At 37.7% G+C, this 72089-nt stretch overlaps 1 protein-coding gene across 1 annotated transcript; it reads right to left on the bottom strand.

The window, feature by feature from the left end:
* Nucleotides 1-17721: 17721 nt before the first annotated feature.
* PRRG4 (proline rich and Gla domain 4) lies at nt 17722-35419 on the bottom strand. The gene is made up of 6 exons (XM_029914632.1): nt 35193-35419; nt 34742-34866; nt 28264-28427; nt 26342-26390; nt 24688-24820; nt 17722-18884 (listed from the first exon to the last, which is right to left on the bottom strand). Exons 2-6 carry the CDS (start codon nt 34842-34844, stop codon nt 18650-18652), a joined length of 684 nt encoding a protein of 227 aa, XP_029770492.1. The 5' UTR covers nt 34845-34866; nt 35193-35419; the 3' UTR covers nt 17722-18649.
* Nucleotides 35420-72089: the final 36670 nt, after the last annotated feature.

Here is a 72089-nt window from a genome sequence, read left to right on the forward strand (position 1 = left end):
ATAAAACTCTGAGGCCTCTATGAAGTTGGTTCCAAACTACAGGGCTAGAAAAGTAGCTAGAGCTCAGGCAGAAAGCAAAAACAGGGCCCAAAAATAAGAGTTGCTGATATTCAGGAAATGGAAAAGTGGCTGGTTAATTCTTGGTGCTAAAATTTTGTCTAAAATAGTTTTCTTATTAACATTCTGATAGCTACGTCATAGTCTACTATGTTGACATGCCATAATTCAACTAATTCTTCAACTACTGCTGGACATTCATTTCTATATTTTTAAAGTTTTATTTGTTTATTTAGAGAGAGGGAGAGAAAACATGAGCAGGGGGACAGAGAGAGAATCCCAAGCATGCTCCACACTGTCCGTGAAGAGCCGATGTGGGGCTCAAACTCACAAACTGTGAGGTCATGTCTTCAGCTGAAACCAAGAGCCAAATGCTCAACTCACTGAGCCACCCAGGCACCCCTTATTTCTAATTTTTTACTTTTTACACTGCAATGAGCAAATTTGAAAATATGCAATCCTTTTTGGTTCTTTAAGCTCTATTCCTAGAAGTCGACTTTTTTTTTTTGTCATGGAGCATAAGTGCTCCTCAGTGCTCCTTAATGAGTGCTCCTTCATGTCCTTCTGTCGTAACCCGAAGGCTGGGGCCGCTCGTCCCCGGCGATCGGCGATCGGAGGTACCTGTCTTGTCCGCCCGGACCGGCAGGGCGGAGAATCGTCGTGGGTCCTTCTCCTGAGGGAGGGAGAGAAACAGGGGCCAGGAGTGGGAGACGCAGAGAGTAAAGACACAACTCAAGGTTTCCGATCAGGCGAAAGAGAGAGTTTATTGAGAAAACTGTTCCTTATAAAGCCTTCAAGGCGGGGAAAACAAGGCAGCTGACCCAGGTCAGTTGCTAGGAAACAGGGTCAAGGGATTAAGACTGGAGTAAAAGAGGAACCGGACTAAAGTGTTTTAGCACAGCGCCTGAGGGGCTGATACCACCCTGCCTGCAGGTGGTTGATCTTTGATCTGGCTTCTCCTCTGGCAGGGAGTGGTGCTCCCCTGCCTATTTTGCAACTCCCCTCAGGGAGTGACAAATCCGGCTAGCAAATGGCCAAGCAGCTGAGATCTTTGCCGCTCCCCACATCCTTCATGTCCTTGATCCATGTCGTCAAATTATTTTCCAGAAAGAGGATATCAAGTTCTCTTTCACTGACAGTCCATGAGAGCACTATGTCAGCATGAATGCATGGATCCATTTAGACTTACTTTGTTGAAAATAAGGTGACAGCAGCTACACTTGTGCTATTAGTACTGATGAGCTTAGAATCACAACTGGTCCCTTTTCTTTTTACAGTTAGCTTTAGACTTAAGTCCTTCTGCCCCAAGCACTATACAAGGTGACCTGTGCGTACTCACCTTCTGTGCCATCTTGATTAGAGTGACAGCTCTCTACCAGGTTTTTCAGACACTTATCTACTGAAGTCAGTAAAGTTCAGTGGTTCTTCTCCAGCTGCTGCAATTAATAAAAAATTAAAAAAAAAAACACCCGAGGTTAAGAGGAATTCCAGCTGAGAAAAACATAGCCTAATGGAAACTAAATAAGTTAGGCTGATCTATGAATGTCCTTGTGAATAAAATAAAAACTAAAGATGCAGTCTTTGGAGAGACAGAATAGCATAATGGTTAAAGAACATAGACTCTGGAACCAGGCTGCTTTGATTCAAATACTGCTTCTGCTGCTTACTGTGTGACCTTGGGTAAACTACTCAACCTTTCTGTGCCTCCATTTCCTCTTTTGTAAAACTAGGTAATAATAGCTGCTTCACAGAAATGTTGAGAGAATTAAATAAATTCATATATGCTTAGAATTGTACGTGACATAGTTTTTGGTTTTTGATTTTTAACTTTTTATTTTGACATAAAGTTAAAGAATAGTACAAAGAATACCTTTAAATCATTCATTAGCATTTCATAAATGTTAACATTTGCCACATTTTCTTTCAATCTCTTTCTTTCATACACCTTTTTTAGAGGTTTAGCCAGTACAATAAGATGAAGAAAACATAAATAAAAAAAGTAAAACTCTCTTTGTGAATGTCATGATTATGTCATAGAAAATCCTAAGGAATTTCCTGAAAAAAGTAGAAGGAATAATTGAATTTAGTAAGATCACAGGTACAAGGTCAATAAATAAAAAACATTATATTTGTAGATTGTAACAATAAACAATTGGAGAATGAGATTTTTAAAGACTGAGACATCACTCATAAAACATAAAATTCACCATTCTAAATTATACAATTCAACGGATCTTATTTATTTATTTTTTGTGTAAAATTTTTTTTTTTATGTTTTATTTACTTTTGAGACAGAGAGATTCAGAGCATGAGCAGGGAGGAGCAGAGAGAGAGGGAGGCACAGAATCAGAAACAGGCTCCAGGCTCTGAGCTGTCAGCAGAGAGCCCGACGTGGGGCTTGAACCCAGGAACGTGAGATCATGACCTGAGTGGAAGTCAGAGATTTAACCGACTGAGCCACCCAGGCACCCCCAATTCAGTGGATTTTAGTATGTTTGTAAGATTGTGCAGCCATCACCACTATCTTACTCTAGAACATTTACATCACTGCCCCAAAATCCCTCATAGCCATCATCAAACACTCCCCATTCCCTGTTTCTTCTAACCTCTGACAACCACTAATCTACTTCCTAGATCTGTGGATTTACCTAATCTGGACATTTCATGTAAATGGAATCATATGCTACATGTGACCTTTTTGTGTCTGACTTCTTTCACTTAGCATAATGTTTTCAAGGTTTATCATGTTGCAGCATATACCATACTTCATTCCGTTTTATCTCTGAATAATATTCCATTGCATGGTTATGCCACATTTGTGTATTCATTCATAGGTTGGTGGACATTTGAGTCCACTTTTTTAGTCATTATGAATAATGCACTATGAATATTTGTACAAAATTTTTGTGTGAATACATGTTTTTAATTCTCTTGAGTGTGCACCTAGGCGTTAGAAATTAAATTGTTAATTTTTAAATGTTTCTTATTTATTTTTGAGAGACAGAGAGAGATAAGTGTGAGCAGGGGAGGGTCAGAGAGAGGGACATACAGAATCTGAAGCAGACTCCAGGCTCTGAGCTAGTTGTCAGCACAGAGCCTGACACGGGGCTCCAAGCTACGAACCGTGAGATCATGACCTGAGCAGAAGCCGGACGCTCAACTGACTGAGCCACCCAGGCGCATCAGAAATTAAATTTTTAAAATACCACTTGAAATAGTGTACAAACACATGAACTACTTAAATATGGACTTAACAAAATATATGCAATATTTATACACTGAAACCTATGATCATTGATGAAAGACATTTAAAAGGCCTCAATATCTTAAAAAAATATTTTATGGAATGGAGGACTCATAATTGTTAAGAAATTGATTCTCCTTAAAAAAAAAAAAAGAGTGAGGCGCCTAGGTGGCTCAGTCAGTTGGGCATAAGACTCTTTATTTCAGCTTAGGTCATGGTCTCATGATTTGTGAGCTGATAGCTCAGAGCCTTCGTGGGATTCTCTTTCTCTCTTTCTCTGACCCACCCCATTTTCTCTCTCTCTCTCTCTCTCTCTCTCTCTCTCTCTCAAAAATAAATAAATAAACATTTAAAAAAAGAGATTGATTCTCCTTAAATTTTTCTTTTTTTCCTGTTTTTAAGTTTATTTATTTTGAGAGAAAAAGTGCAAGTGGGGGAGGGGCAGAGAGAGGGAAAGAGAGAGAATCCCAAGTAGGTTCCACACTGTCACCATGGAGCCCAATGTGGAGCTCAAACCCACGAATCGCGAGATAATGACCTTAGCTGAAGGCAGATGCTTAAATGACTGAGCCACCCACATGCCCCAAAGTTTTCTTTTTTAAAAATGTTTTTTTTGACAGAGAGAGAGAGAGAGAGAGAGAGAGAGAGAGAGAGAATGAGGTGAGTAGGGGCAGAGAGAGAGGAGGACAAAGGATCCGAAGCAGGCTCTGCACTGAATTCACAGAATTCTGAGATCAGGAGCTGAGCTGAAATTGAGCTGGCATCCCCTCCTTAAACTTTTCTTTAAATTAAACTCAATCCCAGTAAAATTCTCCAAAGTATTTTGATTTAGAAGTTGAAAGCTGATTCTAAAATATATATGGAAATACAAAGTACCTTGAATAGCCAAAGTAATTTGGGGAAAGAATAAAGTTGGAAGTCTTATGTGATTTATTTTCAAGACTCAACTACAAAGCTACAGTGAGCAAAACAGTATGATAGTGACATAAGGATAGAGACCAACAGAACAGAGCACCCCAATGTATCTTCAGTTGATTTTTGACAAAGGCTCTAAGATAATTTAGATAATTTGGTGGGGTAAAGATAGCCTTTTAAATAAATCCTGCTAAAACAACTGCATAGTTCAATGGAAGTGAGGGGAATGAACCTTGACTCCATATACACATAAAAATTAGACTTACATGTAAAAACTGAAACTATAAAATGTCCAGAAGAAAACATAAGGAAATCTTCACAACTATGGGGCAGACAATAATTTCTTGGCAGGACACTTAAAAAACCAATGAACATGAGAAGAAAAGCTGATAAATTGGACTCTTCTGCTCTTTGAAAGACACTGTTCAGAAGATGAAAAGGCAAGTTATGACCTAGGAAAAATATCTGCCACACATATAACAAGACAAAGGACTTATCTCCAGAACATATAAAGAACTCTAAAACTCAAAAGTTAAGATAAACAAGCCAATTTAAAAAATGGCCACAGAGGGGCGCTTGTGTGGCACAGTTGGTTGAGCATCCAACTTCAGATTTCTGCTCAGGTCAGGATCCCAGGGTTGTGGGATGGAGCCCTGCATTGGGCTCTGCACTGAGCATGGAGCCTGCTTAAGATTCTCTCTCTCTCTCTCTCTCTCTCTCTCTCTCTCTCTCTCTCTCATAAATAGATAGATAGATAGATAGATAGATAGATAGATAGATAGATAGGTAAACTGGCCACAGGTTTGAATAAATGCTTTACAAAAGAAATTACTTAATGTACATTAAGTTACATTAACAGTTAATAAGCATATAAAAAGGTATATTCTATCATCAGTCATCAAGAAAATGCAAATTAAAACTACAATGAGATGCCATAACATATCCACCAGAGTGCATAAAATTGAAAGGCTGGTAATAGCAAGTCTTGACAAGGAGGTGAATCCATTGGAACCTTCATACAAGTGTAAAATAGTTCTACCACTTTGAGAAACAATTTGGTAATTTCTTATAAAGTTAAACATACACTCACCTACTTCCAGCAGTTCTACTCCTAGGTATTTACCCGAAAGAACTGAAAGCATGTTTCTACACAAAGACTCATAAATGAATGTTTGTAGTAGCTTTATTCAAAAATGCTTATCAGTAGGCGAATAAATTAATATCAGTACAATGAAATACTATTCATCAATAAATAGAAATAAACTACTAATATGTTCAACAATATTCTGCTGAATGAAAGAAACCAGACACTAAAAAATACATGTCATGCGATTCAATTTATGTAAAATTCTAACATAGGTAAACTATATATAGTGATATAAAGTAGATCAGTGGTAGCCTGAGGCTAGAGAGTCAAGAAAGGGAGAAATGGGAACTTTCTGCACTTGGGGTGATTGTTACATTGGTGTCTACATTTGTTAAAATTCATGGAACTCTTCATTGAAGATGGCTTCATTTTATGGCATGTGAATTATACACCAGTAAAATTGTTATAAATGTAAAAAACAGTTCAGAGAATACAAATAATGCTCTTGGAAATTAAAAACATGACAATCTCAAAAAGTTAAAATTTGGGGTGCCTGGCCGGCGCAGTTGGTAGAGCTTGAAACTCTTGATCTCATGGTCATGTATTCAAGCCCTACATTGGGGATAAAGATTATATAGAAAAAGTGAAAATTTAATAGTGTTAGAAGTTAAAATACAAGAACTTATGCAGAAAGTAAAATAAATGGAGAAAGAAATGGAAAATAGTAGATCAATCCAGGAAGTCCAACATTCAATCATTAGGAATCACACAAAAAATGGAAGAAACAAAGGAGAAGAAAAAATTAAACATGAAACCAAAACTTATACATGAAAATTTCCTGGATTTGCGGGAGGTAGAGGTGGGACACAGATCTCTATATTGAAAGGAGGCATTAGATACCATGAACAATAAATGAAAACCTACACCAAGGCTCAGAATTGTGAATTGAATATCATCAAGGATAAAAAGATTTGAAAAGATCCCAGAAGATAGAGACTGGACTTTAGGAGACAAGAACAAAAACAGAAGACCAGTTTTATGAACTGAACTAAAGTTGAAGCCCTAACAGTACCTAAGAACATGACTAAATTTGGGGTGCCTGGGTGGCTCAGTTGGCTAGGCATCTGATCTTGAGGTCTGTGAGTTTGAGCCCCCTTGCTGGGCTCTGAGCTTAGAGCCTGAAGCCTGCTTTAGATTCTGTGTCTCCCTCTGTCTACACCCACCACCCCCCATCATGCTCTGTTTCTGTCTCTGTCTCCTTCAAAAAATAAATAAACATTTAAAAATTAATAAGAAAAGAATATGATTTGCTTGACAGTAGGATATTTAAAGGGGTAGTTAAGTAAACACGCGACTTTAGGGTAGGCCCTAATCTAATATAACTGGTGTCCTTTACTTTTCTTTTTTTTTTTTAAGTTTATTGATTTATTTTGAGAGACAGAGAGAGTGGGGGAGGAGCAGACAGAAATGGAGAGAGAGAATCCCAACAGGCTCCGCACTATCAGACATGGAGCTCAAACCCACCAACCAAGAGATTGTGACCTGCGCCGAAATCAACAGTCAGATGCTAACCAACTGAGCCACCCAGGTACCCCTGATGGGTGTCTTTCTGAGAAGAGGAGATTAAGACTGATACATACACCGAGGGAAGGCCATCTGGAAACATGGAGAGAGGATGGCTATCTACAAGCCAAGAACAGAGGCCTCCAAAGAACTCAGCTTTGCTGATCTTGATCTCAAGAGTTCTAGCCTCCCGAATACTAGGAAAATAAATTTTCATGGTTTCAGAGGGGAAAAAAGATTCTATTGGAAATAAAAGTTCATATGTAAAGGAATTGAATGGGAATGCTATTAGAAAACGCAAGTAGTCCCTGCAGCTGAGGTTGGCCTTTAGCTTCCAGCCTATAAGGGCCTTCAGTCCTACAGATGCAAGGAATTGAATTCTGCCATCAAACAGCGTGAGCATGAAACTGGGTTCTTCCACACTGAAGCCTGCAGATGAAAACACAGTTTGGCCAACACCTTGATTGCAGCCCTGTCAGACCTAGAGGAGAGGACCTTGTAAGCTGCATCTGGACTCTTGACTCAGGAACTGTGGGATAATAAATGTGTGTTGTTTGAAGGCACTAAATTTGTTATACAGCAGAAGAAAATTACTACAGTGCTCAGCAAATGTAATCAGCTTGAAATGCAAATGAGGCTAGGGCTACCGATTATAGCCTTCTTTCTTTAAAACTTTTTAAAAAATGGTTATATATTTTTGAGAGAGAGAGAGAGAGAGAGAGAGAGAGAGAGAGAGAGACAGAACATGAGCAGGGGAGGGGCAGAGAGAGAGGGCAACACAGAATCCAAAGCAGGCTCCAGGCTCTGAGCTGTCAGCACAAAGCTTGACAGACAACACAGAGCCTTATGCAGGGCTCACAAACCATGAGTTCATGACCTGAGCCGAAGTCAGACACTTACTGGACTGAGCGACCCAGGCACCCCTAGTAGCCTTCTTTCTGACTGTCCTGTTGTTTCCAGACTGTTCAGCCCCTGCCCCACCTCATCTGGTTTGGTACAAGAGATTCTGATTGGTCTTGCCCCCTGTCTTAGGATAATTTTTTTCCTTAAGACTTTAAGTCATTTCTATACCCAATGTGGGAATTGAACTCATAACCCTGAGATGAAGTCACATGGTCTACTATGCTCTACTGACTAAACTAGCTAAGGATGGTTTTTTTATTAAAAAAATTTTTTTAAAGTTTTTATTTATTTTTGAGAGACAAAGAGAGGCAGCATGAGTAGGGGAGGGTCAGAGAGAGAAGGAGCCACAGGATCTGAAGGCAGGCTCCAGGCTCTGAGCTAGCTGTCAGCACAAAGCCCGATGCGGGGCTCTAACCCATGAACTGTGAGATCATGACCTGGGCTGAAGTTGGACGCTTAACCGACTGAGCCACCCAGGCGCCCCTAAGGATGGTTTTTAATGTCCGATGCCGAGAGCTGCTGGTTTTTCTGCTCAATATCCATTTGCCACTGATTTAGTAACGGTATCCACTTCTTTCCAGGCACTGTCTCTCCCCAACTTCCAATCATAATATGCTACACTCTGGATTCAGGATGGGTACATGAACAAGGCCTGCTCAAGAACTGGACCTGTTAAGGTCCTATGACCCATGCCTGGCCAATTAGAATCTTGGTGTTTTTTTCTTTTATAGAATACTTTTTATTAAAAAAATTATTATTGTTTTTAATTGACTCCCTGACCAACGTGGAATTGGAACTCACGACCCTGAGTTCAAGAGTCCTATGCTCTCCTGACTGAGCCAGCCAGGTGGCCCAAGCTTTTGTGACTTTCAACTAGGGTTCTGACTTCTATCTTTTAGACCTGTCTCCTAACCAGTTTACAAGTGATCCCATCATTTCTTCCAATCTTTGAGTGAGAAAAATATGTTTACAGTCAGCAACGGATTCTAGATAATGCTGCACTAACTTTGCAAGTGTGTCTCTAATCAACACCACCTCCTAAATCTTTATGGTTGTAGTCCCCAAAGGTCTTCTTCTCCTCCAAATTATTGTTTCTTTTATTTTTTTAATGTTTGTTTATTCTTGAGAGAGAGGGGGACAGAGCACAAGTCGGGGGAGGGGCATAGAGCGAGGGAGACACAGAATCCAATGCAGACTCCAGGCTCTGAGCTGTCAGCCCAGAGCCCAACATGGGGCTTGAACTCATGAACCATGAAATCATGACCTGAGCCAAAGTAGGACACTTAACTAACTGAGCTATCCAGGCACCCCCGCAAATTAGTGTTTCTATTGGAAGCATATTCACTAAACTGTTAGGACAGGTTCTTCTTTTAGATGATGTGGCTATACCACGTAGTTTTTAAACATATGTGTCTGTGTTTCTTTCACAATCTTGTCACAGTAAACAAATTCTAGGACATATTTTTTAACCCCTTGAAATTTCACTTATAGGCTTTGCCTAGTTATATATACACAAAAATAATTAATAAGCCAATTCATTTCCCCCTTAATCTTTAATAACATATAAAGAAGTTTAAAAAAAAAAACCTTTCAATTGGCCCTAGGAAAACTTTATCTTAAAATATATTTTTTATTTTTTTATTTTTATTTATATATATATATATAGTTAAATATTTTTTTATTAATAAACTTTACTTTTTGGAGCAGATTTAAGTTCAGAGCAAAACTGATTGGAAAGTACGGAGAATTCCCAGTATCCACAAACAACACCCCCACTGTCAACATCCCACACCACAGTGGCACATTTGTTTTAATCGATGAACCTGCATTGACACATCATTATCTCCCAAAGTCCATAGTTTACAACAGTCTTCCTGTTGTGCAATTTGTGGATTTGGACAAACATGTAATGACATGTATTTGCCATTTAAGTATCATACAGAGTAGTTTCACTGCCCTAAAAATCCTCTCTGCTCCACCTATCACCTCTAGTCCCTGAGAACCACTGATCTTTCTACTATTCCCATAGTTTTGCCTTTCTGGAATGTCACATAATTGGAATCATACAGAATATAGACTTTTCAGGTTGGCTTCTTTCACTTAGTAACATGCATTTAGGTTTCCATTATGTGTTTTCATGGCTTGGTAGCTAACTTCTTTTCAGCATTGAATAATATTCCACAATTTAAAAATTCTTTTAAATGTTTATTTTTGAGAGAGAGAGAGAAAGAGCACAAGCAGGGGAGGAGCAGAGAGAGAGGGAGACACACAATCTGAAGCAGGCTCCAGGCTTTGAGCTGTCAGTACAGAGCTTGAGGCAGGGCTCAAACTCACAGACCATGAGATCATGACCTGAGCTGAAGTTGGCTGCTTAACCAACTAAGCTACCCAGATGCCTACTTTTCATTATCTTTGAATGTTTGTTTATTTTTTGAGAAAGAGAGAGAGCAAGAGAGACAGACAGAGGGTGATTGGGGGAGGGCAGAGAGAGAGGGAGACACAGAATCTGAAGCAGGCTCCGGGCTTCGAGCTGTCAGCACAGAGCCCTACCCCATAATCAAGGGGATGAGAAGAGAAGCTAGTTGCTAGGAGAAAATATTTGCAAAAGACTCATCTGATAAAGGACTGTTGTGCAAATTATGCAAAGAACCCACAAACCATGAGATCATGACCTGAGCCGAAGTGGGAGACCCTTAACGAACTGAGCCACTGAGGCGCGCCCCACTCCCCATTCTATTACTTTAATGTACCATGGTTATTTGCCTACTGAAGGACATCTTCGTTGTTTCCAAGTTTTGGCAATTATCAGTAAAGCTGTTATAAACATTGATGAGCTGGTTTTTGTGTGGATATATATTTGGGTAAATAAAAAGGAGCATGATTGCTGGATCAAATGGTAAGAATTTAGTTTTGTTAGAAGTTACCAAACTATCCTCGAAAGTAACTGTACCATTTTGTATTTCAACCAGCAATAAGAGAGAGTTCCTGTTGCTCCACATGTCACCAACACTTAGTGTTTATGTTACAGATTTTGATAAATTTAACAGGTGTGTTGTGGTAACTCTTTGTTGCTTTTATATGCAATTCTCTAATGACATATGATGCTCACATCTTTACTTGCCATCCACACATTTTCTTTGGTGAAGTGAGTGTTCAGTTGTTTTGTCCATTTTAAAAATCAGATTGTTAGTTTTCTTATTGTTGAATTCTAAGAGTTCTTCGTGTAATTTGAACCACAGTCTTTTATTAGATGAGTCTTTTGCCAATATTTTCTCCTGGTAACTATCTTCTCCTCTCATTCCCTTAATTAAAATAATTTTAAAGAGGGGTGCCTGTGTGGTTCAGTCAGTTAAGCACCTGACTTCAGCTCAGGTCATGAGATTGCAGTTAGTGAGTTCGAGTCCCGCATTGGGCTCTGTGCTGGCAGCTCAGAACCTGGAGCCTGCTTCAGATTCTGTGTCTCCCTCTCTCTCTGTCCCTCCCCCTCTCAAACTCTGTGTGTCTCTCTCTTTCTCTCTCTCTCTCTCAAAAATAAATAAACATTAAAAAAAAAAGTTGGGGCATCTGGGTGGCTCAGTCAGTTGAGTGTCTTATTTCAGCTCCAGTGGTGGTCTCATGGCTCATGAGTTTGAACCCCACATCAGGCTCAGTGCTGACAGCTTAGAGCCTGGAGCCTGCTTCAGATTGTGTGTCTCCCTCTCTCTCTGCCCCTCCTCCACTCAAGCTCTGTCTCTCAAAAATTAACATTAAACAAAAAATTTTTTAAAAATAAAAAATGAGTTAAAAATGTATAAAGTAATTTTAAGGAGTGTTAGTATTAATATTTGTATGTAATCCAATTGATCTGGAGAAATTCTGAGGTAGTCTAAATGTTTAGCATAAAGTAATGTTTAATAGTAACCAGCATTTATTTATGTGTATGATGCTTAGTATTACTTTTTAACAATTTTTATTTTTATTTATTTTTTAAACACTTTTTATTTTTCAATAATCTCTACACCCCCATGAGGCTTGCCCCCATGATTCTGAGATCAAGAGTCAGATACTCTGCTAACTGAGGCAGCCAGGTGCCCTGATACTTGGTATTACTTAATGTATTTCTCCTAAGCTGGAAGTAATGTTATTCCCATAATTTAATGTAACATCACTATGTTTTCTTCTGATTTTTAGGTTATATATAGATATAGGCCACAGAAATAAATTCAGTTTTAATGAATAATATATCTGCCTCAAACAATGTATTAAATATTAAATCTGTGTTAAGGGGTGCCTGGGTTGGCTCAGTTGGTTGAGCATCTGACTTCAGCTCAGGTCATGAACTTACAGCTCATGAGTTCAAGCCCTGTGTTCAGGCTCTGTGCTGACAGCTAAGAGCCTGGAGCCTGCTTCAGATTCAGTTTCTCCCTCTCTTTCTCTGTCCCTACCCTGCTCCCACTGTGTCTCTCTCCATCTCTCAAAAATAAATAAAAATGTTAAAAAAAATTTAAAACCTTGTAAAAGAAAACAGCACATTCAGGGCACCTGGTGGCTCAGTCAGTTAAGCATCCAGCCCCTGGTTTTGGCTCGGATCATGATCTCATAGCTTTGTGGGTTTGAGCCCCATATTGGGCTCTGGGCTGGTGGCAAGGAGCCTGCTTGGGATTTTCTCTCTCTTCCTCTAACTCTGCCTCTCCCCCACTTGCACTGTCTCTGTCTCCCTCCAAATAAATAAATAAGTAACTTAAAAATAAAAGAAAGTAGTGCTTCCACAAGTGCAACTAACTTGTTTAAATAGAAGGCTAACCCCACTTAAATAGATGATATGCACAGCAATACCATGCTGTAAACATTTTTTGAAAATGTGCAATAGAATGCACTCTTCACATTAAATTCATATCATTATATGCCATTACATAAGAAGAATGTTTAATTGAAACAAGCAACAGATAGTTATTTAATATAAAGTTTATTCACATGTATAAAAATGTCTGGATTTAAGGAAATCCATTTAAGCCAAAATATAATTAAGGCTGTAAGAAAAATGAGCACTCAAAACAATGCATTGAAGATGGAAGGTATCAGTGTATGTCACACATGTTCCTAAATGCCACATAGATAGGATCTACAAAAGACTCTCATTTTTAAAAATTACAGGAATTCCAGACACTCTTCTAATAGCATAAGTACCATACACAATATTTCAAAGCAAAATAATAACGAATAAAAATAGAATTGATATTCAATTAGAACAGTATGGATAATATAAAGTTGAGCTTTTAAGCAGCACTAACAAATCTTTTCTTATAAAAAAATTCTCTTGTACATATACAGGAAAAGTATACACACACATAAATTATCTGAGAAGTAGAAAAATTGATTTGAATTTTAGAGGCCAGTGGGAAACCAAAGCTACAGAGGACACTGTTGCTCTAGTTTTTATAGTTTCAAGAGTTTTTACCCCACTCTGTATACACTTAGAGGGTAAATACTGTTTTTTCAAAGTTTATTTATTTATTTTTGAGGAAGAGAGAGAGAGAGAGAGAGCACAAGTGGGGGAGGGGAGAGGGAGTAAGAGAAAGAATCCCACGCACACTCCACAGGGTGAGCGCAGAGCCTGATGCTGGGCTCAGTCTCACAAATCCAGAGCTCGTGACCTGAGCTGAAATCAAGAGTCAGACATTTAACCAACTAGGCCACCCAGGTGCTCTGATTATTATTATTTTATTTTGAGAGAGAATGAGAGAGAGAGAGGCACCTGTGTGCACATCTGCACAATCAGGGGAGCGGCAGAGAAAGAGAGGAAGAGAGAGAATCCCAATCAGGTTCCACACTCAACACAGAGCCCAACACAAGGCTTGATCCCATGGCCATGAGACCACAATCTGAGCTGAAATCAAGAGTCAGATGCCACCCAGGTGCCCCACCAGAGAATACATTATTAAATGCAAACCTTTGATACAGTTTGTGCTCTGATTTTTTTCATTTTGAAAAAAAAAAGGAATATTTGTGTTGAATTATATATCCTACTGGAGGCATAACCTTATAAATGCATATTTGTCTTTTTTCTTGTCCAGTTCCCTCTTTATACCTGTATTCCATCATTTCCTGATTGTAATGGAGGAGCTGTAATGATCTAGTTAAAAACAAACTTTATTTCAAAGTTTTAAAAGAAAATTTAAGTAATCTCTACACCCCACATGGGGCTTTAATTCACAACCCCAAGATCAAGAGTCCCATGCTTTTCCAACTGAGTCATCCAGGTGCCCCTTAATACAAACGTAATTTCGAAATAGATTTAACTAAACAGTTGCTTGGGGAAGAAGCACAAACAAAACAGATCAAACAAAAAAATCCACCACCAAAAGTACAAGAATGCAGATTGCTAAATGAGAGGAATATATGTCAATAATTTTATATTAAGATATTTTCCTTTCTATCATTATAAGAATTCACCAGTTATGGAATTAATATACAATGTTATATTACTTTCAGGTGTACAACGTATGTTCAACAATTCTATACATTATTCAGTGCTCACCATGATAAAGGTAGTCACCATCTGTCACCAAACAATGTTTTAAATATCATTGACTATATTTCCCATGTTGTACTTTTTATCCCTGTCACTTATTTATTTTATAACTGGAAGTTTATACCTTTTAATCCCTTTTATATCATCCCATCTCCCCACCCACCTCCCCTCTGGCAACCATCAGTTTGTTCTCTGCCTGTAAGGGTCTGTTTGCTCATTTTGTTTGTTTTTTAGATTCTACCTATAAGTGAAATCATATGGTATTTGCCTTTTTCTGTGTGATTTACTTAGCATAAATATCCTCTAGGCCTATCCATGTTGTCTTAAGTAGCAAGATCTCATTCCTTTTTTATGGCTGAGTGATGTTCCATTATGTATATGCCACATCTTCTTTATTCATCTACTGATGGAACTTGTGTTGCTTTCATGTCTTGGCTATTGTAAACAATGCTGCAATAAAATATGAGGGTATCTTTTTGAATTAGTGTTTTCATTTTCTTTGGGTAAATACACAGTAGTAGAGTTACTGGATCATAATGTTTTCTATTTTCACTTTTTTGAGGAAACTCCATACTCTTTTCTACAGTGTCTGCACTAATTTACATTCCCCACCAATAGTGCACAAGGTTCCTTTTGTTCCACATCCTTGCCGACACTTGTTATGTCTTGTCTTTTTTGATACTAGCTGTTCCGACAAGTATAAGGTGATATCTCATTGTGGTTTTGATTTGCATCACCCTGATGCCTAGAGATGTTGAGCATCTTTTCATGTGTCTGTTTGCCATCTGTATGTCTTCTTTGGAAAAATGTCTATTCAGTTCTTCTGCTTACTTTTAAATTGGATTGTTTGTTCAGTGTCGAGTTGTATAAGCTCTTTATATATTTTGGATATTAACTCCTTATTGGATATATAATTTGCAAATATATATAAAACCCATTCAGTGAGTTGTCTTTTTGTTTTGTTGATGGTTTCCTTTGCTGTGCAGAAGCATGTTATTTTGATGTAGTCTCATACCACATTTTCCTTTGTATAAAGCATTATGAGTTTAACATTGGGTGTTTTACAAATACCAGTGGTTTCACAGCCTTAATGATGAATTCTAGATTAATTTAAGTTAGAGCAACAGTTTTACCCTAAATGATGGCATAAAACAAATCTAGGCTACTACTGGGAGAAAGGGGTTGTCATAGTTTCTAAGTCAGCTTTGTAATTAGACTCTTGCGTGTCAGTGGTAGTAAACAAGTTCAAGGACTATTTCAAATTATGATTCAGTAAGAGATAATCTTACCTTATCTTTTTATTTTCTTTTATTTATTTAAATAATTTCCCAACGTGGAGGCTGAATTTATGACCCTGAGATTAAGAGTGGCATGCTCCTCTGACTGAGACAGCCAGATGCCTCTGTCTTATATTTCTATTCATCCTAAGAAATACACATGTGTGAGAATACATACACATATATGTAAAATATGTACCTATATATGTTTATGTATATGTAACAAATGCTTATATATTTCTCATACAGACTTAGTATTAAGTAATAAGATCCCTGTTTTTCATAATTTGAGACAATCCAATTCTATACATATATGTATATGTACCTGTATACATGTACACATACATGACAAATGGTCATAAATTTTTTATACAGACCTAGAATTAAGTAATAAGATCCCTGTTCTTTGTAATTTGAGACAGCATTAATTCTATAGGTATGAGATGGGCCTGGAAAAGTATGCTTGCCCCTTTCAAGCCTATTTTTCACCAACATGTTAGATTAGAGCAAGTTATCCTTCTATGCCTCAGTCAGACTGCTACAAAGTCAACAAAGTAGAGTTTGCTTCTTTAAAGAAAATTAAAATAAGAGCAAAGTGCAAAATTACATAAGAAAAGTACTTGTGCAAAGTCAAGATATGACTAATGGTATTTTTTTTTAAGTAACCTCTACACCCAACATGGGGCTCAAACTCATGACCTCCAGATCAAAAGTTGCATGTTTAACCAAGTAAGTCAGCCAGGTGCCCCATACTGGTAACATTTTTATAGGTAATGTAGGAGGCTTTGAAAAGACTACTTTTGGGGTACCTGGCTGGCTCAGTCAGTGAAGTATGTGATTCTTGATCTCAGGGTTGTGAGTTCAAGCCTCATGTTGGGCATGGAACCTACTTAAAATAAAGATTAAAAGGGGAGCCTGGGTGGCTCAGTCGGTTAAGCATTCGACTTCAGCTTGGGTCATGATCTCACATGAGAGCTGACAGCTCAGAGCCCAGAGGCTGCTTTGGACTTTGGCCTGGGTCATGATCTCACAGTTTGTGGGTTCGAGCCTTGCATCTATTAGCTCAGACCCTGGAGCCTGCTTCGGATTCTGTGTCTCCCTCTCTATCTGTTCCTCTGCTGCTCATGTTCTGTCTCTCTCTCAAAAATAAATAAACATTTAAAAAATTTATTAAAAAAATAAAGATTAAAAAAATTTCATACTACTTTTCTTGGGGTGTCTGGCTGGCTCAGTTTGTGAAGCATATGACTCTTGATCTTGGGGCTGTGAGTTAGAACCCCGCATTGCGTGTAGAGATTACTTAAAAACAAAATCTTCAGGGCGCCTGGGTGGCTCAGTCGGTTAAGCCTCCGGCTTCGGCTCAGGTCAGATCTCACATTCGTGGGTTCGAGCCCCGCGTCAGGCTCTGTGCTGACAACTAGCTCAGAGCCTGGGGCCTGCTTCCAGTTCTGTGTCTCCTTCTCTCTCTGCCCCTCCCCCTCTCATGCTCTGTCTCTCTCTGTATCAAAAATAAATAAAAACATTAAAAAAAAGACATATACACGGACATACACACATTATAATGAAAATTTATACTCTGTAAACATTTAATTGGAAGGAATTACCAAATACATGTGGGTTTTAGTCTCACTTCTGTAAAAATTATAACACAAAATACAATTTTACACATGGTCTCAAATAATTGGAAAATGCAATGCCTAGCAAAACAAAAAGAACAGAATTTTCTATTTTATTTCTCAGGAGTATATTATTTAAGTTCACACAAAGAGAAAACAAATTCACATCTACATCCACACCCACTCATTCCAGAGGTTTATAGCTTATATCCTACTACATTCTTAAGGAAGACTAGTCATATCTACAATTAGAGGAAAAAGACAAAAAGTACAGGTTAAAACGATTACTTATGGTGTTTTGGGTCCAAACTATGAGGTACAAGGGGTTGCTGATAACTTTAGTCAATATTATTATTTTTTTAAAGGTTATTTTATTTTTTTAATGTTTTTTTTGAATGAGAGAGAGAAAGCACAAGCAGGGGAGGGGAGGGGCGGTGGGGGGGGGGGGAGACAGAGGATCCAAAGCAGGCTCTGCACTGATAGCAGGAAGCCTGATGTGGGGCTCAGACCCACAAACTGAGATCATGACCTGAGCCAAAGTCAGACACTGAACCAACTGAGCCACCCAGGCACCCCTAGTCAGCATTATTTTAATAGCAGAAAAGCAAATTAATTTTTCTAGGTTTTCAAACTATTATTTATAAACTTCAACACATTTTCAAGATAAACAGTTATATACAGTTATATACAGATATATATAGGTAGATAATTTAGCAATGAAAATGGATTTGTGTACTTGTCAGTAGCATGGGCAACTTTATCAAGTGCTAGTCATTCCTATATTTGAAGCCTGTGTATTTATTTGATAATATTAACAGTCCTTGCAAATCCGTGCCATTGCAACCCCATGCCCTCTGAAGAACTAACTCCTTAGCAAGCAATTTTTAAAAAATTACTTACCCTACTCCCCATAACAAAACATTACTGACAGCAATTGTAAACAACTAAAACCTACAAAATATGGTTCAATGCTATGCAATAACTTAAAATGTAAAACTCAGTGATTATATTAAGGCCACCAATTTATACTCAAGTATCAAATTTTGTAAAGTATTTCCAACCCAAAAGAAATCCTAATAAAGGGTGAGTCCAACATGCTGACTTTGGATAATCTACTGATCAGAAATTCTTTTTTTTTTATATTTAACACAAGAAATCTATAACTTTTATCTGTATAAAGGACAGTTTACCAGTTCTAGCTATGGCATCCATAACACAGAGGTTTTGAACCACTAAAATAAACAAAAAAGTGCTCTCTTCTTTACTGCAAGGACATGAAGTCAAAGTTTCTTATTAAGCTGATAATGACCAAGTTCAGGTCCAAGATGCCAACAGAACTTCTGTGGAGTTGTACGCATGCTTATTCTTTCTTTGCTCCTTAGAGTTTGTCATAAAGGGATGATATGACATATCTCTTTGGTTCAGGGAAAACGAACCATTCAAATAACATGAATGTCCTATACCACCATGATGGGCTTAGTGAGATGGGAGCGACATAGACTTTTTAAATACTCGAAAACCCTTTGCTGGCCCTGGATACGGTGGCGGTGGGGAAACACTGTGTTTTCTGGTTAGTGCCACTGCCTGTTCATAAGAAGGTAATCCTGTATCTTCCATGGAAGGTGGTGATGGAGTCAAGACAGCCTCCTCAGGTCTTCTGAAAATGATGGAGGGAGTGTGCCGGCCCCTTCTTACATAGGTGGCTGAAGAACTAAACGGAGAGACTGTGGTTAGATTCAGAAAGGCAGCATTTTGAGGTTAAAATGGCAATATTAAAAAACCCAACTGACTATTCTAATAAAAGTTGATCAAAAGCTTATCAAAAGTTGAACCTTTCATAAAAATTGTCATTAATATAACAATAGTTTTTTTTTTACACATAAACTCAGATGAAAGATCAAGTGCTTTGGAGTCAGACATGGGTATAAAGCTGGATCCTATCTGGGGCACCTGGGTGGCTCAGTTGGTTAAGCCTCCAACTTCGGCTCAGGTCAGAGGTCACATTCGTGGGTTTGAGCCCTGCATCAGGCTCCGTGCTGACAGCTAGCTCAGAGCCTGGAGCCTGCTTCTGGTTCTGTGTCTCCTTTTCTCTCTGCCCCTCCCCCTCTCATGCTCTGTCTCTCTCTCTCAAAACCAAATAAAACATTAAAAAAAATTTTTTTTAAACTGGATCCTATCATTTCATAGCTATGTGACCAAAGGCAAGTTACCTAACTCAGTTTCCTCCTCAATAAAATGTGGATAATAGCTGCCTCAACAGAGTTTGTCATGTGGATTCAGAAAGATGTCGTATTTAAAGTATCTAAGCAGTGTGTGGAACACTATAATAAGGGCTCAAAACATGATAATTCCCTTTTTCTCCCACTCCCGACTGAGAACTTTTCCAAAATATGGTGTGAAACCAAATCCTTTCTTGTTGAAAGGCAGCATTACCCCAAGCCAAGGGAAGTGATGTCACCAGAGGTAATCACAACAGGTAATGTGTGTCTCTCTCTGTTCCCCCTGCAGTCCTGCCACCTGGTCCATCCCCCCTAAGCAGAACTTCTGTCACATCCCTCTTCTCTGCAAAAGTGTAACCTGCAGCCTACTTTCCAGAGTCAAGTTTAACTCCCATGCCTCCCTTATTATGGCCTCACCTTATTTTTTACAGCTTTTTGCTCTTGCCAAAGTACTATGTGCAATGAATTCTGTCCTGCCTCTGTGCTTTCACTGGCTTTGTTTGCTTTCCCAGATTATTGTCTTATCTGAACTCCATTGACCTAAGACCAACAATTAAAAAGAATATGGCCTCGTTCAAGCCCCACCATTTTCACAAAACTTTGTCAGCTACACCAGCCAATGAAAATTGACATGCAACACAGGTCTGGTGTTTTGAATCTTTGTTTTCCCTTCTCCCTATTGAATTACCAATTATTTAGTAAATTTATCTGTTTAGACTGTGAAGTGGGCTGTCCATAAAGCACCTATGAGTAAATTAAGTTCCTAGAGCTATGGCTGATAAGACAGAATTCATATGTAATCCCCAACTTTTAGTCAATATTTACAATATTCTTCCCAAAAAGAATTAAGCAGACACAAAATACTAGAAACTTTTCCAGACCATGGCACTCAATTTGTACCTTAGAACACCTTTCACTTGGAGGATATAATGAGATATGAAACTAGAGGGAAGGAGAGAGGATGACTGAGAGAGAAGAGAAGAAGATCTGGGTAAATCTACAAACTGGAGAGTCAGGCTTTCAGTTAGTTGGGGCTGACTGAGAGCATCCATCACAAGCTTACTTAGAGGGCTCCACACAATTCCTCCTCTGCCAGAAATCTGGAATGTAGTCATGGTTGGCTAGTCACTTGCCACATTCATTAGCTTATGACCAAAAGTTCTATTTGTTTGCTGACAGGGAATAGGAGAGACCACTGTTTTATTTGAACAAATAAATTTTTCCATGTCAACTTTCAAAATTTAAGATATAGAGACAGGGCTGCCTGGGTGGCTCAGTTAGTTAAATGTTAGGCTCTTGATTTCGACTCAGGTCATGATCTCACGGTTTGTGGGTTCAAGCCCTGCATTGGGCTCTGAGCTGACATCATGGAGCCTGCTTAGGATTCCCTCTCTCCCTCTGTCTCTGCCCTACCCCTGCTTCTGCATGAGTGTATGCATTCATGCCTGCTCTCTCTTTCTCACAAAACAGATAAATATACTTTATTTTTAAAAATAAATATACTTAAAAAATTTTTTTTAATTAAAAAAAATTTTTTTAATGTTTATTTATTTTTGAGAGAGAGAGAGACAGAGCATGAGCAGGGAGGGGCAGAGAGAGAGGGAGACACAGAATGTGAAGCAGGCTCCAGGCTCCGAGCTGTCAGCACAGAGCCCAACGCAGGGCTCGAACCCAGCAACTGTGAGATCATGACCTGAGCCGAAGTCAAACACCAACTGACTGAGCCACTCAGGTGCCCCCTTAAAAATTTTTTAATGTTTACTTAGTTTTGAAAGAGAGAGACACACACAGAATATTAGCAGGGGAGGGTCAGAAAGAGAGGGAGACACAGAATCAGAAGTAGGCTCCAAGCTCTGAGCTGTCAGCACAGAGCCTGACGTGGGGCTCAAACCCATGAACTGTGAGATCATGACCTGAGCCGAAGTCAGCCGCTTAACCAACTGAGCCACCCACCCAGGCGCCCCAATAAATATACTTTAAAGATATCGAGACAATATAAAAATTAAGTAATGTAAACAGTAATTTCTTACATAATCATTCTTAAATGATTCATATCAGAAAATATGCACCAATAACAGTTCAAATAAACTGACATCATCTTGTGCCTATTTTTCTCCATAAAATACAGGAACTAAGAAATGAAAAGATCTTATTTCCCATTTCTTGGCATGTTTGGACAGAGGAATGAGACAACTTTTCTGACAATGATCTTAGTTTTTATTTTTTTCCTCAAATACTTCCCCTAACTCCAGATTTGCAAAATACAGAAAGAAAATAACTCTGCTAGATGCATTTCTTGGGATAACAGATGCAAAGTACTTTAGTAAGTGTTAAAAAGTTAATCCCCAAATAACAGAATGTCTCATAAACCTAGTTTTTAATGTTCCCTAAAATTCAAAAGGTTGCTCTGAAGATCAAAGTGAGAAAATAGATGTAAAAATTACGTGTGAACTATATAGCACTACACTGTACTAACATTAAAAATTAATTTTGCTTTTATTTTTTATGATTTTTTAAAGTTTATTTATTAATTCTTAGTAATCTCTATACCCAACATGGGACTCAAACTCACAACCCCAAGATCAAGAGTCCGCACACTCTACTGACTGAGCTAGCCAGGCACCTCACTAATATTGCTTTTAAAATACAAGATGGGGCACCTGGGTCACTTGGTTGAGCATCAGACTTTGGCTCAGGTCATGATTCAGTTCTTGAGTTCAAGCCCCCTGTCAGTACGGAACCTACTTCAGATCCTCTGTCCCCTCTCACTCTATCCCTAACCCACTTGTGCTCTTGCTCTCTCCCAAAAATAAATAAATATTAAAAAATATAAAATAAGACATTTTAGGGGTGCCAGGCTGGTTCAGTCAGTAGAGCATGCAACCTCTTGATCTCGAAGTCATGAGTTCAAGTCCCCACAGTGGGTGTAGAGATTACTTAAATACATAAATAAACTTAAATAAAATAAGGGATATTCAGCATTTTTAAATTTTACAATAACACACACAAAAAACATACATCATAATGGTACTACTTTGCTCCCTTTGTATTGTGCTTCTAACCTAAAGCAGGGAAGAAGCTAGAAGGTTTCAGAGAAAAAAAGGCATATGGTAAGAAGATATAGGGGTGCAGGAAAGTAGAAAAATGAAGAAAAACAAAAAGAAGAAAGAAGAAAATGCCATGCATGAGGACACTGAATAATGGCTATGTTATCACAGACCTTGAGCACAATTATTAAACATGAGGGTATACATGAACTTTTTGGGAAAGACACTATGAATGGGGTGGAAAAGAAATATAAAAGGCAAGAAGAGTCTCCATAGTCAAATTCTGCCTATAGCTTCAGTAGCCTGTAAGATTCCAGGACTCCCTCCTCTACTGTGGAGAAAGCCATACTGAATAAAATTTTAGTCAAAACTCCTAGAAAAGGGAAAGACCTTGCTCATTTCCTACGTTAAATAAGATAAATTAATAAGTCTCTCAGCTTAAAAGATACTGGTTTAACAAGAATTGAGTAAGCTCTTCCTTTATGTTCTCTCGTTTCTCAAAATTTTCCAGGATTTACAGAGATCTCTGACAGACTCTTTGGCCCATGCCCACAGGTCATGTTAATGCCTCAGGGAACTGTTCAGGACTTCCAGCTTGGGGACAGAATTACAATTTATGTTGCTCCTGTCTTCCTCCTCCTTTCTGGGGTGTCTTCTTTCTCTACCTTTGCTGTGGGCATTCTTGAAGGCTCTTTTTCCATCTGTCTTTTCATCACATTTAGAAAACTTGTCTACTCTCGTGGCTTCAGTATTTTCTTTTTTAAGTAATATTTATGCCCAACACGAGCTCAAACTCATGATCCTGAGATCAAGAGTCACACACTTTACTGACTGAGCCAGCCAGGTGCCCCATGGCTTTAGTTTTTATTCTCTAGTATATGGATCTTAATTCTATATCTGTTGCCCTAAACTTTTAACTTACAATAAATTTTATTGTGGTAATATATATAAAACATAAAATTTGCCATTTTTAGGTGTTGCAGTGGTATTAATTATATTCACAGTGTTGTACGACCACCACCATTTCCATAACCCTTTCATTACTTGGTCACGGTCATGAGCTTTTCACAGATTTTGTAAGTGTGAATGGGGATATGTAAGCATCAATTCCGAATAGCCTGTTTAGCACCAAGTAATTTTTTTTGAATAAGGGCATTTTTACACTTACTTATCTACACTTACTGAGAAGATAATAGAGATAATATAGAAGAGAGTAATTTTTTATTTTTACGAGGATGTCGAGATTCTATTATCTAAACAATTATGGCTTTTATGAATCTTTATGAAGCTTTATTAATGTGCCATTGTCTTCAAGTAGTAGCCATTTTATTTCATTCATTTTTATTTAAAGTATCAATAAAGATGGTTGAATTTAAAAGCTAGTTACACTGATCTCATTGGGTAGCCACATGGCTAGATCCGCTAACACTGTGACTTGGAGTAAATGATGGCACATCTTGCTTCTGGAAACAATGTGGGGACACTGGTATCTGCCTCCTGCTTAAGAAGGAAATATTAAAAAATCAAGCTGACACTCGTGAATTCTCTTGTACTCTTTCAAAGGACCTTGGAAAGAGCATGTATAGATTGTTTATATAAGTGTTAAGTTCGGCAACGAAACTACTGTCACACACTAGAGGAGACTAGAGGAACATGACAACTAAATGCAATGTGGTATCTTGACCAGTTCCTAGAGCAGAAAGAGGACATGAATGGCAAAACTGGTGAAATGTGAATAAGGTCTGACGTTTAGTCAACAGTAACATACTAGTGTTGGTTGGTTTGTTTTACATATGTTCTCGGGGAGTGTGAGATATGAGACGTTAACAATGAGAGAAACTGGGTGAAGGATGGGAAAACCCTGCATTATCTTTCCAACTTTACTGTATCTCTGAAATTGTTCCAAAATAAAAAATTATTAAAAAAAACCAGGCAGCCACTTTTATCCATTTAAAAATAACGATATAGAGGGGCGCCTGGGTGGCTCAGTTAGTTAAGCATCTGACTCTTGGTTTTAGGTCAGGTCATGATCTCGCAGGTTGTGAAATCGAGCCCTGTGTTGTTCTGACAGTGCAGAGCCTGCTTGGCATTCTCTCTCTCCCCCTCTCTCCGCCTCTCCCCTGCTTATACTGTCTCTCAAAATAAATAAATATTAAAAATTTTAAATCAAATAACAATATAAAATGTATAATAGTGAAAATTAAATTAAATATTTAATTAATTTTAAATATTTCTCCTTGGTACTTACCCTGGATATTGTTGCCTGTTACACTTGGTGATACAAAGATAGTAACCAAGTAATCCAAAAATAACCAAAAATACTCCAGCAGCAATTAATCCAGTCAGAAGGCCCATGACATCAATTTTTTCTCTGTTGCCATCTTAAAAGAAACCATTAAAATAATATAAAAACAACTGGAAAGCACCACCTATGATTTCAATAAATTTAACCCTGGATCTAAACATACTGTTAAGCATCTAATAATACTTATTTCTCTAAAAAGTCTTTGTGCTAGCACCATGACCTGAAAAATTTAAAAATGACACTTCCTAAAGGCCTGAGTTATGGTTTCATTTATTGTATTTGTGTTTTCAAACTTTATTTATTTTCAGAGAGAGAGAGAATCCCAAGCAGGCTCTATGCTCACATGGAGCCTACCATGGGGCTTAATCCCTTGACCCTGGGATCACGACCTGAGCCAAAATCAAGAACTGGATGTTTGGGGCACCTGGGTGGCTCAGTCAGCTAAGTGACTGACTTTGGCTCAGGTCATGACCCCGCAGTGTGTGAGTTCGAGCCCCACATCAGGCTCTGTGCTGATGCTCAGAGCCTAGAGACTGCTTTGTTTCTGTATCTCCCTCTCTCTCTGCCCCTTCCCCACTTATACTCTGTGTGTGTGTGTGTGTGTGTGTGTGTCTCAAAAATAAATAAACATTAAAACATTTATTTATTATTATTATTTTTTAATGTTTTTTTTTTATTTTTGAGAGACCGAGAGTGTGAGCAGGGGAGGGTTAGAGAGGGAGACACAGAATCAGAAACAGGCTCCAGGCTCTGAGCTGTCAGCACAGAGCCCGACGCAGGGCTCGAACCCACGAACCGCGAGATCATGACATGAGCCAAAGCCGTCGCTCAACCGACTGAGCCACCCAGGCGCCCCTCATTTACTTTAAATAGGTCATATTAAACGAATTGTATTCAAGACTAAACATATTCTGGGGTGCCTAGCTGGCTCAGTTGGAAGAACACGCGGCTCTTGATCTCAGGGTAGTGAGTTCAAGCCCCATGTTGTGGGGAGGGATTACTAAATAAGAAAAAAAACTAAAAAAAAAGAGACTAAACATAATATCCTTTGTCTAACTAGACACATTTTGGTATTAAATACACAGATAAATATACTAAGCAACTACCTGAGGGGAATGAAAGAGCTGGTAAAAAAAGACTTCACTAAAAAGCAAGTAGAGTTGATAAATACAGATAAAATACAGTAGCTCCCTTCTATTAAGTCACTTAATTCTAATGCTCTTAATGTACCTAGTAGCAGAAGTATTGCACTTGCTTATAATGGTAAAAAAGAAAAAAAATTAAAATAGCTTACTACTTGGAACTAATGGAGTCCTACTTTTTTATTTGGTGCAAGTCTTGACTTAGCTGAGTTGTTTAAAACACCTTTAAGCCGATTATCTCATTTCTCCAGTATCTCACCAAACTTGATTTTCCATGTATAAAGATGACTGTGGCTTCCTCTGTCTTAGATAGCCCAGTGTGTAATTGAGAAATCTTCCCCGGGTTTACAAGGTATGAATGTTGAGCAACAACCAAACTCAAACAATGAAACTAAAATGTATTATAATAGAGAGAGGGTGGGAAAAACATTAAATTTGGTCAATTCTTGCCTTACCTGATCTGGTAGTTAGTCCTTTGATGGAATATTCTTGCCAAAATGCCATCTAAGAGAAAGGTAAATTTGCCAAGTTTATTTCATTGTTTTATTATCATTTCATTTGGTCCCAATGACCCATACAGGGGTGGTAAATTCTTGGCATGTGCTATGGATAGAATGCCAGTTTATTTAAGCTGGAGGGTGTGACTCACTCTAATTAAAGCACTACCACCCACCACTGTTTCTCCTAACTCTGAAATTGGTCAGGGGATTACTGGCAGTGCCAGCTCCCTACTGCTGGGTCCTGCCATCCTCCCTTTGCCTGCTCAGAGTCCCCGCTCAGGGATCAGGTAAAACTATCACATTAGTGAGTCGGTGACAGCACCAAAGGTGGGAGCTGAAGCCGTGGACCCATTACCAAGTTTGAAAAGTAGTCTGTATTTTTCTGTGCTAGGTGAGCCCTAAGTTTGCTAGATTTTATTGAAAGGTGTTGATTTGGAAAGACATCTCTGAGCTTAAGTTCAGTGTTACTTCAGAGAATGAAGCAGATTTTAAGGAATCATGATAAAATCATTCAATGGGTTTATAAAAAACAATAAAATTTCAACAGGCACAACTACAAAGTACAGACTTTGTTTTCCTTCTCTAAAGGATGTGGCAGATTTTAGCGGGGAATGAGAGACTGGGCATGGTTTTGGAAGAAAAAGGAACTAAATTCCATTAATACCTGTATTTGAAGGATATCTAAAGCTCCTTGTTCTTATTGACCAAAGTATAAAACAGGACTCTTGAGGAAGGGAAAAAGTAGCTGTGGTTATTTAATTTACAAAAGTAAAGAATTTGGGTCACTTAATATCCTTTAAGAATGCGCCAGATTATAACAGGGACAGTGCTGTCCGTTTGTTTTATACTGTTCCAAGATTAACAGATAGGATTTAATTCAACTTTAACGGAGAACTTCTAGGGTGCATGAAGGTGGCTCAGTCAGTTGAGTGTCTCACTCTTCATTTTGGCTCCGCTCATGATCTCACGATTCATGAGATCAAACCTGAGTCAGAATCTGCGATGACAGTGTAGAGCCTGCTTGGGATTCTCCCTCTCAGCCCCTCCCCTCGCCTCTCTTTCAAAATAAATTTAAAAAAAGGAGAACTTCTGAAAGTTTTTTCCCTTAAACTACACAGATATACCAAACAACAAAACCCTAAATGCAGAGACTATATATATATATATATATATGTATATGTGTATATATATATACACACATACATACATATATACATATATGTTTTTTAATTTTTTTTAATGTTTGTTGTTTATTTTTGAGAGAGAGACAGAGCGTGAACAGGGGAGGAGCAGAGAGAGAGAGAGAGAGACCCAGAATCGGAAGCAGGCTCCAGACTCTGAGCTGTCAGCACAGAGCCTGACACGGGGGTCAAACTCACAAAACGTGAGATCATGACCTGAGCTGAAGTTGGCCACCCAACCAACTGAGCCACCCAGGCGCCTATATTTTGTATCTCCAGTCTTTGGCAGAGCAGTTGACACATAGTAGATTATTAATAAATACAATAATCAGAAAAGATAAGGTCACTGATAGGAAAATTTCTGAGTCTATAATGATTGAAGCCTGAGTCAGAGAACAAACTCAAATAATATCCTAAAATTTAATTCACTCTGTTTTATGATTGTTTTTGAATATAATAAACATTAAACACACAAAATCACAGCATAATTGATAACTTGCTAATTACTATAAGCTCATTTAATGAGATATAAAGCCAAGTTTAAATAGGTTAATTAGTATTTTAAAGAAGTAAAAAGGGATAACAGGTACATAATCTTGATTTTATTTAAAGCATAAAATCTCTGGTGATTGAGAGTGACACTTTAAGTAACATTTAATAAAATTTTCAGCCAATTAACATTATCAACCAAATTACCGTTTTGTCTTCATCCACAAAAATTTCTCTGGCTTCCTCATAATTACAAAGTTCTTCTGTGCACTCTCTTTCTAGGTCACCGGGCGTGAAGAGCTCCAAATCAAATCTATTGTATAGGAGGTGTCTATGTATGAAAAGGTTTGCTTCTTCTTTTGCTGCGAAGACTAATAAAGAAATAGGAAGATTTCAAATATTGATAAAAATAGGGCAGAAATTTTCTGTTTTAATTGTGGAAAAGTGAGTAATTCTTTTGAGGTAAAATATCAAACTTTCTTGTATGGTTTTAAATTCTGACAAAAAGAAATCTCATCAGTGAAAATAATTTCTGTTAAATATGAAATACATATGTTAGCATAAGTCCAGAAAATACTTGAGTTGATTATGTCCAAAATTATTAGCATAAATGAAAAGTATTTAAATATCACTTTTCCCTCCAATTATATTTCCAAGAAAAGACAGGTCGGACTCTTCTGCTTCTAAAGAGTTGGCTCTCTATTACGTTATCTGAGAAAAATTAGTTTGGTGTAATGGAGAGAGTATTGGACTAAGAGTTAGAAGACAGAGATTCTTGGTTTTGATTTAGCTTAGCTACTGGCCGTCTATCCTGGAATAAATCATTTACATCAGTGGTTTGCCATTTTTCTAATTTGTAAAATTGAAAAATGAACTGAATTATTACTAAGATCTTTTTATATTTTAAAATTATAAATTTATACACTTATATTAATTTTTTCATTAAAAAATTTCATGTTTACTTATTTTTGAGAGATATGGACCACAAGCAGGGGAGGGTCAGAGAGAGAGGGACACATGGAATCTGAAGCAGGCTTCAGGCTCTGAGCTGTCAGCACAGAGCCCGACACAGGTCTCAAACTCACAAACTGAGATTATGCCCTGAGCCAAAGTTGGACGTTTAACTGATTGAGCCACCCAGGTGTCCCAATATATTACAAATTTTTAGAGCAAGTTCATACTAAAAACTTACAAAATTTTAAACTTATAAGTTAATAAAATTATAAGTTAATTATAAGATTAATTAAAAGACATTCAGTCCCAGGGTGCCTCGGTGGCTCAGTTGGTTAAGTGAAAGACTTAGGCTCAGGTTATGATCTCACAGTTTGCGAGTTCGAGCCCCACATTGGCCTGGCTGCTGTCAGTTCGAGCCCGGAGCCTGCTTCAGGTTCTGTGTCTCCCTCTCTCTCTGCACCTCCCCCACTCTCATTCTGTCTCTCTGTCTCTCTCAAAAATAAACATTAAAAAAAAAAAAAGACACTCAGTCCCTCCTAAAGAATTAGCTCCCTCTAACCTATCCCCCAACGATGTGTCTCCAGTGCTTTTTCTGGGAAGGTAAATGGTAAACACGGTAGAGTTTAGCATAGGGTGACACAAAACCAAAATGTCCCACCACGGCAGCATTTTCAAAACCTACAAACTTTAAACTCATTCTGGTATCACACAAGAATGTTTAAGAAATCTTGCTCCTGGGGCACCTGGGTGGCTCAGTGGGTTAAGTGACTGACTCTTGATTTCTGCTCAGGTCATAATCCCATGATTCCTGAGATGGAGCCTCACATCGGGCTCTGCACTGACAATGAAGAGCCTGCTTCGGACTCTGCCCCTTCTCTTCTGTGTTCATGCGTAATTGAATAATAAATATTTAAAAAAAAAAGAAATCTTGCTCTAGATCACATTACCAAGACTGGAATACAGAAACTCTCTGCAAACCACATCAAATACTTAAAATAATGTGGTATTTCTCACTGCTAACCATTACTATAAAGGAAGAATGTATTAAAGTGGGCAACTGAAATACAGCTCAGTACTAATGAGAGAGCACAGCCTGTAAGACTAATATTGATTCGTGAATAATCTCAGGTTGGCCATTTATTCTTAGTCCCTTGAGAACTATCACATCTTGTCCAAGAAATTTTTTCCACTAATCAATCACCATCTAAACAGGTCTGAATGTTATAGAGCTATTTTGTTCAATACAATAGCCATTAGGCACATATGGCTGTTGAGAATCGAACTATGCCCAGTCTGAATTGAGGTGTGCTATAAATGTAAAACATACACTAGATTTGAAAGACTTAATTAAAAAAGTAAAATATATCAATGTTTTATATCGCTTACATTTGGAAATAAATATTTAGGATATAATGAGTTAAAATAAATATAAAAATATATGTTTATCAATTACTTTTATATTTTTAATAAGGATATTAGAAAACTTTAAACTATTGGGGCACTTGGGTAGCTCAGTTGGTTAAGTGTCTGACTTTGGCTGAGGTCACGATCTTGCAGCCCCCTGCATCAGGCTCTGTGCTAACAGCTCGGAGCCTGGAGCCTGCTTCAATTCGGTCTCTCTCTCTCTCTCTCTCTGCTCCTTCCCAGCTTGTGCCCTCTCTCTCTCTCTCAAAAATGAATAAACATTAAAAAAATTAAAAGAAAAAAACGTTTAAATTATGTGGTTTACTTTGTATTTCTACTGGCCTGCACTATTTCAGCACATACATTTCTATGTTATAAATAACATGTATGGGCTATTTGGACCAAGGTGGGGGAAGCTAGAATGGAATCCCTATTGATAGCTGTTTTAAGAAATATTCTAGGGGCAGCTCAATCAGATGAGCATTGGACTCCTGATTTTGACTCAGGTCATGATCCGAGGGTCATGGGATCGAGCCCCAAGTTGGGCTCTGTGTTGAGCACGGAGCCTTCTTGGGATTTTCTCTCTCTCTCTCTCTCTCTCTCCCTCTGCCCCTCTCCCCTGCTCATGTCTAAAAGACAACCAGTGTGATGAAATCTCTCTATTCTTTATTCTCCCTTGTCTTCTTATAGATTTTATGCTACCACCAAATGGAGAGAAAATGAAAAAAATTTCCAAGTCACCATCATCTCTCATTGGGCTTCTTACCTTGGCCCTCCAAGGGGTTGCCTTGCTCCCTTATAGTTCGATTTTAACATTGTGTTGTAGCCTCACTGGCTTCCAATGCACCTCTGTACTTGCTATTTCTCCTGAATAGAACTTTCTTCTTTCAGTTTGCTCTTCCATCTCCTTTAGGATTTTGTTCAATGTTAGCGTGAACTCCTATCCCCACCCACCCACCTCTGGCACTCTCCTGTACCCTACTACACTTTGTTTTTCTCCATAGCACTTCTCACCATCAGGTGTTTTATATGTGTTACCCATTTGTTACCACTCTGTTTCCCTTACTAGAAGAAAAAGTTTCATTAAAGTAGGCATGCAGTGCCTCACAAATACAAGTTCTCAAAGAAATTTTCTAAATGAATGAATGAACTCAACTTTTCTAGGTTGGGAAAAAAACTCATGGACCTAAATTCTACTAGTCAAAACAATTCATAGGTATAGTCTGGTATTACTCAGCTTACTGTAGGTTTAAAATACTAAACCAGTGATGAAGTAACTCATGGCCAGTCTAACTTAGCTACACTTAATACTACATGAAATCTAATTTTAGCATGGAGAATTAGAAAGCTGCTTCTGTATTGCTGCTTCTCAGATATGGCCAGATCTTTACATTTTATTGCCTAAGAAAGCAGTGCCAGATTTCTCATTGTTGGTCTTCCCCTCAAGCAGATTATGTGAACTATAAAAATACTCTGTGCCCTCCACAGGGTTCAGTTGGTTGAGTGTCTGATTTTGGCTCAGGTCATCATCTCATGGCTTGTGCGTTCAGGCTCCACAACTGGGTCTGTGCTGACAGCTTGAAGCCTGGAGCCTCCTTCAAATTCTGTCTCTTTCTCTCTCTGCCCCTCCCCCATGCATGTGCGTGTGCATGCACTCGCTCTCCCTCTCTCTTTCTCTAATATAAATAAACATTAAAAGAAATTTTTAAAATACTCTGTGCCCTCCAGATGGGAGTCAACAGAACCACTTTCAACTTGAAAGCAAAGTAAGAAAGAGAGAGTCATAAACATTTTTATTGTTCCTGGGATGACACTTACACCAGTAAAAGTCTTCACCTCCAAATTAAATGCGCCCTCCAGCGGCTGCTGTTTGCCACTTCCCTGATTGTGAAAGTTCTGATCCCATCAGTGGTTGATCTCAGACCTTCAGTGATTTATTATTGTTCCTGCTGCCCTTTTGATATTAGGAGAAATACTGTCCTTTGTTATTTGGGTCCAAAGAGGCAAACCTCCTTGTCCTGGAGCATCCTGGACTTCCTGTGAGAGTTCCTATTTTCCCTCTGCCCATTGCTGGAGGATACACGGTCCTTAGTACTCCCATTTTCACCTCCTCAGGTTCCCTTCCCATCTCTATTTCTCTGGGTTAAGGCCATCCTAAGAGACTGTCTCTGCTTTCCACTATTTCAAACCCACCGACCCAGATATTTCACTCGCTCTCTCTCTCCTAACCCACCATGTTTTCTGAATAAACTCCTTTTAAGTCAACTCCATCCTTGGGCTTTATCAGAGTTTAGCTGAAGGCCCCTTATTTTCCTGGTTACTTTCCAGATCTTCACTTATTATCAGCTTCTGTGCCATACATCTCTCCAGAGACAGAGTTACTGCTACTCTTTCCTTTTTCTCGAGCTCTGTTCCTACCTCTTTCATAGAGCTTATGGAGATTATCTCTTTACACCCTGTCCCCTTCACCAGATGAAGAGGTCTTCCAGGACAGGGGTTAGACTTTCACTGCTGTATCCCCAGTACCTAGCATAGGGTGTGGCACATAGTATGTGATAATAAAGTGATTACTAATGGAACAAAGCAGCTCTTTAACATAGGATTCCTTGGGGCACCTGGGTGGCTCAGTCAGTTAAGCATCTGACTCTTGATTTCAGCTCAGGTCATGGTCTCAAGGTTCATGGGATTGAACCCCACAATGGGCTCCACACTGACACCTTGGAGCCTGCTTGGGATTCTCTCTCCTTCTCTCTCTATCCCCTTCCCCCATATGCTCGCTCTCTCTCAAAATAAATAAGTAAACTTAAAAAAATATATAGGATTCCTCATTTACATTTCCCACAGATATTTCCAGTCTTCTGCACTTAAGTACGATCTCTAAATTCCTTCCATAGTCTGTGATGTCCTTGAGAATGTCTTCTATGTCTGCAATATGTGAATGAATGAATACACTCATAAGCATTATGAGGATCAGCACCTGGTCCCACTGAGTACAGACCTTCAAACTTCAATATCAGAGGACTTACATATGTGGTATAACTGGGGAGATACCGAGAAGGAGCTCTTTCTAAAATCTGTCCCTATACTTACTAGCTAGCTTATCCAATTACCTAGAATTCTGCTCTCAGAGTTTGATTCTTTTGGGTTAAGATACCTATTCCTTTGGGTTAATATGTCCTATCTTAAAATACACACTGCATACACACACCCTCCTGGAAGGTTTAATACACCCAGCTTTATTAATCATTAATAAGTTATCCAGGAGTGTTAGTGTAACAGATCCTTCCCAAATGAAAATGAGCTGAGACTAGATCTGATGAGAAGGAACAAGGGACAGGAATGTGTGGGGAAGTCGATCCAAAGTATTGGCACTGGGTAGGTAAGCACCATGGCTAGGCAGAGAGAAGGATGCTGAAACCAAAGCCAATTATTTTTCTTTTCTGGTTTTTCTTTTTTCTCTTTTAAAGTTTATTGCTTTATTTTGAGAGAGACAGAGACCGTGCAAGTGGCAGTAAGGCAGAGAGAGAGAGGGAGAGAAAGAGAACCTCAAGCAGGCTCCTCGCTGTCAGCACAGAGCCCAATGTGGAGCTCAAACTCATGGAAACAATGAGATCATGACCTGAGCAGAAACCAAGAGCTTGAGGCTTAACCAACTGAGTCACCCAGGCATCCCTCTTTTCTGTTTTTTTCTAAGGTAGACTTTTAAATGTGAGCAGGAACCAGTCTATTTATGACCAGGAACCTGCAAGGTATGAAATTCTAGGTTAGCATGGCCCAAACCTAATCTTTCCACAACCATCTGACTTTATCCAGATAAGCAGACAATTTGAGGTCCAAAAGCACCTCAGGGATCATTCTACTCCCCACTTTCATCAGCATTTTACTAAGGAAGAAATTCAAGTGGAGAGGGGTTAAGTAACTTGCCCAGGGTTTTATCACAGGTATAGACTAGATCCTGGATTCTCTGTCCATCTTTCCTGGAAGAACAAGTAATTATGCTCATTATAATTACCACATAGCCTCATCTAGACAAACGGCACTCACTGATTTTCAGAAGGTGAAACAGGCTTTCCATTCAGTGAACCACAAACAAGGTCTTAAATATATATTTACCAACAGTAACCCACAGAAATAAATTTGTATAAATTGTACCTAACATAACCACAACACTGCCAAATAAACCACAAATTAAACTAAAGGATATTTAGTGCTTTTTATGATTGATGGGGGCATGTAATTTCAAAGACTACACTTTGTAGTCTCTGTAATACTTAGCTCGGGTTTCCAGTTTGGGGTGGGGGTTCTTGGGAACCGAGGCCGTGCTTACCTTTTTCTCCAGCATGCCCAGACTCCTTCGGACTTCTTGTGCAATGAGGAAACGCGAAGGTAACCATGGGCAGTTGGCTGAGTAGAACCAGAAGTGTAAACATAGTCTGGTAACTGTCAAACAAACTGAAACAAAATAACAACAGCAAGAAGTCAAAAAAAGCCCCTGGCTCAGCGTTTTGAGTTCTCGTGGGAACTGAGTCACCGACCTGCTGCGCTCCCAACAAACGCCAGACTGTGTCCTGCTCTCGGTTTCGGTCGGGGCGACCGACCCGCACACGAGAGCGCCTAGAGACAAATGCTGCTTCCCTGGGACTCTGCCGACTGCTTGAACGGGCACCTGTCGCCTCAGACAGACCTCAGCCTTCGGTTCCAATCGGACCCGGTCCGCCGAGGTGGCCCCTTCCCGAGTATCCCATTCCCGGCCCGAGCCAAGCCGTCGGGGCCCGCACCTGCGGCTCCGAGCGCATGTTCCAGCAGTTTCCGGGCTGGAGCCCCGTCGTCGGGTGGTCCCAGCGGCCGCCAGACCCTCCGTCCCGGCGCCTCCCCCACCTCCAAATCTCGGCGACAATTCCGGCCTCACTCTCCGCAAGGCCGGGGTGGCCTCCGCGTTCGGGCCGTGGAAGCGCCTGGGGTCTGCGGAGGAGCGCCTGGACCGCCCGGGGACGCGCGGCGTCAAGTTCTGCCTTGATCCCGGGAGGCCGCGGAGCCGAGCAGTGGGAGGCGGAGGGCGGAGGCGGCTACCTGGGGAGTAGCTCCTCCTCCCGGGGGCCGGCCTACCTGCGGCGGGTGGGCGGTCGGCTGGAGCTTCCCGAGCCGCCGCGGCTTAAGCCCAGAGCCTCGGGCGAGCGCCGCCGCCCGCAGCCAGTTCTGGCCCCGCCTCGGCGCGCGGGTGGCAGGTTTTGGACTCGTTTCTAGACCCGGTGTTGCTAGCGACTTCAGGGGGCATTTTCAGTGCTCCGTGCTAAGCAGAGCGCCACCCGGGGGATCCCGCGAGGTTTTCGCTTTGAGTTTTCCTGGGCTGGGGGTCTGGCTTGTAGTTACTTTAGGTCAGCGGTTCTCAGAGGGTGGTTCGGGAACCGGAACAAAATATTCACCAGAGAAAACACACTTCACTAGTAATAAGAAATGGGAAGTGACTTTAAAATTAATCAATTACAATGGTTCTCAAATTGTGGTTTGCCAGGTGTTGGGACGTCTCTAAGATCCTTTCAAGGGGTCTCCTAGGACAAAACTTTCCATTAGCATGAGACATGATTCGCCTTTTTCACTTTCGTTGTCTCGTGACTGTATCATGGAAATTTCCAGAGGCTATTTGACGTGAATGATGTCACCACTCTAACAGAATGCCTGTGTGGGTATTCTTGTGTGTTCCAGTGTTTTCTATGATAGTAAGTTTAAGTATCCATATATACATTTTTATAGAGATGAATAAAGTTTATTTGTTCTCAGTACTTCTGTAATTTAACTGTTTTTGATCATACCTGCCAGGATAGCTATCACCTCATTATTAAAAAAAGAAAGTTATCTTGAAATCTGAACTTTTCTTTGAGTTTATGCAAAAACACAACAAAAAAGTACACTTTGTTGTCTTGATTTGGGAATAATATTTAGAAAATATCTCAGTTTTAACACGTAATATGATAAGTATCATTACACATAATTCACATAAGTAAAGGCTGTTTAGGGTCCTGATAGAGTTAAAGAGTGTAAAGCATCCAGAGACCCAATCATTTGAGAATTGCTGCCTCAAAAAATGAAGGCAACGGGTGGTGAGCATTCTATGCCAGGTGACATTGAGTCCTTCATTGTCCACATAACATGCCTAACTATTCTTTGAAACATTAAGATTTTAAGGGGCACCTGGGTGGCTAAGTCGGTTAAGCCTCTGACTTCGATTCAAGTCATGATCTCTCAGTTCGTGACTTTAGCACCACGTGGGTCTCTGTGCAGACAGCTCGGAGCCTGGAGCCTGCTTCTGATTCTGTGTCTCCCTCTCTCTCTGTCCCTTCCACGCTTGCACTCTCTCTCTCTCTCTCTCTGGAAAATAAAATAAATATTAAAAAAATATTCTGTGCTTTGACCAAAGTGGCTTGGCACTTGCTGGAAATCAGAGGAAACATTTCTTTTTCCGCTTTCTAGTTTTTTATTAATTCAGTATCCACCCAATTATTTTTTCTGCCCGCAAAGGCTATTGCCTATTGTATTCTAATTATTTAGGATTAACTGAACTCTTCGTAAGTTTTTTGCAGAAATTTTGTTTTCACTAATTTCTTCAGCGCAGTGCTCCCTCTTTTCCCATTTTCCGTATCTTTTCCTTCTCAGTTTCCATTTTTCACCTTCTTCTCTAACATGTTTCTGGGATAGATCCTTCTTCTCTCCTTCAATGCTTTTATTGTTTTCAAGCAACTGAGATCAGGCAGAGAAGAGACTAGAAATGATTTCTTGTGGTTGACATCTTAGAACAGGAAACATCTTTATTAGAACAGCCATTCTTCTGCTTATTTATTCATTTAGCCAAACTACATTGCTAAGCCCTGAGGATACAAAGATAAACACTATGGTCTCTATTTTGGAGGAGATTTTAATCTAAGATCTACATCTAAGAATGAGGGCCTGTAAAGTTCTCATAAGGGCAGAAACTGATTTATTCATCTTTACATCCTCCATGGTACCCAGCAGAACGCCTTTTATGATGTTCGTGCTCAATACATTATTTTTTGGATGGAAGCAATTTATTTTCATGTAGGAAAAGTGCTTCACACTATATTGGGAGAGGCAAATGGTCAGATGCCTCGTGCTGTGGAATAAGCAGAAGTGAACTTTGGTGACATTCCTTGGTAGAATGCATCCACCCACATATCTGGATATTTGGACCAAAACAAATGAGGCTTTGTGCTCTCATCAAATATCAAAGTTTATAGTCTGAGAGGGGAGTCAGATACAGAAATGAAAGTGTTTCTCTGAGAGGGAGTCAGATACAGAAATGAAAGTGTTTCTCAGTGGTGAATTACACCCCTGTATGTTTCCCTGTAATATTGGATCCTAAAGAATTTCATAGTATTTGGCAGTATGCACACAAACTTCAACCATTATAGAATTACAAGGTGTTTTGGGATTAGATAACAAAGATAAAAAAAAGAATAACTAGTAATAACTGCCAATTGTCCATAGCTGCCAATTTCTTCTGATATTTACTTGCTGTGTTCATTTTCTTATTTTGTGCCATTTGCTTTTTAAAGTCACAATATTCCTATGCTTTTCTTCCAACAATTTTAAGTGCTTTTATTCTGGCCATCTGTGGAATTGGGTCAGGTATTATAATTCTCATTTTGTAAAGAGGGATACTAAAGCATGAAGAACCAAAGGGTCTTGAATAGTCATTGTCCAAGTAGTAGCCTGGCTCTGGACTCTTCCTAGTGTTGTTGTTGTTTTTAAGTTTATTTGCTTATTTTTGAGAGAGAGAGAGAGAGAGAGAGAGAGAGAGAGAGAATCCCAAGCAGAGCCTGATGTGGAGCTGGAACCCACGAACTGTGAGATCGCAACTTGAGTCAAAATCAAGAGTTGGATGCTCAACTAACTGAGCCACCCATGTACCCCCTTCCCAGTGCTTTCTGAGTTATTAACAAACAATGGAGGGTAGCATATAAAGCATTATTTGATTTCGAAAGAAATAAGAAAAAAAGTCAGAGCAATGAGATGAATGGACTTGGATTAATGTGATAATCATCTCTGCGTTTAAGCATATACCTACCCATTTACCTGTGTGAACTCAAGAATGAAATGGAAACTTACTTTACTGTGTGGGCATGAGGATTGACTCAGGGACTGTGACAGGAAATGTTAAGGTTGTGACCATGAAGCTTTGCAATGTAAGGTCACATCCACGTTCTTAAAGACACACTGATGACTGTGTCATTATCCTACTCAGAACAGGAGATACAACCTTACTGAACATATGTTTCTGTGACATTTGAGCCTGACATTTCAACAGCAATTGTTTGCTGTTTTAATTTATCCCAGTAAAATCAGTAGGTGGAAAATGAAAGACTCCTACTGTTCAAGGTTGGTTATATCTCCGAGTGCAGGTATGTTCAGATTCAACAAATAGGCAAAGGGACTAAAGATTTAATTTTAAATGTATATGTAAAGCTCTCTCAAGGAACTTTTGACTACAGCTCGTTTTTAATTCTATCATCCAAGAACATGATTAACAACAAAATTAAATAAAATCAAGAACAGTGTGAAAGGTAATCTGGTTTCATGGTCATCCGGTTCTGCGTCATGCTGTGGGTAGTAATAAGAGCTATATGCCATGCTGTTAAAAAAAATGTAATCCTCATAGTCCTTACAGGGCACATAGGAACTTGAATCAACATGCTTCCAAACTGCCCTCAGGGGCCTGTGGCAAGGACTTATGTCACAGTTGGTCACAAAACTCTCACTCTTTGTTCAGACTTCAGCATTTTTACAATTATAATTCTTTCAGACTTAGTTTATCATCATAATCTTACTTTCTGATTGACATAATTTTTTTCTGCTTCTTTTTTTTTGTAAACCCATGTTCAGATAATGATGATGTTCTAAGTAAAAACAGATTGTTTCATATACAAAGTCATGTGACATCGACTGCAAAGCCATACTTTCCATGCACGTGTGTGAAAAGGGAGTTCAAACAAACCATGCATTTTTAGCTATACAACTGATAATGTTTAAGTGTCTTTCATTTATTCTGCCTCAAATAAGGATCACTAACTCTGTATTGATGTTACTGGTACTGGTTAAAGACACAGTATACAGAGGAACTCCTAGGAAATCTAAAACCCAGGATCTTGTTTATCCTTCTCTGGTTAAGGATTCTCCTTTGTTATTTTTCTGTACCATCCTGGCTTGAAGCTTTCAAAATACAGTTCTCAATGATTGAGTTTTGACATACAAAATGTGGATTTTACAGTATTATTTCTTTTACTGATATACACTAATGGCTTTAGTAGAACTTCTGGCTCTCCCTTACCTACTCTGAACACTGCGCCTCTGACAGTCCTTGAGAGTGAGGCGCAGAATTCATTAATCTCTGTTCCTCACCTAATGCATAGCAGGCTTTCTTGACTGCTCAGTGAATGAAAGAATGAATAAAATTGCTTCTCTCTCACTAGATCACTTTGAACAGATCACTCCTTTGAACTCTCTCTGCCTCTTCTGAGACATTGAGGGTTTGGCCTAAATGAACCCTGAGATTTCTTCCTGTGCTATGGTTCTTTGAACACCTTTGATAATAGAAGGGGAAAGAAGGCTATATTTAAGTGATTTTCTAATTATTTTTTCCTGTTCTAGGTAGTTTTGGATTACTTGCTTTTATATAATTTATGTGACTTAAAAGGAAAGTAATCATGTGTAACTATAAATTTAAAAAATTGGCTGTATATACATATTACATATTTTACCACTTGTTCACTTATAATTATATAAAATAGGAAATTAATATAATTTTCTACGTGGCAAGAGATACTAAAATATTTTTAGATTTTACTTTTATTGGCTTCTCTTACTCTGATAACTTGATTTATACTTTTCAGGTTTGTGTTACCAGGTAACATTGCAACTGAATCTTTTTCCTATTATCAGGATTCCTGTTTTATTTTTTTCCCAACTTTACTTTCTTTCTCTCAGATTTGTATTGAATATATATATATTATATTCCTACTCTGGTTTCTTCTTTACAGCTCCTCAACAGTCTCAATATCTTTTTTCATTTTTTCCCCTCAGAATTCAGAATTTACAAACATTGGGCACTTTGGTCTATTGTTCCTCTTTAGGGAGAACCAAATTTTTCTTTTGAGGCACATATTGTAGATATGAATATACAATTATTACAATTATAGATTAATTAACTAATTAAATAATCTACAATTAATTATTGAAATTATCTATAGTGTTGGACACTCAATAAATACATACCGAAAGAATTGAATTAATTATTAAGAATGAATTCCTTTTTCAAACAAACCACTACCCCCCGCCCCCTGCCAAGCTCATAGATGAAGAGGAGAGGTTGGTGGTTACCTGAGGCATGGAGTGAAGGGTGGGTGAAATGGTAAAGGTGGTCAAAAGGCACAAGCATCATTACATCATGGGGATGTTCTGTACAGCACATGACTGTAGTTAATTCCGTACTGCATATTTGACAGTTGTTAGGAGAGTAGGTCTTAGAAGTCCTCATCAGAAGAAAAAGAACTTTTTGTAACTATGTATCATGATGGATGTTAATTAGACTTATAGTGGTAGTTATTTTGCAATATATACAAATACTGAATCATTATGTCGTATATCTGAAGCTAATATAAGGTTGTATGTAGATTACAACTCAGTAAAAAAATTAAAAAGGAATTAGGTGTTTTGGTCGTACCATTCTCTTCTGTTTTTATTTATACATTCCCTTTTCCCATTCCCCAACGATAACTTTTTCCTTTCATTCTCACATATTTCTTCCAAGTTGTTATTTTGGAAAATTTTGTTTTTTTCATGATTTTCAACTCTCTTCTTTCTTCCCCTCTTTGAAGAATTTCTGTAACTTTCTTAGATTGAACCATATGAAATTGCCATTGTTGTAGATAAGAAAATGCTTGAATATCAGCAGTTTCATGTAGTTCAACCCAATCTTTTCCCTTGGTGCCTAGCACAGTGCCTGGCAGATGCTCAATTAATATTTTCTAAATGAACAAATAAGTAAGTCCTCCTTTTCATTAGTTTCACTGAGAGTCTAGATACCTTTAGGCAGAGAGCTCTTTGCCAGTTTTGGACTCAGAGGTATTAATCCTCTTGCCAGATTTGTTCATTGCCTGATTTTATTAGTTCTTTTTTTTAAATTTATTTTTTATTTTGGGGAGAGCGCAAGCAGGAGAGGGACACAGAGAAGAGGACAGAGGATCTGAAACAGGCTTTCCCTGACAGGGTGACAGCAGCTAGCCCAATGTGGGGCTTAAATCATGAACCCCGAGATTATTACCTTTGCCAAAGTCAGACGCTCAACCAACTGAGCCATGCAGGTGCCCCATTAGTTCTTTTCATCAATGTGCTAAAGACAGACATGAAGATATGCTAGTGGGCAATCATGTGGATACCTGCATCAGTATTATTATACACAAATTTGCATGAATGTTAGTAAACATAAACTTATGGTGTATGTACCTATGAGCATTTGTGAATATATATGTGATTGGCATCTCAAGAACCTAAAATATGTTAAAAGAGAAGTAGCAGAAATAGAAAGGAAGGTTAGGGTTCTTAAAATACAGTATTATTTTAGTCTCATTAGTAGGAACATGAAATGTCTGTTAATTCCCACAACATTTCACCTCTGATAATCCATCACCTTCAACAGACCTCTGAGAATGTATGCACACTGAAATAACAGCTGAGTCCTTCAGAGGAGGCTTATTAATTAAAAAAGTTTTTAGGTTTCCTGAGTTCCTGGATGACGAGAATTGCTGACACTGTCCATGAAGATTTTTAGTTCAAGGTGCCTTTAATCCTTTACTATGTTAATTTATAAGCCCATCTTTTCCAACAACCAAGATCTTTGTTCAATGAATTGACAAACAGGTAGGGAAAGTTTACGAAATTTATTTAAAGAAATTTGGTAAGTGAATTAGGGGGAACATTGAAACTAGGATTCCTGAAAATAAAAAAAAAAAAAAAAAAAAAAAGAAACTAGGATTTCTGGTTTCTACCCAATAGAATTTCCACTTCACCTCACTGGTATTAGAATTTCACTTAATCATCTAGCACTTATGACTCATGCCCTGTGAATCATGAAAAGTTTCTTTTGTTCTCTTTTAGTCACAAAAAGGTGAAGTTGAAGATCTGACTCTGACATATGGCAGTAACCTCTCATGCAATGAAGAGGATACTTTTTCTTTCTTTTTTAAAAAATAAATTCCCAATTATTTAACCGCAAAGCAATATATACTCTTTGTAAAACATCCAAATAATATAGAAATTAATTAGTAAAAAGATGTCTTTTTCAAAAGAAAATTGTTGTTTCCACACAGACTAATCCTTTTCAAATGAACTCTGAAGAACTGTTTAAATGCTTATGTCATAGGAAATTTTGTTGTATTAAAAATGTGTTTTTAAGAGTTAGTTGCCTCTCTCACATATTACTCCCTAATAAACTCCAGATGGCTTTAAAAATAAAATAAAAAAAAATCATCCCATAAAAGAATTAGAAGAACATAAAGGTGGGTAATATGTTCTCCTAGAGTTGAGAAGGACCCTTTAATAATAAAAGCAAAGCAAAAGTAATAAGGAAAAAATAATATATTTGATCTCATAAAAATAAAATATTTTTACACATTAGAAGACACCATTACAGTCTAAAGGAAAATGATAAACTGGGGAAAATATTTGAAACATGTATGACAGGTAAGGAGTTAAAATCTTTACCTTTTAAAGTATTGTAACAAATCAACAAGGAAAAAGATTATTTAAAAAACATATAACACATGAACAGACAACATCCCAAAGAAGAAATATGCATAACCAATAAATAAATCTTAGAAAATATTCAGTTTTGCTAATAGTCAATGAGATGAGAAGTAAAATGAGATTAATTTTTTTTGCCAGTTACATCAGTACGGAGAAGGGTGTGGCGAGAAGGGCAGGCATTTTCTGCTCACTGGTGGAATAACCATTTTAGAAAGCAACTTAGCAATTCACTTCATAAGTGTAGAGATTCTGTTCTTAATTTTTTAAAATGCTTTTTATTTATTTTTGAGACACACAGAGAGAGAGAGTGCAAGCAGGGAGGGATTAGAGAGAGAGGGAGACACAGAATCCGAAGCAGGCTCCAGGCTCTGAGCTAGCTGTCAGCACGGAGCCCGGCGCGGGGCTGGAACCCACGAGCCGTGAGATCATGACCTGAGATCATGACCTGAGCCGAAGCTGGACGCTCAATCGACTGAGCCACCCAGGGGCCCAGAGATTCTGTTCTTAAACATTACATGAGATTATTGACGCATGTATTTTCATTGACCTAACTACTACACTTTTGCATTGCTGATTTGTAAAGATACTATCTCGTGAATCATTCTGTAATTACAGATCTAATGTCTTCTTAGTGATTTCCATATTTATCATTTTCTAGATATCATTACGTTTTAATTTATTCAGAAAAGTCTTTTTAAAAAATTTAGCAGACTTCAACAAAGTAAACTGGTTAAGAAATGTTTTTATTATGTTCTATTATAAATGCAATACTTAGGCTTATTATAGACAAATGTAGAGGATAAGGAAAAGGAAAAGAAATGGCTAATTATATCTCCAAGCATAGCACTTGGAGTACATCATTCCAGGCCTTTTTCTAGCCATAAATTTATGTCTGTATTATACATGTTGTCAAATCAACCTCTAGAAAGTGTTATAAGTGTATATGTTCATATACATATAATGGGAAATGACAAAAAACCCATAATTTCCCATTGCCAGTGGTGGATATTAACATTTGGAAAATAGCTTAAAATAGCCTCTTGTTTTAATTAAACTTTTTAAAAACATACTCAATGGATATTTACAGTTCTGCTTTTTTGAGTTCCCCATTAGTACTTTTTGTTAGATTGTATTTTAGCCAAGTGTAATCCCAAGATTGTTGAACTGTTTTGTTTTAATTGAATCTAGCCTATTGGAATTTCTACAGAGCAGTAAATTAGCATTTATCTATGGTTTGTTCTGCATGGAAATTGCAATCACTATAATTTAGAGAAGTTACTCGAATCACTTCATCTTTGCATTTAAGGCCATATTAGGAATCTTTCCCTTTAAAAGAAAATAATTTTTTTCAGGATATCTCCTTAGGGATTCTAGGGGATACAAAGATGATTAGTAATATAAATAATGGTTTTAATTACATAAAATTCACATAACATAAACTTTTTAAAATTATGTGAAATGAACCATTAAAATTTTTAAAAATGTTTATTTTTGAGAGAGAGAGAGTGTGAGCGAGACAGAGCGTAAGGGAGGGAGGGGCAGAGAGAGACAGAGACACAGAATCCCAAGCAGGCTCTAGGCTCTTAGCTGTCAGCACAGAGCCTGATGTGAGGCCCGAACTCAAGAACTGTGAGATCATGATCTGAGCCAAAGTTGGTTGCTTAACCAACTGAGCCACCCAGATGCCCCTACAATGAATCATTTTAACCATTTTAAAGTATACGATTCAATGAATTTTAGTATATTTACAATATTGTGCAAACAAACCATCACCACTATCTAATTCTAGAGCATTTTCATCATTCCAAAAAGCAGCCCTATACTTACTAGCAGTTACTCCCATTTCCCCTTCCCCTCACCCCTGGCAACCACTAATCTACTTCTGTCCTCATAGATTTGCCTCTTCTGGACATTTCATATAAATGGAACCATACAACACATGGACTTTTGTGAACAACTTCTTTCACTTAGCATTACATTTTAATGTATCAGCACTTCACGCCTTTTCATAGCTGAATAATGTCCCATTGTGCTTATCTGCCAAATTTTGTTTATTCATCATATTCATCATTCAGCAACCTTTGGGTTGCTTCCATTTTTCGTGATTATGAATAATGCTGCTATGAACATTCTTGAACATATCTTTCCCATTCTCTTGAGTTCTCATCTAGGACTAGAATTGCTAAATCATATGGTAACTCTTTATTTAAGTTTTTGACAAGTAGGTAAAATTTCTGAAAGCTTAATATGGTTGTAACACTTAGCTAAGCACTTGACTTACATTATCTTGTTGAATTCTCACAGCTTTCTACAGTAGGTCCAAATATATATATATATTTAATGTTTATTTATTTTGAGAGAAAGAGAGAGAGAGCAGGAGAGGGACAGAGAAAAAGAGGGAGACAGAGAATCTCAAGCAGGCTCTGCACTGTCAGCACAGAGCCCAATCTAGGGCTCAAACTTATGAACTGTGAGATCATGCCCTGAGTTGAAATCAAGAGTTGGACGCTTAACTGACTGAGCCACCCAGGCACCTCTTGGTAGGTCTAAATATTATGTCCATTTTATAGATGAGGGCACTGCAACTACAACATGTTAAACAATGTGCTCAAGTGCTCAAGTTAGTGGGGACAGACCCAGGATTTGAACTAAGACAGTCTGGCTCCAGAACCTGAACTCTTCACTTATTATCTTAAGACACATATGGTTCAAAAGGGGAGAAGAGAGCATACAAGTAAAAAAACAAGATGAAATGAAGTAAGAGGTACAAGAGCCATGTAATGTACTTAGAGAATTGGAGGTGAGGGAAATCAAGAAAGACTTTCTAGGAGAGGGAACATTTGAAGTGAGCTTTAATGTGTGGCAACCAATTCAAGAAGAATTGGGGTGAAATCCAGCTAGGTGAAAGGACCATTACAGGGATGGCAGGTGAATTTCACCTCACATGACAATTCCAATTCTCTGGTGGTGGCTGTCCGTAGCCCTGTATTGAGACATCATGTCCTGGCTCAGTGGGAAAGAGAAAGATGATTAATTAGCAGTATCTGCTAAGGGCAGGGGAGGGGAGATTTGAAGCACTTATGATATGAGTTTTCATCACTGGACTATTATGACAAAGAGATGAGAAATTATGGGTCATGTTCTAGAAAACAATGACTACTATATGATTTTAACTGGATCATAGGGTATGTGCATAAAAGTGGAGAATAAAATAAGATTGGAAATATGTGATGAGGTCATATTGCAGAGTGTCTTAAATGACAGACTGAACAGTTTGTACTTAATTCAGTAGATAGTAAGGAGTCATTGAAAAGTTTTGAATAGGAGAATAGTGTCATAGACACTTTACTATAAAAAGATTAATCTGGTGTACAGAATGAATTGACATGGAAAAAAATTAAACAAGGAGACCACTCAGGGTGATGTTAAAAAATTTAATGGGTGATGATAATGCCATGTTAAATCAAGAAGCTACCACTTTTTCTGATTAATTTAATAAGGATTAAAATGTAGATGGGGGGAACTTTCTTACACTATACACAAAAATAAACCCAAAATGGATGAAAAGACCTAAGCAGAAGACAGGAAGCCATCAAAATCCTAGAGGAAAAAACAGGCAACAACCTCTTTGACGTTGGCCATAGCAATTTCTTGATGTATCTCCAGAGGGATATAAAACAAAAATGAGCTATTGGGGCCTCATCAAGATAAAAAAGCTTTTGCACAGTGAAGAATAAATCAACAAAACTAAAAGGCAATGGTGTGAATGGGAAAAGATATTTGCAAATGACATATCAGATATAGGGTCAGTATCCAAAATCTATAAAAAACTTATAAATTCAACACTCAAAAAACAAATAATCCAGTGAAGAAATGGGCAAAAGACATGAATAGGCACTTTTCCAAATAAGACATCAGATGGCTAAGAGACATATGAAAAAATGCTCAACATCAGTCATCATGAGGGAAATACAAATCAAAACCACAATGAGACACCACTTCATACCTGTCAGAATTGCTAAAATTAACAATTCAGGCAACAAGATATATTGTCCACAATGCGGAGAAAGAGGAACTCTTTTGCACTTTTGCAAACTGGTGCAGCCACTCTGGAAAACAATATGGAGATTCTTCAAAAAATTAAAAATAGAACTACTCCACGACCCAGCAATTGCACGACTAGGTATCAATCCAAAGATATAGGAGTGCTGATTTGAGTGGCACATGCACCCCAATGTTTATGGTAGCACTATTGACAGTAGCCGAAGTGTGGAAAGAGCCTAAATGTCCATTGACCGATGAATGGATAAAGAAGATGTGGTGGATATGTACAATGGAATATTATTCAGTGATTAAAAAGAATGAAATCTTGCCATTTGCAACAACGTGGATGGACCTAGAGTGTATTATGCTAAGTGAAATAAGAGAAAGACAAATATCATATGATTTCACTCATATGTGGAATTTGAGATACAAAACAGATGAACATAAGGGAAAGGATATAAAAACAGAGAGGGAAACAAACCATGAGACTCTTAAATACAGAGAACAAACTGAGGGTTGCAGGTGGGGTGTTTGGGGGGATGGGCTAAATGCACAATGGGCACTAAGAGGGACACTTCTTGGAATGAGTAGTGGGTGTTATATGTACGTGATGAATCACTAAATTTTATTCCTGAAATCATTATTACACTATATGTAGACTAGGATTTAAATTAAAAAAAATTTTTTAAATAATAATAAAAAAAAGAAAATATCAAAGAAAAGAAAAAAAAATGTAGGTGAGGGGAAATTAACACTCCAGAATTATGTTGGTGATACATTAGTTCAACCTCTCTGGAGGGCAATTTGGCAACATGCATAAAAAACTTTAAAAAATGGTCCAGGTTGCCTGGGTGGCTGAGTTAGTTGAGTATCTGTCTTTTGGTTTCGACTCAGGTCATGATATTACAGTTCATGGTTTCAAGCCTTGCACTGGGCTCTGCGCTCATGGTGCAGGGCCTACTTGGGATCCTCTCTCCCTCTCTCTCTCTGCCCCTCTCCTGCTAGCATGCTCTCTGTCTCTCAAAATAAATAAACTTAATTGGGCCACCTGGGTGGGTCTGTCAGTTAAACATCCAACTCTTGCTTTCGGCTCAGGTCATGATTTCACGGTTCATGAGTTCCAGCCCCACGTCGGGCTCAACGGTGACAGTGTGAAGCCTACTTGAGATTCTCTATCTCTCCCCCCCCTTACTCTGCCCCTCCCCTGCTTCTATTCTCTCTTTCAAAATAAATAGATAAACTTTAAAAAAATAAAATAAAAAATACACTTAAAAATTTTTAATGGTTCTTTTTTTTTTTAATCCAGTATTTAGAAATTTATGCCAAAAAAGTAACCTTGGAGCACCTGGGTGGCTCAATCAGTTGAGAGTCAGACTCTTGATTTCAGCTCAGGGTATAATCCCAGAGTTGTGGGTTCAAGCCCCACATTGGGTTCTATGCTGAGCATGGATCCTGCGTAAGATTCTCTCTTCTCTCTCTTTCTATCCCCCGCTGGCCCTCTTCTCCACTTGCTCCTTCTCTCTCTCAATTAAAAAAAAAATCCTGAGCAAAGATACCGTTCTAATTATGATCACTGTATTGTCATTTTATTTTGTTTACTTTTTAAAGTTTTACTTATTTATCTCTATACTCACTTGAACTTGAACTCACCCTGAGATCGAGAGTCACATGCTCTACCAACTGAGCCAGCCAGGTGCCCCTGCATTGCCATTAAACAACAACAACAACAACAACAACAACAACAACAACAACAACAAAAACAACAACATATGTAGACCAGATAGTGGCATTACAGCATCTCCTCCTTTTTTTTTCCCAGTTTATTGCCTCATTGGTTTCCATAAAACACCCAGTGCTCTTCACCACAAGTGCCCTCCTGCCTGTCCATCAACTCCTTTCCCCTTTCCCCCCCCGCACTTCAGCCTTCAGTTTGTTTTCAGTATTCAAGAGTCTCTCATGATTTGCCTCCCTCTCTCTCCTTCTTTTTCCCCCCCTTTCCCTCCCCAAGGTCCCCTGTTAGGTTTCTCCTGTTAGACCTATGAGTGAAAACATGGTATCTGTCCTTCTCCATGTAACTTATTTCACTTAGCATGACACCTTCAGGTCCATCCACTTTGCTACAAATGGCCAGATTTCATTCTTTCTCATTGTCATGTAGTATTCCATTGTATATATAAACCACATCTTCGTGATCCATTCATCAGTTGATGAACATTTAGGCACTTTCCATGATTTGGCTATTGTTGAAAGTGCTGCTATGAACATTGGGGTACATGTGCTTCTATGCATCAGCACTTCTGTATCCCTTGGGTATACTGCTAGCAGTGCTATTGCTGGGTCATAGGGGAGTTGTATTGTTATTTTTTTGAGGAACCTCCACAGTGTTTTTCATAGTGGCTGCACCAGTTTACATTCCCACCAACAGTGTAGGGGGGGTGCCCGTTTCTCCATATCCTCGCCAGCATCTATAGTCTCCTAATTGTTCATTTTAGCCACTCTGACAGGTGTGAGGTGGTATCTTGGTGTGGTTTTGATGTGTATTTCCCTGATGATGAGTGACATACAGCATTTCCTCTTGAAACCATCCCACCTGAGTCAGGACTCAGCATCTAATTCACTGTAGAGAACTCACTGCATTTAGTTAGCAATGTTGAATTTACTAAAGATTATGTAGGTGAGATGGGAGAGTCTTTTTTTTTTAATTAAAAAAAAAAAGACAAACTCCCCTTAGACATTTTTGCTTTCACCACAGTGCTGAGCAAGGAGTCTCATCTCCCCAACCTTTGTCCACACAGAACTTAGCCTTGCTCCCCATCTTCTTCCCTGTTTTACTGTTCAGACTTCTTCTGCATTGACTTTGGTCTTAAAATCTATTATAAGCAAGGCTCTTTTTTGAAAAGCTGGTTTCCATCAGACAAAAATTGATTTGTGGAGGAAATTGCTCATGAATTATACAGAACATTGGGAACACATATGTTAAAAAAAAAGAAGAAGAAAGGGGATTTGTTAAAAAATTATGGCCCAACTTGATACTAATACTTATTGAGCACTCTTTAAAAATATTTCCTCCCTCGGTGACTGTGTTCATTTTTATGGTTTTAAATATTGCTTATATGCTGACAATTCCCAGATTTGTACTTCTAGCACAAATCTTCCCTTTGTGCTCCAGATACATATTATCTCACTCCACAACAATATCTGTACTTGATATCTCCTCTTGATGTCTCATGGACAGCTCAAGTTTACCATGTTGAACTTGGTCTTCCCCATCCTGGTTTTCCCAAACTTGGAAAATGGCAGTACCATCTGAAACGTTATTAAAGACAAACAGTAGGCATCCTTGATGCTTTTCTTTTTGCTACCCCATATCTAATTCATTAGCAAGTCCATTTAGAACTGCCTCCAAGAGGTGCCTAGGTGACTTAGTTGTTTGAGTGTCTGACTCTTGATTTTGGCTCAGGTCATTGTTCCCAGGTCATTGGATAGAGCCCCAAGTGGGGCACCACACTAGGTGTGGAGCCTGCTTAAGATTCTGTCTCTTGCTTTACTCCTCTCCCCTCTTGGATGCTCTCTCTCTCTCTCTCTCAAAAAAAAAGAAGTTTCAGAACTGCCTCCAAAGTATATTCATCAACCCCTTTCCGTATCCATTGCTACCCCCACTCCAGGAGGAGTTTCCATGCACAGAGCACTTGATGTGTAAAGGCATAGAGACCTAAAAAGGCTAGATTTTCCAAGGAAACTACAGATATATCAGGGTGGTAGATCCATGTGTTTTTGAGAAGATGAGATGGTGGGGAGGTGAGAGAGGATGAGATAGAGCAAAGGCAGCAAGTTTTGTTGGGACCCCAGGCAGGGACCTGGGGGAAACAAATAGGCCATCTCTTTTTAGAAATACTAGCAAAGAAAAAAATCATACCAACACAGAGCAACAGCATAAGTCACAGTCTGGTTTTTTTTTTTTTCACAGTCTTTTAATAAACAAGGAGATGCTATAGAGCTTTTCCCATCCCATCTGGAAGAATAGGTCTTGCTGAAAGTACAATAACAAAGGTATCACTATTAAAAGCAGCTATTAGGAACCCCAGGCGACATGTGCACAGGAAGGACGGGGAAGCGCTGACTTAGGGGAGGACATAGCTGGGACATTGGTGCTGCTCACTGCTCCTCAGACTAATAAAAGTTACTCCTGTTTGACTAAATAAAAAAAAATAAAAGCAGCTATTAGAAAAAGGTAAAAATAATAGAAACACAAATGTTCACTTTTAGTTATGGGTGAATTTATTTAATCTCAAAGTTAAAACTAGCTTTATGTTGGCTGATTATAACTTTGGAGGAAAGCCCAATATATACTTACTTTCTTTTCTCTTTTTTTATGTTAAAAATTTGAAATTAAGATATTATTTATAAACTACAAAGTTTACCCTTTAAACATATACTGTTAGATGTTTTTAGTTTTTTCACAAGATTGTGGAACCATCACAGCTATTTCATTCTGAAACATTTTTACCACCCCCAAAACAAACCCCATACCATTAACAGCTACTCCCCAATCTCCCTCTCTCCAGACCCTGGAAATTACTAAGCTACTTTCTGTCTCTATGAATTTGCCTCTGTGGGATATTTCATATAAATGAAATCATACAATCAGTAGTCCTCTGTGTCTGGCTTCTTTCACTTAGAATAATGCTGTCAAGTTTTGTTCATGTTGTAGCATATATCAGTACATACTTCATCTCTTTATATGGCCAAACAAGATTCCACTGTGTGGATATGCCATATTTTATCTATCCATTCATCATTTGATGGACATTTTGGTTGTTTCTGCTTTTTTAACTATTGTGAATAAAGTTGCAATAGACCTTTGTTTACAAGTTTTTGGGAAGGGGGGGCCTGGGTGACTCAGTTAAGTGTCTGACTCTTGATTTTGGCTCAGGTCATGATCTCACCGTTCCTGAGATCAAGCTCCACATGAGGCTCTGTGCTGTCAGAGCAGAGCCTGCTTGGGAGTCTGTCTCTTCCTCTCTCTCTCTCTCTGCCCCTCTCCATTTCCTCTTTCTCTCTCTCTCTTTTAAAATAAATAAATAAACTTTAAAACAAAAAAAAAAGTTTTTTGTGGACTGTGTTTCCACTTTCCTAGGGTATCTAGAAGTGGATTTGCTAGGTGATATGGTAACTTTGTTTAACTGTCCCCAGACCCTGGGTTTTTTTTTTTTAATGAATTATGTTTAACATATAACATTATGTAAACTTAAGGTGTATAACATTTTGATTTGATACATATATATTGTGATTATGATTACCATTGTATCAATAGTTAACACCTCTACCACCTCACATAATTATCCCTTCTTTTTTGAGGTGAGAATAACCAAGATCTAGTGTCTTATCAAGTATGGTCATTGTAATACAATATTATTGTGTTTACCTTTTTGTGGAACTACCAAAGTGTTTTCTGAAGTGGCTACACCATTTTACAGTCCCACTAACAATAGATTCCAATTTTTCCACATTTTTGCTAATACTTGTTATTGTCTGTCTTCTTTTTTTTTTTTTTTTTTGATATAGCAACTACAATGGCTTATTTTCCTTTATGTTCTTACTTGCTGGCTAAAACTTGGTATTTCATTTATCATTCTTTACTTTAAGTCATCTGAGGATAGTTGAAAATGGCAGCCCATACAATGTATTCAAGGATATAAAGATTGAATTTTCCCTAATATAATCTAATTCAGTACAACACAATAAGAATTCCAGCAGGATTATTTGTGGAAACTTGACAAAATAATTCTAAAATTGATTTTGAACGGCAGAAGCCCAAGAGTAACCAAGACATTCTTGAAGGAGAATATGTTAGAAGGAGAGTTTCCCTACCATAGTAGGGGAAAGCTATAGTATTAAGATAGTGTGATATTGAACTAATAAACCATAGAACAGAATCTAAAGGCCAGCAACAGAAAATGGGAAAGTAGTGACTTAATATATGAATGGATATCTCATCAGAAATCATGAAGATAAAAAGAACCCTTTAATAAATGGTCCTGGCCCAATTTGTTACCCATATGAGGAAAAAATTAAGTTCTCACATGATACATGAAAATAAGTTTTAGGCTGTTTAAAAATTTACATATAAAAACCAGAGTTTAAAACATTGAGAAATAGAAATAGAAGAGTATCAGGCAGCATATCATTATCACATCAAAGGAAGGAAGGATTTCTTAAGCAAGACACAAAAAACACATTCTCAGAAAATATTAATAAATAAAATAAAATAATGTTTTCAGCAAAAGATATAATAAAAAATTGAAAAAACAACTCAAAAGAAGAAATATTTTCAAAATAGATAACTGACAAACAATTGTTATTTTAAGAATTTTTTCAAATCAGTAAGACAAAGACAAACAACCCATAAAAATGTGCAGAGGATGTCATAATGACCAATGAGTATATGACAACATGCTCAATATCATTACTAACCAGATAAAAGTAAAATAAAACTACTATCTGATTGGAAGACATGAAAAAAATATTATACTTCCAAGTGTTAACAAGGGTATAGACCAATGGGAACTCATAATCACTGTTAGGTAGAGTAAAATTGGTAAAAATAACTCCAGAAAACAATTCGGCATTGTCTTAAAGCTGAAGATGCCTATAAGCTTACCATTTAGTGATTCTACTACTGAAGTACTTTCATCTCCACGCCACAGAAGAGAGGTACAAGAATATTCTTGGCAGTTTTGTTTGTAATAGCGAAAAATTGAGTTGGTTATTAATGAAAGAATGGATAAATAACTTTGGCATATTCAATTAATGGCATCCCATATAAGACTGAAAACAAATACGGTTAACCCTTGACCAGTACAAAAGTTGGGGTAACACCCACTTCTCCCCTGCAGTCAAAAATCTGCATATAACTTTTGACTCTCTAAAAACTTAGCTACTAATAGCTTACGGGTGAAGAAGCCTTACCAACACATAAACAATTGATATATATTTTGTACGTTATATGTTTTACATACATAAAGTAAGTTAGAGAAAAGAAAAATGTTATTTAGGAAATTATAAGAGAAAATACACTTAGAGTACTGTATTGTATTTATTTTAAAAATCTGCATATAAGTGGACCCACACAGTTTAAACCCATGTTGTTCAAGAGTCAACTGTACATCAGGGTAACATAAAATTTTTAACCAGTGAAATGATCAATGAAAAAAGAGAATTATAGGAATATATTTATGTTTATGCAAGTTACATAAAATTTAAAGCCATTCACAAACCAGACAATGTAACGATTAGGGGTACATTCTTATGTAGTAAAACTATAAAGAAAACCAGAGAAATGATAGAAAAGGAAGAAATGACAGGAGAGTGGTTAGTTACTTCTGTGGGAGACAAGAGGAAATTAAGGAAGGATAAAGAAGAGTGATATACTAGTGGTATGTTTTATTTCCTAAAATAAGTGATAGGTACACCCAGGTGTGTCTGTGTGTGCACGCGCGCATGTGTGTGCTGATATGTGTGTTCACTGTTTATGTATGAAATAGTGAAATACAATCTCAGAGGAGTTTTCATAAAGAAGGGTAGTGGGGAGAGGAAAGAGTTAATTGAGAACTTTTAAAAAATGGTTTTTACATTTATTTTTGAGAGACAGAGAGAGACAGTGCGAGCAGGAGAGGGTCAGAGAGAGAGGGAGACACAGAATCCGAAGACAGGCTCAGACTCTGAGCTAGCTGTCAGCACAGAGCCCGATGCGGGGCTTGAATCCACGATCTGTGACATCATGACCTGAGCTGAAGCCTGATGCTCAACCTGCTGAGCCACCCAGGCGACCCGGTAACTTGTTTTTGTAGGAGTATAAAATGGGGAAGGTGGGATCCAAGAGAGATCTCCGAAAGTAGACTTCAGAGTTTTGCCCAAGGTTGGCCTTTTCCAAGACAGGGGTTCTATTTCTTTCCACCTAAACCTCCCAAAAAGAAAATTGGGAAAAGGTACATATTTTCTTTTGTTATTTTGCGTAGAAGATTACTACCCCTTGGGGCAAAGGAACTGAAAATGTTACATACACTAAGAATGTGAAAAGTAGATTAAAGGATTTTTCTTTTCTCCTCCTTTAAATGGCTTGATGAATTTGAAAGAACACTGGATTAAGAGTCAGAGACCCAAATTTCCAGTTTTGCTCTGTCCTTAATTGATTGTGTGACCTTGGATAACTAATTTAGTCTCACTGGATCTTAGTTTCTTTAACAAGATGATTTCTAAGTCTCAGCTTTAAGTTTAGTCATTCTAGGAGTTAGAGAGCTTCTCAACCAGATAGAAAATGGGCATGTACATTCATCATTTTAATAAAGATATATTCTATTAATTTGGGAAAGCCGAAGAGAGTATTAATTTTCCTCCCCCAGTCTTAATGAAGAAATAAAGAAACTAATTTTCCATTACCATTCAAGGGGCAATCCACTCCTTCACAGATTGTGAAATTAATGTAACAGATCCAACCAACTGAACAGTCTATGCATCTTCTTTCGCTCTCTAATTCCAAGGCCTAGAACTGTGTTTTATTCAAAGCTTAAAAAGTTAACTAAAAATTAGTGCAGTTTTAACAGTTTATGTGTACAGTAATGTAGTTAGAGCAAAATACTTGTAGACAGTTTCTAGTATCTTTGACTTCATATCATTTATTGAGTGTTATCTATGTCTGAAGTATAGCAGATATTATGATCTCTACTAATTATAGTTTTCCTAATTAAAATCACTTGTATCTATGATACATTCTTTCCCTAAGGTGCTCAGTGTAGTTAGCAGATATTAAATCATTTATCTTTACAACAGACTAATGAAGTTAGTTGGAACAAATATTACTCTCATAATTTAGAGGAGAATATTAAAAGTCAAAGAGTAAGTCATGATCATATAACCATATTTTTGCCGTGAATGTTAAGTTTAGATCTCTCCCTACACATATAATATTTCATATAAAATATTTCATATATCATATATGTATATTATATTCCCTCCTTCCTATATATTTGTTCCCCATCCACTTCCTCTTAAGGGGCAATTTGCTATTTTGTATAAACCTAGTGGATCACAAGCTCCTACTTTGCACTATCAAAACCAAAGAGAGATGAGGGCACCTGGGGGACTGGGTGGCTCAGTTAGTTAAGCATCTGACTTCAGCTCAGGTCATGATTTCCCGGTTCGTGTGTTTGAGCCCCACATCCGGCTCTGTGCTGACAGCGAGCTTGGAACCTGGAGCCTGTCTTCAGATTCTGTGTTTCCCTCTCTCTCTGAACCTCCCCTACTCTCGCTGTCTCCCTCTGTCTCTCAAAAATAAATAAAAAAACATTAAAAAAAACAAACAAAGAGGGATCATCTTCCCTTTCTCCAGCTTGGAGACGTCAGGGTAAGGGCACTTTATGTAGGATCCAGAACCTGGCAACCAGCTCAAGGGTTTGAGATTTTTTTTTTAATGTTTATTTTTGAGAAAGACAGATGAGTGGAGTTGGGGAGGAACAGAGAGAGAGAGAAGGAGACACAATCTGAAACAGGCTCCAGGCTCTGAGCTGTCAGCAGACAGCTTAAACCCACAGACTGCAAAATCATGACCTGAGCCAAAGTCAGATGCTTAACCTACTGAGCCACCCAGGCGCCGCTATTACAGGGTTTTGAAGCTTAAGGGAGTGACACAGAGATGCAGAAACAATTTAGGAATTACTTATAATAGCGAAGACAGGAAATGTCTACAATGGTGTTGTGTCTGTTGTCAGTTGTGTCCTGTGGTGTGACTCTTCTCTGTGTCCTAAGTAACCTGCCCCGCTGGTTTTGTCTGGGTCATGGCTCCTGCTGTTAAGGCTTCCTTGGCTTCTGTCCTTTTTTTTGAATCTCCTTCAGGCTTCTCATAGATTTTATGAGCTGCCCAACTCCCTTCCAACAAATTCTTTTTCTGCTTATGTTAGCCAGAGTTGATTTCAATCCCTTTCACACAAGAACATAGATTTCCTTAATCTAATTTCTATTTCTCTATTTCTTTATTATTTGAGAGAGAGAGAGAAAGAGAGAGAGAAAGAGAGAGAGAGAGAGAGAGAGAGAGGGAACAAGCAGGGGAGAGAGGCAATCTCAAATTGTTTCATTTTTTTTGAATGCTTATTTTGATCTTACAAATGAATTTATTCTTGGACCTTATTGGGAATAAGAATCAGAAAATTTTCTAAACCTTTCTCTTGTTTTTGTAGTAAATTTATCTAAAGTTTTTTTAAATGTTTATTTTTGAGAGAGATAGAGAGAAACAGAGTACACGTTAGGGAGGGGTAGAAAGAGAGAGGGAGACACAGAATCCAAAGCAGGCTCCAGGCTTTGAGCGATCAGCACAGAGCCCTATGCAGGGCTTGAACTCATGAACTATGAGATCATGACCTGAGCTGAAATCAACAGTTGGATGCTTATCTGAGTCACCCAGGTGCATGGCAGTAGTAAATTTATTTTAGAGAGGACTGTTTCTCTGATTATCCTAGATCAAATTACATACAGCTCTCAGGGGCTTGTTTTTGTAAATAAAATGTTATTGTAATGTAGCCACACCCCTTCATTTACATCGTATCTGTGGCCATTAGAAGACTTTCTAACATGAATCTGAGACCCTGATTAGGCCACAGAATGAATCACAGATTTGGAATTAGTACTCGCTTACTTGGCCGTGGGAAGATACTTGAATTTTCTGGCTTTCCTTTCTGAATTATAATTGAAATTGAGAATTTTCTTTCCTTCTGGACCAAAACCCTTTAATGTTGCTCTTGAGCACAGTCTTAGAGGCTATAATAGTGGTTCCAGTGACTCTCCACAGAGCAGCCTGCGGTGGCTCAGGGGTTACGCATGAGCAGGGGAAAAAGACAGAAATTAACTGACAAATAGTGCCAAATTTTTTCCCAAGGCTGATCCAGGTTTCTCTTGCTAGGTCTTATGAAATTGTTTCTTTTTCTTCTTAAATGTTTATTTACTTATTTTTGAGAGAGAGCGCACAAGCAGGAGAGAGGTAGAGAGAGAGAGAGAGAGGGAGACCCAGAATCTGAAGCAGGCTCCAAGCTGCCAGTGAACTGTGAGATCATAACCTGAGCCAAAGTCAGTTTAAGCAACTCTCTGAGCCACCCAGGAGCCCCTTATGAAATGTTTGTAACTGACTTAATTAGGAATGGTTCAAGCCACATTTGGCCAGAATATGAATTTGTTAGATACATTTGATCTGAAGAATTTTCTTTAGAAAATTACTTCAAATCGGTCTCACATTATACATTGTTATTTAACTTAGATCTATGTTTTAGATACAGTTTCATACACTTGATTTGACTTACTGAACTCTGTGTATAAAGGGGCCCAAGAGGCATTTTAGTATATTTTACGGCAGTATATGTTTTAAGAGCTCTTTCATCCTTTTCCTATTTATGTGGAATTCCTATTAATGTCATAAAGTTTTACTGTGATTGAAATGAAGAAAATCTGTGTCCTTGAATAGTTTGTAAGCAGTCTTTAGGTATATAAATGGTATTACCTATTTATGAACATCATATAAAAGTTTAAATAGCATTAACATGAACAAAATAAAATTGAAGAGAATGGGAGGGAAAATTGAATTAATTATCTGGGTAACTGCCTCATTTTTTTTGTTTCAAGGTTGGGACAGAGCATTAGAAGTTTGCTACTCAGGGTGGGCAAGGGAAATGCCTTCTTTTGGAAAAAAGTTTCTTTAAGTTTGAGGTGGTAGATCCAGGTTTGCAAGAATAGAACGACTACTTCCTGATGAAAATAAAATTTTTTTTCCGTTCTCTTAAGACGATTTGTTTCTGCATCTTCTCCTTTATCTTACGGTTAGAGGCAGGGAAAACAGGGTAAATGTCTTATCTACGTTCTACAACTAATTCTGGAGGAAGAAGAGGGTGAGCAGAGGTAAACATTCCACAGCATAATTTAGCAAAAATGTGGGTCTCTTTTTTTTTTTTTTATCTCAGTGTAAATACTTAGTGAGAAATATCCCTACCTTGGACATCAAAGGTATTCAGTACAAACAGGGCTTAAAGTAAACCTTTGCTTTGAAGTTATGGACTAAATCTTTAACTATAGTATGAAAGAAAAAAGAAGGAAGAAAGTGTGGAAGGCTCAGGGAAACCTATTCACACCATTTCTGGGAAAATACTTGACTTACTTAAGAGAGGAATAGTTTTTGTACTTGAAGCCCTAGGCACAAAGGTAACTCCATTCTGGGTCAGTTGACTCTCAATGTGAACATGAAACTAATTCAAAGTCCCTGATCCTCTGTGGTGATTTAAGCAGTTCTAGTTAGGGAATTTATGACCATGAAGAGAGGAGATACCAGAAATGGTATCAATTTGACAAGAATACCACATATAATGGTCATGTAATGGACTTTGAGGTCACACTTGAATTAAAGAGAGACATAACTAGAGGCTAACTACATATATAAAGATAAATTTATTGCATTATGTCACATGATAATATCTAGGAGAATCAATTAATGGATACTATTTAAGTCAGGTAACACAGGATAGCTGCAACTTAATGGCAACATACAAAGTTCAACGTCTAGTTAAGTTAAAGGTATACAGATTCAGTTTCATCTGTTCTCTCATGAAATTGATTTGACTAATGAATTGAATTGGAACAGTGGGGTGGCTCAGTCAGTTAAGCATCTGACTTCAGCCCAGGTCATGATCTCACTGGTCGTGAGTTTGAGCCCTGCATCAGGTTCTCTGCTGTCAGCACAAAGCCTGCTTTGGATCCTCTGTCTCCCTCTTTCTCTGCCCCTCCCCTGCTGTGCTCTCTCAAAAATAAATATTAAAAAATAATGGAATCAAGTGAATTAAATTAATAAGTGACTATTAATATTCAACAAGAGGTTCATGTGGTTTAGTGTATTAGTCTATCGGTGATGACAGACTATGATCAGAAGTTGTTATTATGGTAAATAAAATTTCAGGAAAAAAAGGATGGCTGAAGGTGTGATAGGCATAAGAATAGTTACTAAAACAGTAATTATTAGAGTGATTATCCACAAGCTTTAGCCTACTAATCACTAGAAATTTCTTGTTAGAATAATTTTATAAAGTAGAGTGAGTTTGGGGGCACTGGGGTGGCTCAGTTGGTTAAGCATCTGACTCTTGGTTTTGGCTCAGGTCATGATCTCATGGTTTGTGAGTTTGAGCCCTGTATCAGGCTCTGTGCTGACAGCTCAGAGCCTGCTTGGGATTTTCTCTCCCTTCCTCTCTCTCTGCCCCACCCCCTAAGATAAATAAACAGTGAAAAGAAAAAAAAAGAAAAGAAAAAAAAGAATGAGTTTTTGTTAGCAAGAATTCTGTATATATGTAAGCCTATTAATTACTTATTGATGCTTGTCATTTACTCTTGTATTTTGGTATAAAACTCTCCCTGATCTTCTATCATTTCTCTATAGTAATGATGACGTCATGTCACACTAACTAATATTATCTCAGTTATACCAATAATATCACAGGTGTTATTAATGAAGATGCTGAGAGATACCAAGATAATGACAAATATTTTGTCATTAAACAATATTAAATTGTTATTAATGATATGTTCTGATATTAAGCACATTTCACTGTGCTTGAAAACTGGTTGTATATTTACGATGTTAGTAATTCTTTTTAAATAGAATATTGAAATAAGTAGATATTCCATGTGGCAATCATACCAGAGAAAGAGAGAACAATAAATGTCAGTAGAGCAGGCAATCATCCACAAACTATGATATTTAGGAGGCCTGCCTAAGAGAAAATATCTTTCTATGGTTGTGTTACTATGGCTCAATGTGGTCATCAAAGATATTGGTTAACATATGATTAAAGATACTGAGCATTTGATCCAATTCTTTTTTTTCAGGAAAAGAATCTAGGGACTCATCACTTACATGTAACACCCAGCGTTCATCCCAAAAAGTGCCCTCCTTAATGCCCGTCCCTCATTTAGCTCACATAACCTCAACACCGCTCCAGCAGCACTCGTTTCTTTCTCTGTATTTAAGAGTCTCTTTTGGTTTGTCTCTTTCTCAGTTCTTATCTTATTTTTGCTTTCCTTCTCCTATGTGCATCTGTTTTGTCTCTTAAATTCCACAGATAAGTGAAATTATATGATATTTGTCTTTCTATGACTTATTTCTTTTAGCGCAATATACTCTAGTTCCATCCACATTGTTGCAAATGGCAAGATTTCATTCTTTTTGGTTTTATGATCTAGTTCTTTATGGTTATTATCTCAACTCCCTCTCATAATTATCCAAAAAGATAGGTAATATTACTATCTATGCTTTAAAGATGACCAAATTAAGGTCTCTTCTCTATTCTCTGGGTGATCTAATCTATTCCCAAGGATTAAACGCTTTCTTTATGCTGTTGATTCCTAAATTTACATCGCCAGCTGAGAGTCTTATCTGAGCTTCTGACTCATATTTCCAGTTGCCCTCTTGATCTTTTGCATGGATATTTCACAAAGAGCTTAAACGGAATTTTTGCAAAAACAGAAGCACTGCTTTTTGTAGCAGATGCTCTTGGTTGCCTATTCAAGTCTATTTCTTCCTTCTTTCTTATGGTCAGAGTCTTGATTTTGTTGGGTCTTCTATACCCCTCCACACTACGTGGCTTAGAGGAAGATGACCCTGTCCCTAGCTGTAGGAGTAGATCTTAATTAATCAAAACCAATTGTGATTATCTCATTTCTCACATCAGTGATGTGTTTAAGATAGGCATGTGAGTTTGAGCCAATGAGAGATGTATCCTGGCAGGATTTTTCTCCCTTCCAAGTAGTTATGAGACAATATGTCTTTTTTATTCCTCTTTATATTGTTGTTCCTGGATATGATCCTCAGAACTGAAAGCTATCCTGCTACTAATGTGGGAATGGAGTGAACACTAGGGAAAGGAAAAACAAAGAGAACCACTGAAAAATAGAGCAGAAGACGTAACAAAACAAATCTGGAGTTTTCCTGTCTCTTGACTTCCTGTTATCTAAGATCGACTTCCTGATTCTGCTGATTAACTTAATTGGGGATGAAGTTTTTATTTAGTTTTTAGTCAGTTATCCTGATAACAATTTTCATGCCTAAAGTATTGCCCCTCCTTTCTTCTCCATTTCACTAAATGGCCACATGATCTACCTAACTGCTCAAGTAGAAGGTCCAGGATTCATGGGGTACCTGGGTGGCTCAGTCATTTAAGCATCTGACTTAGGCTCAGGTCATGATCTCATGGTTTGTGGTTGAGTTCCACATTGAGCACTGTGTTGATAGCTCAGAGCTTGGAGCCTGGTTTGTGTTTGTGTCTCCCTCTCTCTCTGCCCCTTCCCCACATGCGTGTGCATTCTCTCACCCTCTCTCTATATAAAAAATAAATAAACATTAAAAAAATTTTAATTATTAAAAAAAGAAACTCCAAGATTCATTATTTCACTTCTCTTCACCTACTTCATCCAAAATCCATCACTGAGTACTACAACTTGGAGAAGAGGAGTAAGAGAGAGGGAAAGAGTAGAATACTGTTACTATGAAGTTTCTACCCTGATCAACTGGGAGAAGAGGGCTGTAACATAACTAATGATGTATGACATAAGTAAGAGGGTCAGGAAGAGGATCTGGTTGAGGGGGCAGAGAAGGTAAATTTCATAAACTTGCTGAGTTTGTCCTGTTTCTCATCAAGATTTGAATCAGAAGTTAAAAAGAAAAACCCAATATATCAGGGAAAAAAAGTAAGTCTTGGGAAGAATATGTTTAATGCAAATTTTTAATATGGATAACTGAGTTTTTCTCCTATGTAGTATACATATAAAATAAAGTTAAATAAAGTCAACAAATCATAAGCTCACAATTTCTCCCACTGTATATGTAATACATGCAATATATCTTGTAGTTGATTAATTCATCATCCTGATATTGACACCTAAATTTAACAACAAATTGACATGTTGCATTCTTATATATTGTCAACGTAAAAATCCAGGGTGAAAACCCTTATATCCAGCAAAGTTTAGAGAGATTTATATCACAATTTGTAGCACTACCAAGACATGAAATTCTATGCGTTGTATGCAACTTTGACTTTAAATTATAGTATATGTCCACAGTCATTTATTACATGCATATCACAGGCCAACCACTGTGCTGAGGTTGCAGATACAGAGATGAATAAGATACAGACCCTTCCCACAAGTTATTTGGAAACAAATATCTGTAATGAAATGTGATAACTACTGTAGCTGTAACAAGTTATAAGCACTTGTTTTCACTCTAGCATTTACTGCCACAGGCTGTAGAAACCTGTTCATTTACTCTGTGCATATAACATTATTCTTTGATGCAGATATTATCTCCTGTTATTCTCCCAGGGAGTCATTATGCTTATTCATGACAAATTCTAAGTAGCTCCAGGCCTATTAATATGATATGAAAACTCTGATTATAGAGAACCTAGTTTGGGAGACATGTAAATATGTTCACTCTCTTTACTACATCAAGTAAAAATGACATACATTTACTTTCTGACAATTATGGTTAAGGTTGGATTAGAGGCCTTAATCTATGTCAAGTGTAAAAATTATTCTATGTTATAGTATAGATTCACATTCTATGCATAAAAAAGAACACAGAACTTTGTAGTGAGGGAAGCTTTTACTTTGCATATACGTAAAATTTTATTGGATTGACTGAGAGCACTGAAGTCAAGTGTAAAAATTATACTATGTTATAATATAGATTCACATTCTATGCATAAAAAAGAACACAGAACTTTGTAGTGAGGGAAGCTTTTACTTTGCATATACGTAAAATTTTATTGGATTGACTGAGAGCACTGAAGACTGAGAGCTACAAAGGAGAGTGCAGAAGAAAGAGAAAGATCTTACTATCAACTGGGTTTGGACTTAGATGCCTGATAGCCATTCATTTATTAATTCATTCCATCAATAAGTATTTACTGAGTTCTCAGAAACAATAGTCATGATAACAATAGTAATAATAATAAAAATAATGTAAAAATGACAATAATAGTCATCATGTATTGAATGCTTACTACTTGCCAGGCATGGTGTGATGAACTTTATGCATCTTATCTATCATCTTTACACCTTAGGGGTAGGTGCCATTCTTAGCTCCATTTTACTGATATGGATTTTGAGGCATAGAGAGATTGAATGCCTTGCCCAAGGTCATGAGTATTAAATAGCTGAGTCAGGATTTATATCTAGCCATTTGCTCTGAACCACTATGTATGTACCACTCGCTGTGATAGCATTTAAAAGACTTGAATGTTAATATGACCAGAGTTCTTGTCTTTGAGGAGTTCACAGTCCGTTAAGAGAAAGAAAGTGCAAATAAATGCAATATAGTGTGATAAATACTACAAAAAATATGTAGAATTCAGGGATTATACCAAGGGGGGCTAATTAATTCTGCTTAGATGGGAATGGAGGTTTGATAAAATGTTAAAAAGCGGAGACTTTAAGAATAATAAGGTGATTTTAGGCAGGCAGGGTGATAGAAAAAGTAGGGTACATGTGCAAACGCTAAGGGTACTTCAGGTTGGGGTGAGGTAGTAGGGAGGGAGAGCCAGGAGGAGAACTACAAGGACATGCCAGGCAAGTGGCAGAAGTATGTGGAATGCTAAACACTTTTAATATGTTTGTTAATTTAGTTTAATTTAATTTTTTTGTTTTTTAAAAATTAATTTTGAGAGACAGAGAGAGACAGCCAAGCAGGGGAGGGTCAGAGAGAGAGGGAAACACAGAATCTGAAGCAGGCTCCAGGGTCTGAGCTGTCAGCACAGAGCCCGATGTGGGGCTCGAACCCACTAACCGTGACTAACCCACTAATCATGACTTGAGCTGAAGCCAGAAGCTTAACCGACTGAGCCACTCAGGCACCCCAGTTTAATTTAATTTTTATTTTTAATGTTTATTTCTGAAAAAGAGAGAGAGAGAGAAAGAGAGCGAGCATGAGCAAGTGGGGGTGGGAAGGAGGGAGAGGCAGAGAGAGAGAAGCAGAGAGAGTGGGGAACAGAGGATCTGAAGCAGGCTCTGCACTGACAACAGTGAGTCCAATGTGGGGCTTGAACCCATGAACCTTGAGATCATGATCTGAGCTGTAGTTGGACGCTTAACCGACTGACCCACTCTGGCGCCCCTGTTTAACTTTTATATAGTACATGTCCTTTTTTCCCCTTTTTAAATTTTATTTATTTTTGAAGGATTGAGAGGGAGGGCCAGAGAGAGGTGAGACATAGAATCTGAAGCAGGCTCCAGGCTCTGAGCTGTCAGCACAGAGCCCGACGCGAGGCTGGAACTCAGGCGCCATGAGATCATGACCCGAGTCGAAGTGGGAGGCTTAACCGACTGAGCCACCCCAGTGCCCCTATAGAGGGCATGTCTCTATTAGCAACTTATTCAGAGACAAAAACAAAGTCTGTTTATTAACAGAATTTTCTATAAAATGTAACAATTTTTTAAAAAAATTAAAAAGTTAAAGGGCTTACCCAACTATGATTTTCCCTCTGGGGATATCACTTTTAGGCCATTGTATACATGGACATTTTTAAAAAACACAATTTCCATTTTATTATACTGTATTAAAATACCTTTAAGGTATTTTGACATAAATATCTGAACCAGGTAGTTTCATCTGGTTACTAGAATGAAAATTCTGGTGTTCAGGGAGGTAAAAACAAGGTAGACAACATATATTACAGACTGATATCTTTAGGCTTCTGTTTTTGAGGTAAGCAAGAGAAAATCTCTACTTGGGGAAGGGTGCCTAGCTTAAAATGAATTCTCACTTGGCTCTTTTGAGTTTCATAGGCCCTTCCATAAAGAATCCTGGACTGGGGTCAGATGGGTAGAGTAAAGCTGTCCTTTACGATTTTTCCCTTTAAGCCTTTAGGCTCTTCCCCACATAATTGACTAAATTCATGAATTAGGTCACTGACAGATACAGAGGGGTAGCATTGCTCTACTATGAGTCCTTTAAGTAATACTATGATAACTATGCAATTAACAAATTACGGTGATCATATGATAAATAAAAATTCTATATAATAACCATGTTATGGTTACAACAGTTCCTTCACAACAGTTTTCTTATTATTTTTTGTGTAACCTTCAAAATACCATTTTAGTGCACTGTAATTTATTCATTCTTTTATTTTGATATTTAAGTTATTTCCAATTCCATTCTATTATAGATAATGTGATAATTATCTTTGCATAGTAAAATAGGACTTCAGTTGAAGGCAGGGTGTTTCCCATTGAACCAGACATATCTTTAATGAATATCTTAAATATATATACATTTTAATTTTAGAGAGAGTATGAGCAGGCTCCATGCTCAGTGTGGAGCCCAACATGGGGCTTGATCCCACAACCCTGGAATCATGGCTTGAGCCAAAATCAAGAGTCAGAGGCCCAACCAACTGAACCATCCAGATGCCCCTAAATGAATATTTTAGAAGAAGAGATATAACAAAAAATTCCTGAAAATTATTTTAAATCTCTTCTCTAGAAACAAGTTAAATTTTATACTTGTAAGTCATTGAAAAGTTTGCATTGAATTAGAAGGGGATTGGAGGTCATTAAGTTCAACTCCTTAACCTCTCTACACCTTACTTGCCTAATGCACAAAAAGTATAATAATATATAATATGATAATTTAATAATAGGATTGTTGTGTGTACTAAAAAAGAGAATATATGTAAAACACAGCTCATTGTCACACATATCAAATTATCAGTAAATATTAGTCATTGTTACAGTATAGATGTCATACTATAATATGCATACAGCATATCCAACGGTTATATTTATTGGCATTCATATGCCAGGAATTATGCTAGAATTTTGTATGCAGAATTGAACAGTTCTCCCATTTCATGGAACTTATATTTTAGGATATAGACAATAAACAAATATACTATGTTAGATGGCGATGTGTTAGAGAAAATAAAGTAAGGGGGGGCAAGTATGTTGTATGGGTGTTACTTCTTTATATAGGGTATTTGGGGGGAGTTCTCCCTAATATGGTGACATATGAGCAAAGTCTTGAAGGAAGGCAAGCAGGAAAATGAGTTCCAGGAAGATTTATATTTGGAAATATGGTTAACATTTTGAGGACAGGGATCATATCTTTCAGATTTTGGTAGCTCAGCAAAAACTATGTAGAAGGGCTGAAATATTTTGCTTTCCGTACTAGGTGTGATCATCAGTTTGTTTAATTTTTTTTTGATCATCAGTATATGTAGAGCTCATTTTTCTCTTTATATCACTTAAAAATAATCAAAATTTAATTTTTGCATGTTAACACTTTCACATGATTCAACATTAAAAAGTATAAAGTATTCAGGGAGGTCTCCCTTTCTTTCCTGGCTCCATTCACACAGTTCCCATTGCTCCCAACAGGTGACACATTATAAAGATTTTTAAAAATATGGATAGATAAGCCAATAAATATTTTAATTAAAGTAAACGAAGAGAAACCTCAAACAATCGGAGAAACTTTCCAGGAGCGTTTTTTTTTTTTTTTTTAATCAGTCACGTTTTGTCCAGGTGCAGAAGATGCCCCACCCACTCTCAGCTAGGGAGCTTCCCAGAGCCTGGAAACCGGAAGCTCTCAAAGGTGGGAAGGGTGAACCGGAAGCTGGGGGAGTTAGAGGCCGTCAGCTGAGGTAATTCAGAGCAGTCTCCGGTTTGCAGGTGAGCTCTTAAAAAGCAGCCCTAATCTTTTCTTTCAGGGCCCATTTAAGTTTTTGACCTGTATCTCCGGCTACCTGACCTACCCCTTTTTCCCTCGGGTTGCGCGGGAGTTGACTTCCTTGGAAGTCTCGTCACTCGCGTTGGCGGTTTCTAGAATCTTCCACCCATCCGACCAGGGAGAGGCCTTTACCCTTGGAACTCGCAGTCTTTGCTTCGGCTTCTCATGGCTTTTCTGAAGCGGTATCGAGACTGCCGGTTAGTAAAGTGAGTCTGGGCTGTTTATTATAGAGACGCGCGCGGGAGCAGCCTCTACGTGTTCTTTCGGTTTGGTTTTGTTTTTAAACTTAAGGTTTGCATAATGAATGAAGGTAATAACGTTGGCCAACTTGTGAAAATTTTCGAACAAATCTGGTGCTTAAAGTTTGCAACATTTTGAAATGTTACTAGTGCGTCTCGACTCTTAGGTGGATGTCACTGCAGAATGTTTGAGGCGTAGTACAAAAATTCTGCGGTCGTAAGTAGTTGTGGAAGAGTGTAAATCCCCAAGGAAAATGTCTCCAGTTTTTGTCGTTCCTGTTGTAATGTTACTCTTTCTGAGGTGTCTTGCACAATCAAGCTGAAATGGAATTTCCCTGGGAATAAAATGTTCTGCCAATCCCCATATGGTAAAGCATAGATTTACTTTATTCATGTGATTGTTTTATCTTCCACTTACCTTTGCTTTTGGAAATAATCAGTGGCTACTCTCAAGGCATTTATGGGAACTTTTATAATCAGTATACTCATTTAGGAAGAAAATATGAAGATTCCATTAAGAATCTTCCACTTAGATCCTTTTGCTTTTGGTTATTGCTCTTTTGCCTTAGTTTTGATGAATGCATATGGTTGTCTTTGTTGTGTACCTTGAAGGAAAAACCCTTCCAAAAATTTTCAGCTTGAAAAGCAGTAAACATTATGTGGGTGGAATTTATTCTACGGTCCTTAACAACTTTCTTCTCCAGCCATTTTTTTTCATCCAGTTTTTGTGTTTATAACCCTCTCCGGTTTCAGAGTTGACTTGAAGTAGTTCTCAAATTTTTAAGAATTATATTCCCCAGTCAGTGATTTATCAGGCGTGCTAATGTAACTAGAGAGAGTATTTTAATTTTTATACTGCTTTATACCTTAGTATCAGGTTTTATATCATAGCCCCACTGGGTGGCAGCATAGCGTTTTTAGTTTCTTTGACCATGGATTTCATAATTACTGGTGCTATAATAGTGTTTTTCTGACAGTGATAGACTTTTTTCATATGCTTAAAGTTTATTACATGTCAGGCACTGGACTAAATGCTTTATGAGTATTATCTTATTTAAAACTAAAACAAACAATCACACAAAACCCCCGCACTCTGTGACCTAAGTATTTTCATTAGTCTCCTTGCACCGTAGGAGGAAGCTGTGGGAAAGAGATTAAATAATAATCCAACGCTGGTAACTACACAGCCAATAAGTAGTAGAGCCAGAATTAACACACAGGTGCTTAAGTTCTACTCTTCATGTAAATCAATTAGGGGTATTGTTACGTTTGACTAAAATAGTGAAGAACCTCCAGTTAAGATCAGGAAACTGTGATATTATGAAAGAGGTACAAACTCAACATCAGTTTTATATACTGTGCCTCAAGACAGGTGGGGATACATGGTTTCCAAAAAGAAGTATTTCCTAAATTGTGCTACAAGGAACACTAGTCCTGTGAGATGCTTCAGTAAAATGTTTCCTGTGGCTAGAAATATCCTAGAGATTTCTTAAAGGTTCTCACAAGTCCTGCAGTAAAAGAAACTGCTTAACCCAGCCTTTTTGGAACTTACAGCATTCTTAAACTTTATGATTACAGCCCACGTTAAGAAATACATTTTACATGCAGGCCAGTATAAATGTATATATACACCTAAAATACTGAAAACAAAAGAGGCAATACTTAATCTTTAGTATGAGGAATTTACTTTTTTTCTATTTTATTTTCTTCTAGCCTATTAAACATTTTTTTAATGTTTATTTTTGAGAGACAGAGAGAGCACAAGTGGATGGGGCGGGGGGACAGAGAGGGAGACGCAGAATCTGAAGCAGGCTCCAGGCTCTTAGCTGTCAGCACAGAGCCCGATGTGGGGCTCTGACCCACGAACTGATCTGAGCTGAAGTCAGAGGCTTAACCGCCTGAGCCACCCATGCGCCCCTAGTCTATTTTTAAATGATAAATATCTTTGTTGAAGATAATATTCTATCAGTCCTGGTAATAGTTGAATGAACACATTTCTTATTGGGAAGTTATCCTTTATAATCAATTCAGGCCCCTAACAAAGTAAGAACAGAACAATTTCATGTTAGAATTGTTAGAATTTCCCAAAATACATTGGGACATGTGTTCCCCAGAATATTAACTTGCATTTTGAATGCAAAAAAATGTGTTCCATGGTTAAAATAAACTTGGGAAATTGGGTTTAAACTTAAACAGGTTCTAACTATGCAAATGATACTGTTAATCTCTAAGATGGGGAGTTAGTATGCAGCATTTTCCAGGTTTATTTGACAGAGGGACCTATTTTTACAGATGTATTTTGTGGACCTTGTTCCCTTTAGACTTTGGGAAGTGATCATGTAGATAATTAAGGAAAAATGTTTTCGTTGTAATGTATATATTTTGGGGTAAAAATTTTTACTGTAAATTATTCATATAATTTTCATAACTTATTCTATTTGCCAATATTGACTTGACAGAAGTATGTTCAGTGTTCTTAGTTTTCTTATGACCGTAGAAACTTTTTAATAATAGAAATAGAATAATATTTCTATTTATTTCTATTTCTGTTTATTTCTATTAATAATAGAAAAAGCCTTTATGAAATTCTCTGACACTGATTAATATAAACAAAAACTTTTATTTTCAAATTAATTCAACAAGCAATAGATTTCCAGCCATGTTAGAATTTGTTTTATTGTGATATTGTGGAAATTTACTCTTCTGTTTTCATACTTGTAAGATTTTGGAGTTTAGTAAAATTAAAAGTTTTAAGTGGTTAAGAAATATTTAAAGAATTTTCCTGCATTTTATTTATAAGGTGGCCAAAATTAGCGTTTATGTATTTGATACAAAGATCTCTATTGTTTTGTTGCTTTAGATTAGTTGAATTTATAGTACTTTTAATAGTTTATTTCATAGTTGGTTTCATATAATGATCCTTAGGGAGAGAATTTCCATTTCTCATTTCTTTCATACATTTCAGACCATTCATTTTTAGAATTTAAGTATTTCTAATTTTCTAAAAATTTATATATGAAATCTCAACTTTTTATTTAAACAAGGAGAAATTTGGCAAAGATTTTACTGTGAATAGAGAATATGTTACTCATAATAGTGTAAAATATTTTCTTTCAAGAAACTCATTGTTTTTATAATTATACATGATTTGTAGTAATTTAAGAAATTAAGATAATTTGGGAAGAAAGTATTCCTAATTTCCCCCTTAATACACTTTCTTACAAATATCAGGTACTTAATGAAAAAATACGTTGTGGCAGCATTATAAATTGACATAATGAAGGTCAAAGTTGTGTGGAACACAATACAAGAATGGGACAATAAATACAATAATCAGATGCTATGGACAACAAGTACATTTCAAGAAGGGAGAAATGGTGTGAACTGGATTCATAGGAAAAGTTTCATAAAGAAGATGAAATTTGATTTGATTTTTATTATTTAAATTATTTTATTTTATTTGTTGTTATTTTTTGTTGTAGAGCAAGAGCGTACATGAGCACAAGTGGGAGAGAGGAGGGAGAGAGAGAGAGAGAGAGAGAGAAAGAATCTTAAGCAGGCTCCATGCTCAGCTAGGAGCCTGACATAGGGCTCCATCCCATGACGTTGGGATCATTATTTGAGCCTAAATCAAGGGTCAATCACATGAACCGCCTAGGCACACCTGGTCTGATTTTTAAATTGCATTTAAACAGAAAAGATAGAGGAAGGCATTCTCTATGAGAGAACAGACTGTGTGAAGGTATTAATTAGTTCAAGTTCCTTAACAT

This window comes from Suricata suricatta, chromosome 11 (assembly GCF_006229205.1).
Source record: "Suricata suricatta isolate VVHF042 chromosome 11, meerkat_22Aug2017_6uvM2_HiC, whole genome shotgun sequence".
NCBI classification, from domain to species: domain Eukaryota; kingdom Metazoa; phylum Chordata; class Mammalia; order Carnivora; family Herpestidae; genus Suricata; species Suricata suricatta.

Coding starts and splice junctions, on each gene's coding strand:
- PRRG4 (XM_029914632.1), bottom strand. CDS start 34,844: ATGTTTACACTTCTGGTTCTACTCAGCCAACTGCCCATGGTTACCTTC. Junction 28,428..34,741: donor TGGGCATGCTGGAGAAAAAG/GTAAGCACGGCC, acceptor TTTCTTTATTAG/TCTTCGCAGCAAAAGAAGAA. Junction 24,821..26,341: donor AGGACTAACTACCAGATCAG/GTAAGGCAAGAA, acceptor GTTTCTTTTAAG/ATGGCAACAGAGAAAAAATT.